Source organism: Limanda limanda, chromosome 3 (assembly GCF_963576545.1).
Source record: "Limanda limanda chromosome 3, fLimLim1.1, whole genome shotgun sequence".
NCBI lineage: Eukaryota > Metazoa > Chordata > Actinopteri > Pleuronectiformes > Pleuronectidae > Limanda > Limanda limanda.
In genome coordinates, this window is record NC_083638.1 from 20,446,293 (window position 1) to 20,517,037 (window position 70,745).

Below are 70,745 nucleotides of genomic sequence, written 5' to 3' on the forward strand. Positions count from 1 at the left end.
AAATCCTCATCATATACTGTACAACACAGTTATTAATAATTCACAAATATTGACCATAATTATTAAACTAGTCTGTTCTGAAAGTTATGGGAATTTTTGGACTCAGGTATAGGCCACATCAATAGTTTTCACAGCTTCCATTGATCGATCATAAATAGTTCCTGTTCATGTGAATCTAGCTGAAGGTTAGCTCAGCTGTTGCCTTGACAGTGTAGTGGACAGGTAGAGGAGGTCATGGAGAGGATCTATGCCATCTTGCATGTGTGTGTGTGTGTGTGTGTGTGTGTGTGTGTGTATGTGTGTGTGTGTGTGTGTGTGTGTGTGTGTGTGTGTGTGTGTGTGTGTGTGTGTGCGTGCGTGTAGTGTGTGTGACACCAGCATATCGTCTCCCGTTGAGTAGTTGGATTGCAACAGAGGAGCAGGGCGCATGCAGACACACCATCAGGCGGTGCATTCTCAGCCGGGGACTAGTTTCCAGTCCTGCACTTGGGTCTGAGTAAACAGCACCGCCCCGATGCTTGTTTGTTTTAAGTGTGGAGCGATCCATCGCAGCGCGCCGGGCTCGATTGACACTGTCTGCTGATCTGCTGCTGCTGATCGCTCAGAATAACAAGGGCTGCTCGCTAATTCCCGTCCACCGGGGCTTCGGCGAAACACCGAGAGAGTCGGGTCCTCCACAAGAAAAAAAAGAAAAAGAAAAAGAAGAGCCAACAAGGCAGAGGCGAGAGACACCGCCGCGCCGCCGGAGTCCGCACCCCACAATGGCTTCGGGAGACCTTTACGAGGTAGGATAAAATAAAACGCGAGAGAAAACGCGGCCGTGATATTGACGAGCACTGGAATTAGGAAGTGCGGCGGAGGAGGGCGTCGCGTGTGTGAAGCGTCCTGAGCCCTTTAACACGAGAAACTAACCCGGGTAGGAGACGAGGCGGCTCGGGTCCGGGCTCTCGCACTTTCCGTCGCTCCTGGCTCACTTTGAGGCGGCTGCTCGGCGGGGCTGTGGCGGGGCGATGGAAGAGCCTGGCGGGGCTCAACTCCTCTCGGTGGGGCGCCGAGTTGGAAGTGAAGTGGTGAAGTGACAGCGGGGGGGGCGGACATGGTGCACGGAGAAGGAGTGATGGTCGCAGGAGGTGTCTTCTATCTGCGACAGCTCGGAGGGAGAAGAGCAGCCACCATGACTGTGAATTAAAAAGTTGCCCGAGCGGGTGACAGGAAGGTCAACATCACTCCGGACCCGCTGCCAGAACCCACCAGGTTCCTCCATCAGCCCCCCCCCACCACCACCACCACCGTCACCAGGCTGCGCTACTGCTGACATGGTGTCATATGTCCCCCCCCTCATGGTGGTGACTGACATGAGGGTCTGCTGACTTCCACTCTGACAGAACAAGTTTTCCTCCTTTTTCTCTTTTTAAACTTATAGACTGTCGTGGGCATCTGAAGCTGAGTGAACGTCCCACGAGTGTTTTCAGGAGATAACACTATCAGCCCACAGCACTGTCAAACAGCACATCAGTTGTGTGTTCAATATGTTAAGCAGGAAGTCATTGGCTTTTCGCAAATAAGTTCTCATTTTTGGGCTCCATATCCAATTTTAATATCTAAGAAGATGTCGGTAATAATATCTTTTACATTACATGTCATTTGGCTGACGCTTTTGTCCAAAGCGACTTACAATTAGTACACTCAACATTTATGAGGAGCCATTTAGGGGTTCAGTGTCTTGCCAAGGACACTTCGTCATGCAGATGGGGAAGAGTGGGGATTGAACCGGCAACCTTCTTGTTGGAGAACGACCACTAGAGTGGTAATTAATATTAATTATGTTTTTACTACAATTATTACTCCTTTCAACGATGAAACTCAGTGACACAAATCCCCGTTTAACGACTGTATATGTTCACATGTTTTGGCTATGGTTTCTTTCGTTCTTTCTTTTTAAACATATCGCAAGGATGATTTTTACAGCATATTTCAACTTAAGTAATTAAATTGCCAGCATTCTCCAGCTAAAACCTGGTAGTTTTGTGTTGCGCTCCAATGGTTCATTAGTGCCTGGGGAACACAGCTCATGTCAGCCTCCAACTTGTGATTCCAAGTTGTGTGAATGTAGTATTAAATCAGTGAAGTACAAGTGAGTAATTTCGTAATAATAGTTTAACTACAAGATTCGTAACTTTGTTTGTTCTTGGTGAAAGGTGTCTCGTGTGGCAGCCTGGAAGTTGATGCATCTTTATGTTAAACGGACAGTCCATAGACACGCAGATTGAGGTGAAGTTCATTGGAGACTGTACATTAACTTTTTGACTGTGAGAGTGAACGGTTGTTTGTCTCTGTATGTCGGCCCTGAGATAAACTGGAGACCTGTCCAGAGTGCACCCCGCCTCTCGCCATGTGTCAGCTGGGATTGGCTCTATCCCCCAACGACCCTCAAAAGATTAGCAGTATAGATAATGGATGGATGATTTATATTTAACATTTTACTTAACTCTTTACTTAACTTGCACTCAAAGTGCTTTACACTACCAGTAACTCTCAACTATATAGACAGCTCTTCTCATTCACATACACTGATGGCATACACCCCAGCCTTCCTGCCTGTTGAATGATCTTTGTCGAAAAGGTTATTGGTTCACTTGATTATCACTCACTCAATATGATTTGTTTGCTAGTAGCAACATGTTGGCAGGCATGACCAATCAACAACCAGTCTTAGGATTGACTATAGATGACACAGTATGATCAAGCCGATTACACATGCTCGACCAATTGTGAGTCAGTCCAGATGTCAATCATGACATAACATTCAACCCCTTTTTATAGCTACAAATAACTTCGAACAAAAATGTATGGATAAATGAAACCTTAATAAAACCTTATTAGAATGACAGAAACCCTCTTTGAGAAAAACGTGTTTTCGTTGTAGTTAATCTTTTTAATTTGAGCCATGTCTTATCCACTGACATGTAGTAGGAGGGATTTATGAGCTATACGGCAACCAACCACCAGGGGGAAATCAAGATGCTTTGGCTTCACTTTAGTGGTGGTGTCATGTCATCCATCCTTATGTCTGTGGGATGGACACTAATGTGATAACAGCCCTGTGGTTGACAGTTCTGTTCTGAGTGACCACAGTTGAGAAGATGACCGTATTTCTCTGGTGCTGTACAGCTTTTATTTATAAATTACCAAAAATAAACATTTTAAATATGGAGACCTTAATCTATTATCCTTGGGGGGTAATAATTTTAAGGACATGTTTGGAGTGCCAGTGTCAATAAATTAGCTTATTATATAATTTAGAAGTGGTTTGTCTATTGGTGCTTTTACAGAGTGTTTTAAAAGTCTTCTTAGTTCATGTCTATTGGTCAGGTTGTCTCTTGAGATTTGATGCTTTGGACTGTAAAGGCTGAGTTTAGTATTTAAGTGTGTAAGAGTCAGCCTGTGTGTATCCATAAACTGTAGAATGTTCTCTTTTCACAAGCAAAGTGACTCCAAACAGCAGAACCGCTCATTATACACAGACTGGGCCAATCTCACAGGTTTTAACTAGAACATCTTGACGTCATACAGAGGTTTCTAAAGTTTTGTTCATTTGCCATCTTTAAACCTCTCGAGTCAAAGATTTTATATTTTGCAAATATGTTGTTGGGAATTATGTGGAATCTTGACTTTGAGACTTTTAAAATGAAAAACAGTGACCTCAAAGATAAAATGAGACAGGATGAGACTGTGGTTTGGAATTGAAATTCAGTGCTTTTCTGTCATTGATCTCGAAAGTGGGAAGGAATTCAACATTTGACCTGCAGTTACTTGTTCGAATTAAATATTTATACAAGATGGTGAGATATCCTAACATCAAACCATCTAAAAGGTAAGATGGGAAATCTTTTTTACAAAGTTATGTATAGAGGTCAGGCTGTCAGCTAACCTTTTTAAATGTAATAAAGAATCATAAGCACCAGGAAATAAACTAACGATGTAAGATGTAGAGTGTAATGGAAAAAACAACAACTTGTGATCATTTGTTACTTCTCTTATTTGTTTTTAGCAACATTTGACATATAATAGAATGTTCATGGGAAATCTGCTTTCTTTGACCATCAAACATTCCCATGGGCCGTTATTGAAGCTGCCAAAATTGTTTAATCAAAAAGAAAAAATAGCTGTGGTTCAGTGAATTTAGCTGGTTGCAAAAGATTTAAAAGGCTTATCAAGAAGAGTTTATTTAAAAGCCCCAATGAAGGATTTCAATGATGAAACTAAACAATCATTGAAAAACGACCTGGCTGAGAACAGAAGAGCACACTCCTCAGGGATGGTTCGCGCCACTGTTTTAAAATGCTGTTTTGGAACCAAAAGGTATTAGTGTGGATGCAGCCACAATCCTGGTTCTGACCACCTGCATGACATTTCGTCATTGTCTGTATCATGATACAGACAATGACAGCCCATAGGCACAGTTTAGAGGTGAGGTCACTAAGCTAAAAATATAAATGATAATCTCAGACCCATTATGACGTGCTCTGTTGCAACAGTGACCACACCCAACAGTGATGACACCTGTCTTTACCGTTTAAAAAACATTGTACGCTCTTCTCGGAGGATGCTGAAAAGGAATTTGGTAAATGAGGGGGGATATAACCACCTCCACTCTTTCAGCTCATGGCTCAGGTCTTTGAATACAACTCTATCTACCGCCTCCATTCTACTTTTTTTGTGCATGTGTCTGTTCTGTGGCTAACTGTGACATTGTTGGGGATAGTTAGCATTTAAATCTCCTGCTCATTTCAGTGATACCATTAGAGCTTACCCATCAAATGTTGTTTACTCTTAGTTAATGTGCTTAGAACATCTGAGAGCATGATGAGCTGTTATTTGAAGCCGTTGAAACTCAATTTCTGGTTCGACAAACAGAAGGCCATGTCAGGTGACCTCTAATTTCCACTGAAGTGAATATTCACAAATTCACTCTTTTAAAAAGTGACTCAATGTGCTCTATGTTGAGAATTGTCATGCTTGTGTACATTCATATGAACAAGCATGCTCCTTCTGGAATCTATCACAAGAAAATGTTGAATATCTTGGTTTGTCTTACCTAAAACCGTATTTATGGTAGACACAAGGGATACATGGGGGTTATGCGCCACAGGCAGTAGATACCTACGAAGTAGGCTTGGATTTATCCATAGATGGCAACACTAGATGCATGCGTCATACATGTTTAGGCCATGTCATGCTTGTTTCTGTCACTGTCATAGCACTGAACAGTATGAAACTCACTCTGATCAGTCTTGTTTGTGTAAACAATATAGAAGCCTTAGTTAGGGCCCGAGCACCTACGGTGGGAGGCCCTATTGTATTTCCAAGGATTTGTATTTCCCTTTTGGGCTTTTTCAGGGCCTAGACATGCTTCAATTCTTACCAAAGTTAGCAGGAAATTCAAAACCCCAAAAAGTAATTGTATTGTGGAGTAATTTGAAATGGGCGTGGCAAAATGGCTCAACAGCGCCATCTAAGGAAAAGCCCCTCAGTTAGCTTTCACAGATCTTCACCCAAATCGTAGCCCAGTTGTATCATGACTAGACAAAAAGTCATGATACAGATCCATATCAATATTGACTCATCATATCAGCGCTACCTGCTGGCTACAGGAAGTGACATGTTTTAAACTTTGATGAACGGTTCTTGGCTGCTTTACAATATACAGATCAAATGAGCTCAGTAATGTTTGAATCCTTTGATGTCTTTGATGCAAAGATGAAAGATTTATACGAAGAGAGGAAAGAGTGTTTTTGACCTGAACAGATCTATTAGTCTAGTACAGTGATAGCAATAGCACCACCTACTGCCAAAAGGAGGTGAGCCTCGTTTTAAAACTAAATTCAATTTAGATAAAATTTTCAGTATGGAGTCTAACTTGATGGGGTGAACCGTAATGTGTGATTAGTGAGCGTGGTCCAGCGGTGCATGACAGACGCAGGAAGTGAAGCGTTTATCCTTGCCGCAGTGCGCAAAACGCATGCAATGCGGAGACGTGCGCTAGGTCATTGATCTCTCTCTCCACTAACCGCAACAGGCTTCAAAATGAGTGTGCTCGGGCCTGTCAGTGCTACAACGTAGCCCCCACGTCGTTTGTTGTGGCTGTGCGATGTGATGTGATAGATGTTGTATGACAGTGGGAAAATGTCTCTTTCATATAACGCTCAATTGTTGAGTTCATCGTGTCACATCATGAATGTAATTATTTTGGCATTTGGACGATATCTTCCATATCGCATAAATTCATCTAGGAAATTAGCATGAAGGCAACACAAACAAGCATCGTAGCTCTGAACAGGATAAGGACTCAGACCAGCAATAGGAGCTTGTGCCTAAAAGAAGGGCTAGTTTCTTCACATGGACGTGGTTGAAAACTTACGGTACAGAAAACTAGACTTTGCAAATAACACTGAGGACTGGTCCTCACAACAAACTCAAAACACCACAATTAAACACCATTTCCTTTATCTAATAGTAGCATATACTATACTAAATCATGCCTTTATTTACATTTTTGGGCAGTGTTATTTCTTTGTAAAGAGGTTTATAACATAGTAAAGAAAAGTGCTATATATATACATTTTGTACACCAATGTCAGTCCAAGTTTCTAAAAGGTCCAGCCATCGCATTAGAAAGGTTTGTGAAATAGTTTCCCCTTTGTTGTACATTTATTTATCTTATCTCACAGACATTTTCATATTGAACAGATCTAGCACTGAGTAAATCTGATATAATGTGGTTTACAAAGATTTTGTATTTTCTAGCCCCTGGCCATGAGTCAGATTAGGTCAATCTACGCCAGAATTGTTGGGTCAGGATACGGCATCTTACCAGGGACAGGGGAGACAGCTGTTGATGCAGTTACATCAGTTGATGATATTGGGTCTGAGCCCTGCCTTTCGGGGCAGAGTACAGGTGTAACAGACAACACAACAATCAAGGCCTTTGAGATTAAGAAGAGAGACCTTTTGGGCTTGGTTGGTCATTGGGTGTCCTGAAGCATCAAACTTGGGTAATGAATTATGGACCAAATCTTTCCCCTCGCAAGGCTAGTGAAGAGGTCTAGCCATTACAACAAGCCATCCAGCCGTATTACCAAAGTGAGAGTTGTGTTTGTTTTCTTGACAGAAAGTCTTAAACACCTCTCCGGTGGGTGTTGTTGGTCTCTGTCAGTGTCGTCCCTTGTCACTCACCCTGTTGCTGATTTTCACGGACAGGATTTCAAGCCAGGGGGAGGTGTGTGTTCAAAGTTGTGTTGCTTCTGTTTGCAGACATCGTGGTTCTGTTGGCTTCATCAGACCTCAAGAAATGTTTACCTGTAATTACCTACAAGTGACAGGGCCGTTACGTCATTGAGCACATTTATTTGCTCAGCCCTTCTTAGCCCTTCTCGCTCTCTCCACCTCTACCTGTCTCTCACAAACAAACATGATGGACCTGTCTCTAATACTGGGATTGGCCATTGGGAGCGAGGAGAGAAATCCTTCCCCCCTGAGATGGTTTGCAGTTAAGTGTGAGGTTGCTGGAGTGGGAGTCAGCACTACAAAGTTTGAGGCCATGTTTTTAGCTAGAAAAGATTGGAATGCTCCCTTTGAGTTGGGATTGAGTTTCTGCCTCAAGTGGAGAAGTTTGCGTATCTTGGAGTTAGTAAAATGGAGGAATTTCAAAGAGGGATTGGTGCTGTCTCAACAGGTAACCTGTGAGGAAAAACTTTTGATTTACAGGTAAATCTGAGTTCAAATTGTCACTTGTGATAATGAACTTTCATTATTAACTAAAAAAATTAGATAGTGACTAGTTTAGCCCTTATCTTCCTCTTCAAAAGCAGTCAGGTGAGGTGGTTCAGGCATCTGATCAGAATGCTTCCTGGGGGCCTCTCATTGGAGGTCTTCTGGGCACATTCAACTTGTATGAGGCCCCAGGATTGATCCAGGACATGCTGGAGAGACTGGCCTATAGAAATGCCTTCAAAGGTGAACTTCATTGTGAACCTGCAAAAAACCTTTTTGCCTCGTAAATGCCACGAGAGAATCCTTTCTAATTTGGCACAGATGCTTATTTAGATTCACAGATTGATTTGATTTTGGTGGTCAAAGGTTAATGTGACAGTGGCCTGACAAAACAGGATTTCTGCCTATCGAAATACTAGTTTGACCAGTTGTCACTTGGACTCAAAGATGAACTGATCAGATTTAGGTGATAAAAGGCGAACTTGTGAGTCTGGAAATTTTTTTTATGTAGACTGAAACTGCTTTGGTTGGAAGAGGCATGCAACCGCAGTGGGGTCTTTGTAGTTCCATTAGAGATTTATGGTTAAATCTATCATAAGTAGACAATATAGTGCTTAACACAATAATACAATGTTGTATCTAAATAGCAAAAGCTTTAAATTTAAATTACTGTCTAATTGCTTGCCCTTGTGTGTGCTGCCCTCAGGTGGAGCGGATCGTGGACAAAAGGCGGAACAAGAAGGGTAAGTGGGAGTACCTGATCAGGTGGAAAGGTTATGGAAGTAAGGAGGACACATGGGAGCCTGAGCACCACTTACTGCACTGCGAGGAATTCATTGACCAGTTCAACAGCTTGAGACTGCACTCACACAGACGGCCCAAAGCTCCAAAAAGTCGTGGAGAGCCCCTCATCACCAGCCACCCATCTGCTACAGAAAACAGAGCTCGGTCAGACGCTCGGAAAAAGAAAAGGACTGGTGGCCCAGCTGTGGGGGTCGGAGTAGGACCTGTTTTAGGGATTGGAAGTGGAGGGTCAGGGCCTTCTCTGAAGCAAAGGAAGATAAGTGTAGGACCTGGGAAACATACTTTAGGTGACAGAATGAGCAAAGCCATGACCTACAAGGCTCCTCTGCCAAGGGGGGCTCACTTTGTTCCCCCAGTGAGGGTTCCTCATAATGGACTCCAGAATGGAGACTTGGAGCCTCCTGTGTACAGGACAGCAGCAAGGTCACATAGACCCACAGACAAAGTGGATGGAGAACAAGACACGGATACCACTGGACAGCAGTACACCACTGAACTAGGTAAGCTGGTAAAATACCGAATGGAAGGAAAAGCTGATACTTAATTTTTTTAAATATTAATATTGAAATGAGATTGAATTAAATCTGATTATGATACAGAAAGCCAAAGGTAAACTCATGTGTTCTGTTCCAGAAGTAGGGAAAACTCATTCATTAACCCAAATAATTACTAATTCACCCTTCGAAAGAAACCTTGCTCCACAGTTTATGTGGTTACTCTTGTATTGTTTGGTTCAGACACATTTGGTGTTTAGACAGCAGCAGCAGCTAATGTGTTGCTGGGTTTTCTTAAAACCATGTTTCTATTATATAAACATCCTTGCTGGCAAGGTTTCATGGGAGCTGTTTTCATTTCTTCAACCACAAAGTGATAGTTTAACTTTGTAAATATCCCTAAGGTTTAAATTTCTAGTAGCAGATGTTGTAGTTTTTCAGTCAGATCCCTTTTCCTAGTTTTGTCTTTGTGCACCACCACACTGGATTGGACCATAATCCAGGTTTATTTGATTCCTACATTTAAAGCATCCCTTTTAAAAAGTTTGTTAATGTTACTTATTTAAGTTAAAAATAGTATCAGTCCTGACGTCACATCCAGGCTTGCTTCTGTTGCACATGTTTCCGTAACTCAATACACTCTCTGACTAAGCATGTCTTTCCTTGGTTTGCTAAAATGACAAAGCACGTTCCAGGTGTTTACTGCCGGCAGTTGGTCTATAAGTATTTTGCGAGTGACACAGTTTTCATAATTTCCATCTCTGTACCCCACCATGTCGTCATGTCCACAACCGAGATGCCTCAATGAGAAAATACAGAACATTTATTATCACATAAAAGAAGGCTGCCCAGTTCTGTAACAGAGTCTTTGTACAGGTTAAACAAGGATTATACTTTACTAGAACGATGAGTAGAGTATAGAGATCTATGTACGGGTATTTCAGACATAGTGGATCAGTGTTATGGAATGGGCATGTATGGCTGCCAATGGAACCAGGTCACTGGGGTTGAGTGCTGTTATGTCTGCTGATAGAGGTAGCTGGATGAATTCTTAAGTGTATGGGGCTACACTATTTGCTCAGATTCAGGCAGATGTTGCAAAACTGATAGGATGGTTTTTCAAAGTACAGATAGATAATGACCCAAAACATAGTGTGCTAGAAACCCAAGAGCTTCATAAGGGGAAGAAATAGAATGTTCAGTCAGTCGCCTCACCTAAACCTAATTGAGTATGCTTTTCTTTCCTTAAAACTCAAATGAAGACACAAATGAACCAAAGAAAAAGTGAAGCAACCTGATGTGGCTGTAGCAAAAGGCCTGGCCACGAATCTCTGGGGAGGAAATTGTTTGGTTGGTGTGTTTTGGTTTCAAACTTCAGACAGTGACTGCAAAACATTTTCAGATATGTTTATTGAGAAATTATATAGCGTTAGAATTTGAGTCCGGATGTGACTAGGACTTTTGCTCTCTATAAATTGTCTTCTATAGTTTCTTGTTACTTAATAGTGGTCATAAATCTATGATGAACTTAAAATGGCTAATGGCTATAATCAGCCATACAGCTGCATCGGTTTGGTTCTAGTGGAAAATAACCATTCTACATGCCTACATAGTGATACAACATACCAGGCAGCCAGATACATATAGATTCATAACCGATTCAGTTTAGATTGAATACCATTTCGTAGTATTTTTATAATACAAGGAGTATTTCCTGTTAGATGATAGACTGCATTGCTTGTAAAGAGCAGGTAAGCTTTTATACTGTTGAAACTTCTGCTGACACACAGCTCTTAAAGCTTCTTCTATGGTTCTTCACTACTGGAGCAGCTGATAACACATTTGAATCTTTCTCTTGGGTCACAGTCCAGGGCCTCCACCACTGTAGTTAATCATTACATATGTAGTTTTTTTTAAGCTATCTCAGTTTATTTAACTGAAAACCAACATTAGAATGGTTAGGATTATTACCATATTTGAATAACCACCCATGTAAACTGTATCAACAGTAGAATGAAAATCGAGTGACCAATCATGCTGTCTATAGAACCTCTTAAGGGGATATTTTGTCCTCTTTTGTGGGTGTCAGCAATTTTTGCTGCAAGGCACAAATACCATACAATATACATAATGTATTCTTGTGGGTATTTATGCATTGTATGCATTATATGCTTGTTGTGGACTGAGTGATTATTAGTTTTTGCTGTTTATCATTCCAAACAACATTCATTGTTATTCATTGCATTGGTAGACTAATTGATGGTGGACGTGTGAGCTGTACATGTGGGCAATCTGATGCAGCACAAGAACAGGATCTTGAAAAAAGGCAAATGGGTGATTGTGAGCAGAGAGCATGTGAGAGCCTAAAGGCTAGCAGGCTACCCTGGTGACTATTGGTTTGGCAGCTATAATGGATCCTAATCTCCTAATCCTTGAAAGACTACCTCACCTACCAGATCCAGCAGGTTAGAGAGCGCTGGGGTGGATAATCAAATGTTCAGCCAAGAATTCCCATCATTTGTTTTGATTATTGTTTGTTTTTAACTGACCTTTTCTCATTCCAGTCTCTATTTCTCCTTGCACTGGTGACTCAAAGGTCACGTTTAACAGATTTTTAGTTCCAACTTTTATCACCAAGAAATCACAAAGTTTTGGTCCAGCTTTAGAGTCATCATTCACATTGTTGCAAATGTACTGCTTTTTCATGGACTCCATTTTTACATAGTGTCAACGACCACTGAAATTTCTTCACACTCCAGGTTACTCCATTTAACCATTTACACACAAATTCATGCAGCACTTTTCTATCTGGGGTCAGTCAGAGAAGGGGGGGGGGCAATTCAGACACTTTGGCATGAGACTGAAGGAGCCGGGGATCTTTAAATATCAATACAATCAAGTAAAGTTGAGATTAATTGTATCATGCTGTGACTGGTTTGGTTGCATGCAAAGGAAATACCGGAGGGCAAGTGCCAAATCAAACATGGTCGATTTGTTAACCAATTCATATTAATTTAAATCACAGCTTGGGTAGAATTGGTGAGGCTTTCAAATGCTATGCTGATAATATTAAAATTATCCAGCCAATGTGCCCGTGATCGAACCTAGTCTGAATTTCATTTTTGAAATTGTTTTCTTTCAGTTATAGAAGATTATAAGAATACAAACTCTTCGAATGAGCTCAGAAGTCACAGTTTTATATGTGTCATTATTTAATCACCCAAAGTGCTCCTTTAACATCACAAATGAAGAAATGTAGTTTTATCTTCAAAACTGCTATAACTACACTACATAGTTATATTGGTAAAACAAAATATAAAAAGAAAGTAAAAGGTTGATTTTGACAGTAAAATAGACTTAGGCTTGCCACACTGTGGGAATAAAGCAATTGTCTCTGAGGAGGAGCAACAATTTTCCTCAGCTGACAGTCATTGAGTCTTTACACTTAACACAGATCGCCCACTTTTCTTCATCAGATCTGCAAATATATAATTTTTACAAGTTAAATCAAGCTGTAGAAAGAGCTGTTTAAAAAGTCCTCTGTTTAACCATATTATCTTAACCAGTGAGTTAGATAATATGGTTTACATAATATAATTATTTTTTCTGTCTGATGGACTGTTGAAAGGTTTTTGTCACAGTAAACATCAACCAAAACCCATGTTGTAAAAACAGCAACATGTTTACTCACAGGTTTTGACAGTAAAACATTTCCACTCACAGTTTTTGTCACTGAGGTGCTTTTGGTTATCTGGTTTGTGAGTAGGTGTGTAATATTGACAGAAGACAGTTTGACCTGCTGTGTGTTATCCCTCCTCTGTGCCAGGCTGCCCTCTTGCCAACGGAAAGATGCATCTGCACAGCTCAGTAAAGCGGAAGCTGGCTGACGAGAAAGGCTACGTGTTCGACAAGCGGCTCAGGTACAACGTGCGACAGAACGAGAGCAACTGTCGCTTCCGAGACATCGTGGTCAGGAAGGAGGAGGGGTTCACGCATGTCCTGCTCTCCAGCCAGACGACGGACAACAACGCCCTGACGCCAGAGGTGAGAACGAGAATGTAGACCCTGATTCTGCATACGAGTTATTTTATTAAGACCTACACTTAATTGTGTTATTCCTGATTATGTCCCATCATTGAGCTCTGTTGAGGAATTATAAACGAGAAACACTTTCTCCATAACGGCTGTTGAAGGCCCTGGAGCACAAACTGCTCCAGGGGAGTATTTCATGAAACAACTTTTTTTTTTTTGACAGCGGCAGGTGTGAATATGTTCACCTGCGTGATTCTTACACAAGACATTGCTGGAAAAGAATATGAATGCTCACAAAGACTATAAAATACAGTTCCTCTCCTCGGCCTTAGTAATGACACGGTTTGCTAAAATCTGCCTCCTGCCAAGCAAGTTTCCTCCAAGTAGGGTAATTATGAGTAGATACAATCCAGCACAATGCCATCTGTTGTTATAACAGCAAAATGTTGGTTGAACAAGTGGGGAAATTATGTAATTATTCTTCAAAAGTGCTGGACGCCCCAGAGACTGCCAGATTTCATATGATTTCCACTGCTTGCTGGGCAGCAATAGCACTGACGTTAAGTTATGTAAAGAAATGTCCGCTCAGTGATAAAATTCCTATATGCTATAATGTTCAGTTATCCAAACTGAACATTTTACTTGTTAAAAAATATATATTTTTAGAAGGTTAAACACACCAATACAGAATAATTGCATATTGCATATTGACATCAGATACATCTACCATGTACACGGAAATGATCTGCAAACTGCTTAGACTATACACTGGCAAAAATATACCCATTCTCTGAGTTGAAAGGAATATTTGTTACAGTACAGTAACTGAATTAAGATAATAAAATTATTTATTTCGATTCACAAAGTCTGGATCATTTTCTGGATTCACACCAAATTTCATCTGCTCAGAGATCTTAGCGCTCTACACATGATCTCTGTATCATTTCTTCCTATCACACAATGTTAAAGAAAGTAAGAAAGAATGAAGAATCCTGGATCTGCACCAAAATTGAATCCCACAGTCAAGGTTCATTCAAATCCATCCTGTAGGTTTTACGTAATTTTCCTACTTTGGTGGAGGTAATAAACCATTAATGTTGTTGTTTCAATTTCATGACAGGAGAAAAAAAAGGTGTGTCATGAATTTACTCCTACCACAACAAAAAGTTTACCGAATAGTGGATTTCCACTTGTATGAAACAGGATCTAACTATTTTTAGCAGCAAGCCTGATGAGTTCTGATGATAAACAGACCAGCCGACTTTTCTCTACAGGTGTTTGGGGCACATAATCTGAGCCAAGCTGTGTTCACTGACTTTATGATGTGTTCTCTCCGTCTCACTTTGTCGATCACCCGCTAACTCATGTCACTCAAACTCCCTCCATGGCAGAGCGAACTGTATGTGCTGAATACAGATGGGACATTGTAATCTATCGGGAGACAACACTGCGATGACGGGGATTTAAACTTTTTAACACAGTTTTCTCATATTTATGTTAAACAATATTAGACCTGTACTGTTTTACACTGGCATTTATCGATGTGTAGACTGATTATTGTCACTGTCACAATATCCTGTCGTGCACAGACCATCATTTTTAGTCATGATACTAAACTGGGAAAGATAAAAAATGAATGAAAGACTTTATTAAGGATGGAACATTTTGCATCTGCACTGGCTTTGGTTAAATGGCGTTCTGCTCTGATGCTGCAGCTTATTGCACTGCGATGAATCGCTTGTTGAATTGGCCGCCTGCAGCGATGTGCCCATCTTGATTGGCTGCTTGTTTTCCACTCTCTAATCAACATCAAGCGGCTGCGTTAACGTTTCCCGTGGCTCTATTCAGTAATTCTCTAAACTTTCCCCAACGGCACTTTTCAATGTTTGTCTTGTCTGTTGACTTGTTGACTTTTGAACCTTCCGTATTGACTGTGGTGCCATTTTGTAACCTCCTGTTTGAATTTGTGGATGAATTGTCACGTTGTTGAACAAGCAGTTCATTTTTAATCTGTCAAAACGACAAATAGGTTTTTGGAATTATCCACAAAAATCATTGGATTATTGATTAAGATTTCACAGTCAACACAACTGACACTACTGATATTTACCCTGCACAGATAAAGCTGGATAGGTCATTAAAGTCTATATTCATGATTTACACCTCACAATGAGGTTGATGATGAGCTAATGAAGTAGCTCCTGCTGAAGATTGTTGTCTATTTGGAAGATTCTCAATTTCAATCTATTATGATTGGACATTTAAACTAATTTTAGACTTATGTTAACTAATATTTTCTAAACATAATGGATGCTTTTAATTCCTCAATACCAGCGAAACCTTGATATTTTCGGCTTTGTCCGTCTGTCCTATTCTTGTGATCATGACGATCTAGAACTCTTTGAGCGAATTTCTTCAAATTTGGTTCAAACGTTCACCTGGACTCATCAATTAACTAAGTAGATTTTGGTGGTCGAAGGTAAAAGGTCATGGTCACTCTGACCTTACAAAAAACATTTATGGATTTTGAAGGTAACATCAGAGAAACACCTTGAGTGAATTTCTTCAGACTTGGTAAATATTTTCAGTTGGACTCAAACATAAACTGATTAGATGTTTGTGGTCGAAAGTCAAAGGTCCTAGTTTTGCCTTGAGGTAATCCTTTCAAATTTGGCAGAAATGTTCACTTGTGTTCACGGATTAACTGATTAGATTTGGGTGGTCAAATGTCACAGTAGCCTGTGACAGGCTTTTTGCCTTTTTGAACATGATATCTCAAATCTACCTCTGACCTTATAAGTTTTGAAAAAATGTATGCAGACAAACTGCTGCAATATAGTTTTCTTTGTAGATTTCTTAGAGGTATGTTAATATAACAGAAAGGCTTGAAACAGATAATTGTGTGTATCACAACCATCCACCCCCGGTTGAGAGTAGGGTTTTTCTCCTCCCAGATTATATGATGTGTCCTCCACAGAGGGCGGTTTCTGTCTTTGATAAAGCATCGTGTGCACATCTATACTTCACAGGCACTGAAGTGGTCTAAAGTGTGCATGTGTGTATGTGTACTTTCATGTGTGACAGTAAGCCTGTAAGCCGTAGGCTTATCAAACAGCTCTGATAGCACCTTCTCTGTCTCTGTCTCTGAAGCTTCAGGAACAAGAGAGTCTGCAGATGTGTCTACCCGATGGCTTAAAAATATTCCATGTACATTTAATTAAAACATTTGAACACTCTATTTTAAACATGTACTTTAAGTGAGAAATTCCCAAATCGATTAACTGCACTCATTCCTGGCCTAACATGCTGTTCTTGTGTTATACTGCTATTGAAATGTTTTTGAACAGATTTTGACTAAATGTGTTCACTTTATCATTCAGAAACTATCGATACACTAACTATAAGAGCCCTGAAATCACAAATTAAACCATAGAATAACATATCTATTTATTTAATATGGAGTTATCTAAATATATATGGAAAACGTAGCATAAATTGCCTTGTATTTACGCTAAAGTGCCCTGAATTTACTATGGTCCGATTTGATCCGAATATTGAGTATGATATACGCACCCTCCCAACTTTACACAATAAAACTGAAAAGTACTTAATGTAAACAATCCCAAAATGCAATGTGTTGCATTAGAAAATGACAGTTGTGCGTGTTTTCATCCATCAGCGTGGAAATAAAAATATGATTATTTCCAAGTGCCCGAAATCTCAATTTACTGCTCACTACACGCAAAACTGTTATGTGTCTGTTATGGGAAGTAAATTCTGGGAAAAGGTCACAAATTAGCCTTTTCAGTCTGTGTGGCCCACAATCGCCAAAATGAAATTGACACGAATTTGTGTCACTAACTTGTCCTGCCCTTACCACTACCGTCTAGCAACAGAGCTGCAGTTGTGCAAGACAAAGAAGTTTGAATGTCCGTTGGCGATTCAGAGGTCGTGGTGGTGGATCGTGATATTGTTGGCGGCTCAAGGACTACGATTAAGACAAGACTGCTTCATATACAATATACCTACATACATACTCTACCATTACTTTCCATAACTCATCATTTTAATTGTTCCCTTAATGTCTATCAGACATTTTCTAATGTATAAATACTAGGGCTGGGCAAGTTAACTCGTTTTAATCGAGTTAACTCAAGTGATGAGTTAACTCGATTGTTTATCCGCCAATTATTTTCTTTTTTCCTGTTCTGCAGCAGTCAGCAACAGACTTTCACAAAATAAAAGCCTGACTTTCACAATAAAACAATAAATAATCAAACCTGAGTTAATGCGAGATAAAATAATTAATCGAGTTAACTCATCACTTGAGTTAACTCGATTAAAACGAGTTAACTTGCCCATCCCTAATAAATACTTTAATTGATAACCCTTTCATTGTGTTACAACTGTTTTATTCTTATCAATGTTGTAAATATTGTAATTTTGTTGATGCATGCAGCTACACATGGATGATTCCCCCGCTGCTGCTGCTAAAGAGCATTAATAGTGCAGACGTTTAATATCAATCATATCTTGTGTCCAAATCACACCAGATTGGACATTGCACTTTTTTGGACCCTTATCAATACACATGCCAAGTGTGGATTTGATAAGATGAAAGGTTCTCCAGCTATGCCTTTGATAGTTTGGCAGACAGAGAAAGACTTTTGGAATTATTAGACAGACGTGCGACAGAAGAAATGCCATAAAATAACTCTGAACTACTTTCCAAAAAAGCCCGCCGATGGATACTGTTGCAAGTGTCTCTGTTGCGGCCATCACCTTTATTTGTCTATAAATATCCTTGAGGCGTCTGCTCAATGCACATGAATGTCAGTGTGACTGCTCTCGTCTTCCTCTCTGTGTCTCCGAGTGGGACCAGCATCTGTCTGTCTCTGCTCCATGTACTCTGTCTGAGCAGGATTATAATTCACCTTGCTGCAAAAATAATACAGTCATCTGCTCTCTCTCTCTCTCTCTCTCTCTCTCTCTCTCTCTCTCTCTCTCTCTCTCTCTCTCTCTCTCTCTCTCTCATATACACACACAGTTTATGTGCTTGGTGAGACATAGAGAAGTAAACTCACTCTGAGGTTAAATTGTTATTATGGGTCAGGTGATAATGTGATTATAATGCAGCAGCAGAGTGTGCCGATTGAGTGCAGACAGAGGCAGGATGGTATGGGTTGGGGTTTCCAGATGACTTCTTAACAGGGTTAGTCCAAACACATGTATGCTGATGCAGAACGATGCACCGTTCAGGCTTTAACTCGTGTCTTCACAGTCCATTTGTTCAGGTATTATAGTCCAAGTACTCAGCTGAATGCACTTGCTTGTCTGGGTTTTTACCATCCCTCAGATTACTTCCCATGAATTACTAAAGATAAAATCATACTTGAGGCATTGTATTTCTTTGACAAGTGTTTTCTTACAACTTGTACTTGTTCCACGTCAGAAGGAGTAGCTGCTGTGTCTACACACAGTCGAGTTAGTTGCTGCAGGCAGGCACACTGTCAAGGAAACATGCAGCAAGTCGTCATGTAAACATCTCACCTGCACTCTACCGCCACTCAGAATGTAGAGTTAACTAGTCAGAACCACAGTCACCACTGAAATCTGGCCTCTCTGGCCCGTGTCCCAGCCCTCCTCGTTTGCTGCAATTTATTCAAGTGCCTTTTTGTGAAAACCTACTGAGAACCAAAGGTAGAGCATAATAGAGCAGAGGATTCAGACAGTGACAGTCTGTAGACCCAGGCTATTTAAACTCTATTAAGAGTCGGTATTGTAGGAATGGAAATAAGCATCTGACAGTAGATGACTGTAGTTCCTCCCTGTCTTTTTTCATGTGTCAGGTGACTTAATAACACAGTCTACATCTCCTGCTTTTTCTCTCCAGATCATGAAGGAAGTGTGTCGAGCTCTGGGAAATGCAGCCGCGGACGACAGTAAGTTATTACTGCTCAGCTCCGTGGGAACAGTTTTCTGCAGTGGTCTGGAGCTGTCCTACCTGATAGGGCGTCTGTCCACTGATCGCAGGAAAGAGAGCAGCCGTATCGCAGATGCTGTGCGGTAAGAAGACATCTTTAGACACAGACTCTTTTATCACTCTCCATCGGACTCGACAGATTTGGTAACAATTGTTCTGTGACTCCTTCAGGGACTTTGTGTCGGCATTCATCCATTTCAAGAAGCCTATTGTGGTGGCTATAAATGGGCCGGCTCTCGGCTTAGGAGCTTCCATCCTGCCACTGTGTGATGTGGTGTGGGCCAGTGAGAGGGCCTGGTTCCAAACTCCATGTGCAGCGCTCCATCTCACCCCCTCTGGATGCTCCTCTTACACCTTCCCCCAGATCCTGGGTGTAGCTCTGGTGGGTCCCTGCAATATCGAAGCTCCTGGCAAATTTCACTTGTTCTTATTTAATTCCTCTTACAACCCTGTGATTACCCAGTGTTTAAAACAGTAACAACATATTTAAAATACTTTCTGTCGCCGATGGCAGGCCAACGAGATGCTGTTCTGTGGAAGGAAACTCACAGCACAAGAAGCGTGCAATCGAGGTCTCGTGTCACAGGTCTTTTGGCCAACCACGTTTAACCAAGAGGTGATGCTACGTGTGAAGGAAATGGCGTCATGCAATGCAGTGGTAGGTTCTGCTACATTTGCGTATTTGTGACTGTGCTCTAAGTCTGTGTACCTGTCACTCAGAGTCTGTTACCTTTGTGTTTGTGTTCATGCACCTCAGCTATCGCCAGATTTAAATCTGTGGTTAACGCTGAAATTACGTACATTTTTAGTTGCATAAAGTGCAGTGAAGTGAGATCCGATCAATTTGTCACAGTATTGTTAGACACATTTTAATACCAGGCGTGAGCAGACGAGCTCAGAGCTGAACACTTGTGATCAGATCTCTCAGGAAGCGCGTTAATACCAGGTCTGAACGGGGCCATACACAACCCAGATGGCAAAGCTTTCGTTTGAATGTAACCTAATGACCCTCTCCACTCTGTGTGTGCTTGAAAGGTTTTAGAAGAGTCCAAATGCCTGATGAGGAGTATCCTCATGTCGCTCATGGAGGAAGTGAATGAGAAAGAGTGTCAGATGCTGAAGCAGCTGTGGTGTTCAACCAAAGGACTCGAGGCCCTCTTCAGCTATCTGCAGAACAAGGCGTATGAGAAGTGATCGTCCCCACCCAGGAAACCAGAGATGCTCAGGCCGACGCTACCTACAGAGGGACATTCAGGATGAGATCTCAAACTGAAGGAGACGTTTTGTGAAGGTCCTTCGTTTCCATCCATAAGCAGAGGCGATACACTGGAATTCTGTTTGCTTACATTGCAACCAACAAAAAGAAAATCTTCATCCAACCTTTTTATTGGACCCACAACCGTCCAGATGTTTCTCCCCTTATTTTAAATAGTCAAAGAGCAAAGGGCCAAACGTGTTTAGTTGAAGTGTACGGAGGGACAGAGTGTGTTTCTGCACCTACACGAGACTTAATCATCAGGATGTACGAAATCAGTGTACGTCTGAAGGCACATGATTAATGTAATGTTAATATATATTAATATATATTTATTTGAGATAGAACAGTTGCTGTCTGTATATAAGATACAGGTTTCAGGATTTTCTTTTACTCTGTTATTGTTTTGACTTGAAGTGTAAAAACCAAAGTTGGCATGAGGACAGTTTCTTGCTCCTTAACATTCACATTCCATCCGCTCTGCATGGACGAAGAAAACGACTCGAAAACTCATACATACTCATTTCCAAATTCACAGACCACTTAAAGAAAGTTGACATTTATTTTTTTTGATGGATGATACTTGCACCAAGCTGTCCAGAGCCATCAATGCTATTGTACCCAGTTTTAGACTGAACTGGACCACTTCAAGAAGAAGTGCTTCAGCAGTGGGGAGGAGTCTCTGGCAGAGAGGCTTTCTGACATGTGGTTAACTGGTGTAAAAGGTTTATTTCAACCCAAACCATCAGTTTCTTGAACCTGACCAACTAGTTTTGTTGCCTTAACCCTAAAAATTATAATATAATTGAAAATAATCATGCCTGCTGCTCCCTCAATTATGACCTTATTTTAAAAAGGTGAAAGAAAACAGACATAACAACAGATGTAACCTATTTTTTTAATAATTCAATCGTGCAAACACACACTAGACAAGTCCAATCGAGACACAGGACCTCAACAAATGATCTCCGTGTAGAAATCACAGAGACTACGTGATGGAATGTGACTTCAGAATAAAAACCAACATTCTGATATTCCACCTGGTACGGGAAATTCTTATTTATGGTGTTAGAAGCCATTTTTTCTGATCTAAACACAAGCACGCAACATCTAGCCTGTTCACTCTGATTGGCTATTGCTGGTTTCTGCTCACTCGCCCAATCGTTCTTCCTTTCATACTACACGAGTATCAAACATGAATCGGTTGGATAATCCTCTAGTGTGCAACAGGCCCAAGTCAACTAAGTATGAAGATGAGTCAATATCAACTTTTGAGTCCAGACAGAAAACCTGTGGTGAGAGTCCTCCTGAGTGAAAGTCCTCCAGCATGGTCTTCTCTGCTTAGACATGTTCACAACAACACAGAAATCTCTAGAGGATTCAGGTGAGTGGTGGTGCAGGGACAGAGGCAGGATGTAACATGTCACGTGTTTTTGTTTACAGAACATCAACACTGGCATCGGCCTTTAAACTCTCGACATCTTAGTTGTTTTTTCTACATGTATAGCCATTTTTTTCATTTTTGTGTGGGTCACGTGTCCGTCTACACCCCCACACATGAGCTCCTTTTTTGCAAGGGGGCCGGACAGAGAAACTCCTGAGCGAGTCAAGAGCCTCTCACTTGTCCTCCGGAGGTTCTGCAGAGTTCAGTGCATGTCTGAAAGCAGCTATACTAGTGAGGTTATCCTCAACGTTCATCTGTCTGATGTTATTTTCACCTACAGAAAAATATATTCTATATATATGGGTTTAATATAACTTATTTATACAAACAAAATCTCATTGAAGTCAGGATTTGTCCTTCAAGGGAAATGCTTCTTTTTTTCTTTATTTGTTCAAGTCAGGGAAATAAGAGGAACTGCACTTACAAAATGTCCGCTTTTATTTGGCATTTGGGTTTGAGTATGAAACCACTTCATGATTAAATGAATTAGTGGCTGGTTTCATATGGAAGGATTAGCAATGAGTTCTATGCCATTTGTTTGAGCTCCATATAGTAGCCTCACATGTGGAACGGCGGTTCATACACACAACATGGCTTCCAGTTATCAATGCAGATGGTGATTGTGTGAAATGGGATTTTAAATTACATTGACATCACCTGATGCGTCTCGCTCTGTGGTCTCGTGCTCACGTCATGATTACACTAATCGTCAGTGATCAATATTGTGACAATGCAACAGTTGTGTACCTGGAGTCAACTTTGTCCTTGTATCTGCATGTGATGAGTTGAGATTTCAATCAATTTTATATTCGAATGTAAACTATAGTTAGGATCTATTTTGTTTTACCCCCCGAAAAAGATGTTGGTCTGTGAAATGTTTTGTAAAAATCTGAAGATATTTGTCAATTTTTGCAGTTGTACACATGCAGTAAAGAAGAATATAGAGATAATATGTTGACTGTTATGTGGAACACATTGCAGGTAATATACTGTACATATACGAATGTGTTGCCTGTGTGAATGCCTTGTGTGTCAGGGTATGTTTTGTACCAGCATTGTAAGTATTGTTAGAAATGTTGCAGTTTATTTTTGTATTTATTTGAGATAAGTGTGGATGTGCAGTGCCATGTGGTTTCCTTTGCTCCGGAGGCACCCCCCCGAATCACGCTCATCTTAACTATTGCATTAACACTTTGAAATAATGGGTCAGGAAAATAATTTATACATATATATCAAAGCCAAACACTGTTGTCACTTGAATGTTAAAATTTTCATTTGACATTAAATAATTTCTGTAAATTACTGAAATGTAATATTTAATATTGTGCTTTACTGAGCTTCTGTAAGTATAAAGGATTGTTTCATGCTCCACTATGCTGTTAAATCGTTTTCAGCTTATTGATTGCAGATGATAATTAAGTTTAGTTTTAATTTATTAAATAACCAAAATATATCTTTATCCTTTTATACTTACTTGCCAGATACATAATTACCTTCACTGATTCAGTTCATACAATCAAAACTGTCACAGGAGCAACATTGCAGGTTTTTGACCAGATTTGTCATTCTTCTGTAATAATCAATTAAATTAGTTTGGATTTACATTCATCCTACATTCACATCCTCAGCCATGTCCCTGATCTGATGAAACTGACCTGCTCTTACTTGGCTTCATGGTCCCAAGGAGAAGACAGAAGGACCTGTGTAATGTGGCCACTTTTCAGCATCAGTGAATGCAAATCACTCAGGGCTGCAGGATGTTAATCTCACCGATCCTTCGAGACAGGGGCAGACTATTTATTTTAATTTGTAAAACACAATTAATTATTTTTTATTTTGACAACAGATAAAAAATACAATTGTTAAAAAATATTTCATACTATCTAAATTTCCACCTCAGCATGTGTTTGACGTTTGTGTGAAAATGAAATTAAACGTAAATTTGCTACAACAAAAAAAAACTACCACTAAATGTACTCCTGTTTGCGTCCCTATTTGTGACAAATTATACCATTTCTGTCAGGTTTCCTTTTTTGTCTTTAATAAGCACATTACTTTAAGTTGACTCATATATGCGTTCTTCCTCATCATAGCACATCTTTGGGGTGCCTTGCAATTTCCATATCTGTCAAAGACTGATCCATACTTGTGATGGGTAGAGTGAGCTGCTTCCAATAAAGAAACAGAACTTTCACTATGTGTTTTTTGTTTTATTCTCCTCAAATAAAGATGTGAAGATTCACATTCATGGGCAACAGTCTTGGTACTGCAGTAATAAAACAGTGATTCAGATGTCCAGGATGTGAGCTTCAGTTGAACTGTTGCTGGTTATATCATTCCGTCCTAGTGTTGTTAAACTCAGCTCATGTGTTTGAACCAAAGGCTGCTTGGCATTTCCTGTGTTGGTTATGATCCAACAGACCTGATACAATCTTCAGTTTTCCAAAAACACACAGAACACCCTTGGAATAACACTGTATACGGTAGGGAACCCCAAGTTCCACAAAGTAATGATTCTTGTGACCTAAATGTAAACTTCCAACAACAGAATGAGTCCGCCTCATAGACTGCATAAAGATGGATGACAGAACAGCTCCCCTGAAATGAAACCAAAGTGTCTCCATCACCACCTGTTGGCTGGCTGCAGTATAGGTCATAAACCCTGCCTGCTCCACATTAGCGGATGGGAGCTGAACTAACATCAAATTATTTTTCTCAAAGATGATTTCAGCCAGATTAGGTAGTTGAACACAGCAAGCAGCGTGTATCTGCAGGGCCTCACTTCAGACTCCTGATGTGCAAGATGGCAGTTCTTGTATCCTGGATATTTTTCAGCTTCATTTCTGAATAGTGGGAGGAAATGGAGCTGCATCATCCATCTTTATATCAGTCCTACGCTCCTCCCACGCCTCAGCAGCTCAGATCAAATTTACGATTTTGGTATCACAAAATACAAGTTGAGTCCTTGTAAACTCCTTAATAACTCAATAACTAGTTCACAGAGACAAAGAACCACTCACACTCACCTTTACACCCACAGGCAACGAGCAGTCGCCAATTAACCTAACCTCCATGTCTTCGGACTGTGGGAGGGAACCAGCAAAGTCTACATAGAAAGGCAGCAAGGGTTTGAACCATGAAATATCTTCCTGTGTAGGCCAACCACTGCACCAACGTGCCGCTCTAAAACAAACCTTCCATAGCCTTCCTTTTTGAGGAAACTGATTTCAATGCTTTTTAAGATTGCAGACGGACCCTTTGTTTTTTCAATGACACACCATATCCAAAGCTCATAACAAATCCTTTTACTTTATTTTGAAGGAATTTATCTCACATGAATCAATATGATTCCCCTTTCAAATAAACATGCAAACAACTTTCTAATTCTTCAGTGTGTATATATATGTAGCAACATGGAGAGGAACCCAACCACTGGTCGTTCTGGTTTGGTTGTTATATGCATCTTTTATATCCTGAAACGGATCCTCCTTGTTTTCATGAAATGTTTCCAGGTACCAGAATATTCCTGAGGTGTCCCGAGGACTAATATAATAGATGAAAGGGTTCTGCCACTGGCTCCACTCGTCTCTTTGATGTTGTGGTATTGTAATGCAGACATAGTGGAAATAAATGAGTATCCAAACCAGCAAATTGTACTCCCACTAGTTGTGGTTTTGAGTTCATTACACAGTTACAGTTAATGCATAAGCTGTAAATCTCAACCGGTTTGTATTTGCTGGTTTTTACATGATGCCAACATTTTAAAAACATTTCTTCTTCCTCATGTTTTCTCTTCACAAATATCATAGCAACAGTAATAACAGCAACATTTTACAGTTATACCATCGTCTTGAAATCATTGATGAACACGATAACATTATGCTTAGACCTGTCAAAGCTGAAACAACCCATCTTTAGAGAGACAGAGTTACAACCCTCCTGTCATGTCTCCACTCAAAAACATCAGCGTTACAGTTACGCCCTTGATCCAATGTCTCAATATCTGAAAACTTGCAATGCTAGTTGGCAAAGACGCAGCAAATCCTCCTTCAGACCTCCTCCTTCGGTCCTTCCTTCAGCCTCTTTTGCATCGCCTTTGCGTGCTGCTGGCTGCGCTCCCGCTTATCCAGTCTCTGTTGAATGAAAGGATAAAAAAAGATAACTCTCATTTAAAAATATATATATATATTGTTGGTAATTCGTCAGAGAACTTGTCTCTTATTCACTAAAACAAAAAAAATGACTGACCTCTTTCTTCAGACAATGACGCATATCACGGTCCACATCGTTGCACGTGCCAATAAACCTCATGAAGTTGTGCTGAGGGTAAAATGAAACAAGGTTGACTTGGTTTGGTTTCCTGTGCATGTGAAGCACTCGGAAATACTTGGATTGAGAGAAGGTTGTACCTCGCTGTGGCACTGCCTGAGACGAGTGATCAGTTCATTGCACTCATCCGTGTGCAGGTGAGGCGACAGATCAGGGTGCATTCTGAGTTAAGGGTTAACTGAACCACAGCAGGGAAACTGAAAAGCCACAAACAAGAGGAGCACGGATTGAGGAGGAGCACGTTGACAATTAATGGAAGATTATGATAACAGGTGGGATTTGGTGGCAGTGCATCTTGAACTGCATCAGTTTCCCACACCATGAGAATATACCGGACAACAATTCTACAAACTGAGGCTGCAACTAATGGTTGTTATTGACTATTGATTCATGTATTTCATCTTTTAATTAGCTCTGCCAAGGATTGTTTGTTGGTTTGTTTTGTTTGATTTCAACCTAGGTTACGCAAAAACGACTGCCTTTGTCTTACTCTTCTTTGTCCCTGCCTCCATCCAGGTCTTTCCTGGGCTACGTGTGGGGCCTCTGCCCAGGTCACACCCTCTCTTTCAGCTCGGCCCAGCACATTTTGGTGCAGATCTGCATCAGGGAGAGGATCTGGAAATCTTTTTTTCCCCACTTCTTTTAACATTGTGAAATATGGTGTTTTCCCAAGGGAATAATTCATCGATCTTGATATCAAAAATAAAATAAAACCAGGCATATTAAGGTTATGCTTTTGTCTTGATTGTTTGTTTGTAGGATAACACAAATTCTACATGACCGATTATGATTTCATTTTGTGGAGGGGTTGAGCCTGACCCAAGGAAGAACCAATACAATTTGGGTGCGGATCAGGGGCTGGAATCTCTAACATTATGAGATATAAGGCTTTTTTTTTTTTATTCACAGAAAATAATCAGACATGTTTTGTGGACTGGTATGAATGAATGTGTGCAGTTTGGTGCAGATCCAAATACAATGTAAGATGTAGTGAATTGAATATTCATAAGGGGACTGTTGGGCCTTGCTTTTTTGTTTGTTATCGATTCTGTGTTTTGTTTCCTCTTTCTTTAACATTGCATTTATCAACATTTATTTCTGTAAGTCTAAGTCTGTGCAATGGGGTGCAGCTTGAAGGAATAATTTGGGACTATGGGGCCCTGGTGGAGGTATGAACTCTACCGAGTGCAATTCTAAATCAATAACTGATTCTATTAAACGTCCAAAAATAGTGTTAATTTCCCAGAATCATTACAGCTTGAGTTTCTAGTTACGCCTGACAAACACAACTAAAGCCTAAATCAATTTTCAACTTCAAGCTACTTTAGTGAAAGCAGGGCAAAACAATGAAAGACAGAGGATAAAGACAACGGGGCCAATTTCGACTATTGATACATTGATTTGAACACACTGACAAAAGTTAAGTTAATCATCATAACCACCATAAACTAAATAAAACCCAAATGTATCCGAATCAAGAATTAAAAGCAGCTTTGTACAAATGTGTTTCATGTAGTGTTTTGAAATGGGAGACGACTCAGCGCCTGATCTCTTCAAGGCAAAGTGTTCCAAAGTCCAGAGGCTGTGACAGGAAGAGGCACCTGTGGTTTTCAGCCCAAACCCAGGGACACATCTGAGAGGATCACTAATGAATCGATTGCATCAAAACCGCTGTTGATCAACTCTGTAAAACCCACGATTCACTGATCACTTCTTCTATATACACTTCTGTTGACCTCAAGCCAAGGACATGTCTCCTAAAGGATACTAATGCCTCCCCATCCCTCTCCTTCCTGAGCTGTCATAGTGATGCTGGACTGTCCTCCTCCTGGGGACACAGAGAGGAGGTGGAGGAGGTGAGGGACAACACATGGGACAAAATAACTGAACTACAAACATGCACAGTTAATACTCGGCTGTCTGTTTGACTCTGACTCTGCTCCGTGGTAAAAAGCCTGTTATGTGTCCGGACATTTGAGAAGGAGCTGAGTTTGGACATCAGATTGTAACAGATGTGTTTATTGTGTGTCTGGTGGCTTATTACAGGTTATTTAACACAACTCACCGGCGGACAGGCGGTGTCACCTCGGTCAGATGTCACGGTAGCTCACCGGGAGGCCTCGGCTAACGTCACCAGCGTCGAACCCACAAGGAAACACGGAGGTCTACAAACAGCGAGGTCCTCCTCTTCTTCTTCTTCCGGGCACAGCGGGAGGTAACTTCTCTACAGTTTTAACTCAGACTTATAAAACCTTAGAACACGACAATGAGCAGGAGGACACGCAGCCTGTGACCTGACACGCTCCTGCTACACGCTTCTGTAACAGTCACACGCAGATTTGAATGACAGGACACAACAACCAATCAGCGGTCGCTTCTTTCCTGAATCCACCAATCGGGTGCGTCGTTGCCACAGAAGGCGGGACTTTCACTGGCGGAAGTTTACAGTGGATGCAGCAGCGTTCCCCTTTATGCGCTTCCGGTTTTGCTTTTGGATCAATTACATTTTTACATTTGAACTATTATAGCGATTAGCAACTAGGTTAAGAGGCACAACATACATCACTTTTACCAACAGTGAAGATTTGGAGGAAGTGGAACATTGTGATCATAAATAACTTGTGAGACACCTTTGTAAAGTTGATATTCAGACCTTTGAACAAAGTTGGCTAGAGCTAACTTATGCTTTAGTAGTGAAACTAGGTAACAATAAGGCTCTAAAAATCTAATTACTGAGAAATAGTTTTGTGATATTAACTAATGAGGCTTATAACAGCTGTAATGTAATATTTAAGACACATTGTGGATTTAGCTTTGGTAAACATGTGTATTTTAAGCATTATTTACATTTATCTAGATTGAATTATTGAATCATATCGTGTCATATGTTCAGTTACAGTATGTGGGTCTTGTCCTTCTTCACTTTGGAGTTCAATCAAAGAGTTTCTCCATTTGGATGTTTCCATTATTGGCAACAAGAGATTCACTATTCTGTTTTTACCAGAAAAAAACAAAGACTAAAGAAACGATTAACGATAGGTTCACATTATTTTCTGTAGCAGAGCTTTTGTCCTTTTTCCTACTACTCTCCAACTTCCTATATCTCAGTGTTAAACGCCTATTCGTCAAATAGCCCACGAATATATATCTCCAAGAAACATCTTCAGACACAAACTTTTAAAATTGGCTCTAAATTTTTTAAGATTAAGGAAGATTTATTGTCATTCCAAAACACGAGGTACATTAGAGGGAACCAAACTAAGTGGGCCCGGTAAGCAGCAATGAAATAGAAAATCAGAACCTAAAAACTAAGCAGAAGCACCAAATAGATACAATTAAATAAAAACTATAAAAAACCATTAGAATCTCAAACTAAAGGAATATAAAAAGGTGCAAATAAGTATTGATTAATATGAGTTTGGATATTAAAGTATTATTTCTTCTCTCACCTATTTTGGTTATCATTGATATCAGCATTATTATTGTTGTTGTCAAAATAATTCTAACTAGTATTATTGTCCTTATTGGCTTATTATAATTACAGATTTTAAAAGTGAGGTTTAAACCTTTATATATACAGTCTATGGTTTAAACAGGCACGTTTCTAAAACGATTCTGCAAACGCATCAGCATAATTGGCGGCTGAACAGCAACACTACCACTCCAGAGCAGCAGGGAGCGCTAGAGGGAGAACTTACTCTGTTTTGGCGGGATGTGATTGGTCGGTTCGTGTGCTTCACTTCGCTGGCGGTTTGTTTGGACTGTTTGTAGTGAGTGGTGCTCGTAAGGCGGAGCAGCTGGTTTGATCGAACCCAGTATCAGGCACCAGAGGCAGAATGGAGGACTCCACCAGACGCGTGCTGCAGAGACTCATCCGCCGGATTCCGACTCCACGGTTAGAAACCACGCTGGAGAAGTGGGGTCGTCTGACGGTGGCGCAGCGGGGGGCCATGGACTACACCCAGACCAAGTGGTCGCTGACAGAGAAGCTGCTGTCTCTCTGTGAGGTACCAGACCCTCAAACCTCTCTGTGTTAACAAAGTGTAAACCCTGTGTTTAGAAATGAAATCCAACGTCCAGCACAACTTTTCCACGTCTGGGTTTAACGCCATTTTAAAATATACCGCTACTTTCCACCCAGAATCAACATCATTTGTGTTAAACCGTCTGTTTCGCTCGCTGCTTTTCGTCTTCACAGGAAAACGACTGGACAATGAAACACATCACAGAGCTGGAGATGATTTGTAAGTCAACTGAAATGACGGATCTTATGTGGTTTTGAATAACAATAGTATCCTGCCACAGATCCACTGACTCTTGTGTTCCACTGTCTCTCAGATGTGATCGACAACCCAAACCAGGGGACGTGGCACGGCTTCCAGCTCCTGGACCCTGAAGGTCTGTTTTTAACAACATATACAGGTTGTACAGGGACATAAACCACTATCAAGTATTATTGCAATATCGTTTTCATCAATGGCGATGTAGCAAAGATACCATGTTAATCCATATATTGCAATATTAAGTAAGTAGTTTAACAGCTGTTTCATTCCGCGGTCAATCGTCCTGTACCACTTCACTTTACTTATAATATTGATTTTTATACTTTTTCTTTTCATATTTCTTTATTCTCTTGTCTACCCAGTTGTGCTGCTGAAACAACTGAATTTTCCCTGTCTGGGAATAAATAAAGTTTTATCTGATCGTATCTCTTGTTGGACATTGTGTAGGAGCAGTGAGGAGGTAAAGCATGTAATTGATCCAACTCAGATTTGTAAAATAATTTGCTGTTAAAAACTTATTGTCTATTTCTGCTCATATACAAGAGTTTAAAACCACAATCTTCCCTCGGTTGGAAAAAATCATTCTTCAACGTTAATACAAGAAATAATGTGATATTTATTGTGATAATTATCGATATAGACTGACTAGATTATCACGCAGCCCTATATTGTATTGGAGAGCTTGGATCCTTTCGCTTTTTGCTCTAACACTGCAGCTGCAAGTTGAAATTGTTTGCTTACTTTTAAATTAGTTAAATAATCTCATTGTTTTTTACGGGTATTTAACAAAGTAAATGTATGTTTTAGCCCATGTAAGTGTCACATATACTCTTTATTAAATAAATAGGACATTTTATGATTTTGCTATTCAAACCTATATTGGCATTGAGGTTGGATTTGAAATCTGATTTAGCTGGCTCAATTTTGTCTGGTTTTGTGAGGGTCTCACCGGTGCTTGGTATGTGGACCTGGTGCAAGTTAAATACAGATCTCCACACTAACATTGGCTGTTAATGGAAGTACTAATTCACAAAGGAATTCCTATTTCTGCACCTTTTAATGTATCTTTAACATTTTGTCTTCTTGTTGCAGATGATGCTCACTCTGTCGAGCTGACACAGTTCAAGGAGCAGTTGAAGTCTCACCTCGGGGAGCTTGCAAGACATGTAAGTCTCATGTATAAAATCCTGCTGTTGCTGCAGTGGCATTATTATGTAGTATTTTATGAGCTTCTCTGTGTTTAACATTAAATATTGAAAGCCTCCTTTTGACATTGCCTTCAAGGTGTCTGTCAAAATAAAGAAGCACACAGACGAAGCTGTCTGGATTCGGATCGCATGGGGAGACAGCTTCTCTCGGCCCAATCACCTGAAACCAACATATGTTGTTCACCACCTTCAAACCCCGTATGTCTTTGTGACCGGTCTACCTTCAAAACTTAAGCCCATGTTATCCCAGGTGAGTAATGAGTTTTATATTGAATCTTGACAATGTTTGTTTTTACAGTTGCCAGGCAGCTGTCTTTCTGTCTTTCTATTGTCCTCTAAGTGAGTGATGTTCTCGCCAGGCCCTGGTTCTGTCCACCAGACATCTCACTATTAAGGATGCTAACCTCAGTGGACGGAAACTCACTGCCATCAGGGACTTGCTGATGAAGCAGTATCAACAGGTAAGCTGATTTGGATCACAACAGTACAAGACGTTAACCAGAAGATCAGGGGAGCTGAGAAAGGAAGTTACTACGCAGAGCGTGTTCCTGATTTATTTAAATGCCGTCTGGCTTGAGTGAAGTCTTCACAGTATGATCTCATTAGGATACAGGTTCTCTTATCAGCTAAACAGTTCAAATTCAATCTAACTGGAGTGTTGTCCCACTTCAGATTTTTGACATTTGAGTATCTTGAGGTGTTACTCAGCCTTATTACTAGACTCTGGGATCATGCGCTGAATAAGTTCTGATTTAAGTAAAGCTTTGTTTAAGTTGTGTAGTAGTGTAATGAAAAGTAACTGACCTGGATAACCGACAGGAGAAATCTAAATTGCCATGTTAATCCTTTTTTAGCTTAAGCTCCACTTAAATCTTAAATATTGTGTATTTGATTTCTAAATCTAGCATTGATAACAGGGATTTTACGAACACCATGAAGTGAATTGAAAAGCATCAGACTTTAGCGGGAGAGATCTATAATTGCGTTTTCTGGTTACATTTTGACCTTTGCACTTGGATATTTTTGTGGTAGCTTTACGTTTGTCACTTAAAATCAGTGGCGTTGATGATGAGGTTTGGGTGGGCATTTGTTGTAACCATACAAGTTGTGTGTGACACGATTGGGTTCGTCATGTTAGTACCACAACTTATTAGAGTCTGAAAAATGCCAAGAATTCTGAACAACAAATCATCAAATTCCCAAAGACTTAAATGTTTTATGTTATATTTTTTATCTTTTAGTAGATTCTGACTTTTCCTTTCTTTGTCTCTAGGTGTTTCCCACTAACTTCCCCAGCCCTCTTGCAGAAAAGAATGAAACTGTCTCAAGTATGTTTATCAAATCATTCAATCAGGCCAAAGCTATTTTATTATTTTCTGCATGATTTCACACATATATTGTTTGTTTTATTTCATTTATTTGAAGTGTTTGTGTAGTTCTGGTTGAAGTCTGCATTATCGTTAAGTTTAATTAAATTTTTTGGCTTTATGTGTATTTATAGACCCACAAATAGAAAGAGAACAAGCTGGACCTGGAGCACACAGACATCAGATGGCCTGTGAGGCCTTTGGTGATGGGATGTTGCCTCAACTACAGGCTGGAGTTTACAAGGTACCCTAAAGGCCGACTGGTGTTTTTAATACTTGGTGCTGAGTAGAGGTAGAATTATTCAAATCAAATATACCTTTATTGTCCCATAGGGAAATTTATTTTGGGCCAAAGTACTTCTGCAGCTGCAGAGCAGATCGTTGAATATCAGAATCAGTATCAGAGTTTAGCATCATTCTGTGCTGTGATCATCTAAGTGATGTTTCGTGTTCCTGTCCCCAGCTGGAGACAAAATTCAAAGACCACACCAACAGGACCATGACAGAGCGGGACGAGCCTTTCAAATGCATCGTCAAGTTTGAAAGCACCAACCTCCTGGAATCACTCAGACACTGTGCAGCCTCAGGTACCAACAAATCTGTTCGTCACAGCTTGTAACAAAACCAATCATGTGTCTGGAAGTAAATAATATTTACATACAGCAAACAATTTAGAGCGTCATACTACCTGCAATTACATATGTTGACCACAAGAGGACACGTACACTCTTTTCATCATGGTCAGTGCACTGTTAGGCCTTGTTTTCCTTGTCTTTTTTTTTTTTTTTTTTTACATCTTTGCACCTGAACCTATCTTCATACTTTTCAACTGATATTGGTAAACTTGTGCACATTCCCGAGTCGAGGTGGAAAGGATACATTCACATTAATTCACTCAAATGTCTCTAAATAGTCTTCATTTGTTTTTCTCATAATCACAGTTCTTCCCATCCATGATACCACTCTGATATCAGACAGGTTTTTTGTATGATGTTTTGTGTAATTACCATTTGGACAAGAAAGTGCTTTTTTGTGTATTTCTGCTTTTGTTATTGTCCAGACAAATAGCTGTGATTAACTATCATCTCAACAAAGTCAGAAATAATTGTGATTACAGTTTTTTTGTTTGACAGCTCAACTAATTTAGTTTTCATATTTTACAGGCATTGCCTCCACCCCTGTCACCCCCCTGCTGTCATCTATTCCTTTAAAGGGAAGGAATTATTTTGTCATCACTGATAATGGCCCCGGTCCCTCCTCGTAAATGCACCAATCACAGAACTGATGGCCGAAAGACTTTTGATTTAAAGGACTCACGGAGTCGCTTGTTCTTTATTTCTCCATCCATGGTTTGCTTCTACTATTTCATCATGGTTCCTGTTAATGTGGCTCTTGAAGATTCTTTACTCCCTGTATTTTAGAATCAGTTATTGTTCCTCTCTTTTGTATGCACTTGCTGCTTCACATATATAAATACTGTGCAATATATACTTGTCATGTAAATATCTTTCATATCATCTTCGATTTGATGGTCTTTTAATTCATTTAATATGTTCACGATGTTGAGACAGCATACAATTAAGTACTTTAAGTGTCTTAAATATTAGGTACTGAGTCTTAAATACATCAGGTAGGTCTTAACTATGTTAACGCTACGTCCATCACAAGTTAAACTTAGTCTTAATTTTAAGAGAACGTTTTTGGTGGAAGGCATGATTTGTAATGTCTCTGTTGTGTTTGGTTTCTACATATATAAGTACGCTGAATTAAAACTACAAACAAGACCAACATGAAACTGATACCTGAATGTACAAACACACAACTTTATTTTAGTGCTCTGAGCTTGGCTGTGGGAAAGACTCTGCGACTTCACCATATCTTCAATGCTGGGGAAGTGTATAGTTCTGGGACTCTGATATTCCTTCAAATCTATCTTACTTGATGAAGCTCTGAATTTCCCTTTACTACTGTAGTGTCTGTTCTGAACATGTTGGTTTGTAATGGGCTGCTTGCTTGGCCTGTGTCAATGCTCCTGAGCCCACTTTATAATGATTACCTGGCATTAGTGCTCACGAATGACCTCTAACAGCTTCAGGGGGAAACAGCGTTGCAGCCAAATCCAACACAATTGAAGTAAATGTTGACCACATTGAAATTTGAAAACCATCGCTGTATAGGGCACACCAATGCTTTTACAAATACCATCACACTCACATGGGGCTTTCATCCAGAGAATCACTTGGGAAAACCATAAAACGAGCGTAACGAAACGATGACATTTCAAATCTTTTATTGTGAAAAACGGAAGCGTGTTGATAACACCGGATGTGACGCCGCCTCGTCCTCCTCAGCTGCAGGAAGCTGTGCCTCATCTCTCCAGGAGGAACCGAGGGACGTAATGCAGCAGCTCCTCCAGCGCTGCAGCTGCCGGGGCTCCTGCCTTTCACCACACGAACATGGCTGCCTCCGCCAGGACCAGCCACCGACCCCCGGCTCCTGCTGCTGCCACGGCCGCCGCTACTGACAGCCCGAGGGAGATGATCACACCCACCGTCGTGGAGCTGAGCAAGGAGGTGCGGACGAACATCCTCTGCACCGTGAAGGGATGCGGCAAGATCCTCCCCAACTCGCCTGCCCTCAACATGCACCTCGTCAAGTCGCACAGAGTCCAGGTAATAACCCCGCCTGATGGTCGTGAAGGGTGGGGCGCAGGTCGTACGTAGCCTCCTTGGGAGCGACCACCGGAGTAGCGATGCGGTGTAAACACGACGTCACAGGTAACGTGAGCTACAAGTTTCAGTCGCTAGCTCTGATGTGAGTGAAGCACCTGTGACGAGGTAGCTCCACTGCAGCTGACTGCTTGTGTCATCACTTATTGATCAGGAGCGAACGTGATGATCGATGCTTCCTGCAGTCTCCACTCAGACCCACATCACCTCTGCCTGGTCCATCAGTCAGTCCAGCTCTATGTGTATATTCATAAATCACAGTTTGTATCAAGGGGCGACATCCTCTGTTCGTCAACCCCCAACAAGACTGAGGAGAAACTACACAAACAACTTATCACCCTGTGAGGGATCCTCTCCCAGGACGGACAGGAAGTTCAGTAGATGCTGCGTGTAGCTGAACACATCAACTAAACAACACTGATTACAACATTGATAAGAAGAAACAACATAATGAAGACGTGTCAATGTTTCCAGTGTTTGGACATAAGTGTAGGGAGCAGCAGTGACCATTGAAATAGATGAGTTATTGCCAGTGATGGTGTAGTATGTGATAATGCATATTGTATATACGAAAGTGTTATTGTAATCTTTCCATAATCAGCTGCTACCACGATCCAGATCCATGATCTGGTGAACTAGTAATTGTGGACAGAAACTAGGGACCCGGGTAGTTTTTGATTTGCCTGTGTTATTTTGACTTGTGTGCCTATAACTAGCACTATTGGTTATTTGATTATGAGTCTTTGATTATTTGTGAGTAGTCAAGGAAATGACAGGACACTGATTAGAAGGGCCAGCTCCGCCTGGGATTCCCCCTGAACCCAGAGGAGGATTCTGGCGAGCTGGTTACGGGTAAACAACCAGTCCCTCTCCCTGCAGGACACCATCACAGCACTGGGCCACAACAACTGTCTGAAGGAGAGGTATCGCAGGTCGTTACTAAACAAGCTCTGCAAATCTGGCACTATAAACTTGGGTTCAATTCATTTAATTGTATAATGTAATGTAATCAGTTACACTATATATAAGATGAACCTTTATTGATCCTTCAAGGAGGATATTCCCAATTATCTGTAATCTGTTTCCCTGTAAATACTCTGCTCTCTTAAAGGATTATCTTATCTTAAGTCGAAGCAGTCCACTCATGTGGACTAGAGTTCACCTCTGACCTTGGTTCCTGTCTCCTAACTGGACCGGGCTTTTCTTTTCTGAGGGGCGCAGTATTTCACCGTCTCCCCCTCCATGAATGAGGTTCTTTACTTGGAAAGGCTGCCTCTTGTTCTGAAGCAGACTAAGCTCTTTGTTTAAAATAGGTGAATGTTAGAATTTGAATGAGCTCTTAGGAGAAGTCCCTTTTAGCCCAGGGTCTAAACGGCTCAACCTGTGGTTTCAACATACTCTTTGAGGTGCGATCAGGTTCTTCTTTTAAGCTGAAAGTCTTAGTTTGCAGTCAAGAGTCTAAATAAGCCTTTAAAAGAAACTGAATACTTTTTATAGCCAATATTTAATTCCTGTGCATTAATGATTCAAAAGACTGTCAATTAAAGAATTACAGACATTTCGAGTCCTGTGTGTGAAGTTGTTATTCTGCAACCACACTTTGATCAGAGATTGGGCCTTTGGTTGTAGAGTGAGAAGGGAAGGAAGTGTCAGTGCCTCAGTAACAGATGGAGCATGTTATTTTTTAATGCATAGCTCTCCTTAAGTTCTGTCAGAAATAATGACGTGCTGGAGTCGCTCACTGTGCACACTGCAAGCCTGAGGCCTGATGTGGAACACCACATCTGTTTATATCATGTCCACTGTCGCAACACTGGGAGTCTAGTGCAACTTGGCCCTGCAGCTTTGTATTTTCTCATCATTGATGGTTAATGTTTTCTACTGCGTAGCCGCTTCCTTGTACTTTCTATTTCGTTTGAGCCTAGCCCAAGTCAGACTCCTTTCATAAAGCTAATGTGACTGTTTTGTCCTTGAGCTGTCTTTCTATCCTAATCACTTCCCTCAACAGCGAGGGGAAAAGAGAGTTTAGAGACTGTTACTCTGATCCATCACTACACGGCACAATCTCCCAGAAACAGTGAACCAGCTCAGAGAGGCAATCAGGGTTGCAAAATTCCAGGAATATTCAAAGTTGGAAACTTTCCATGGGAATTAAGGGGAATATACGGGAATTAAAGGGAATAAACTGGAAATGTTGTGGGTAATTTATACTAACTGTATTTACCTTGTCATATACATACATAAATATAAACATTTTGTTTTGTCATAGGCTGATTTGAGCCCTGAGGAAACTTTGGGCACTTGACTATATGCTTCTGCATCTTTGTGTCATTCTTAACATAGGTCTTTGCACAGTATTTGCAAATGTACACAGCCTTTCCTTCTACATTGGATGGGGTGAAATGTCTCCACACATGAGATAGTGCACGTGGCATTGTTCTGTAGAATAAGATGAGAAAAAAGTTTGTAAGAAAACACTAATGCAATGCCAGAGATATAAATAGTTAGCCAAACAATTGGAATCGTCTGTAAAAATAGTTTACAATTGATGGATAAATGAATGGAAATAGGATAGATGAACAGATGAACAATCCTCAATCAGCATGCTAATATATTTTCCCCAGTAATATCATTGAAACTTACCTGACTAGTCCTGCACACTACAGCAGGCCTCAACAGCCCTGCTGTAGAGTGAAGGATGCTGGGAGTTATCTGTGCATGTGATGGAAGAATGCACAGTGGAGGGTTGAAACTCAACGTGCAGCGTGTGCTGCTTTCCATACATCTTTAAAATAGAGTTTTGAATGATGTTTTTATTGCTCAGCTTTTAATTTGCGTAGTTTTTTTTTTTTTTTTTTTTTTTTACATTCCCAAAATTCCCGAGCTTAATATTCCCATGGAAACTTTCAGCCCCTTTGCAACCCTAGAGGCAATACACAAGACTGTGGACAGACCTTGGTGTAGCAAAGACAGTGAAGGCCAATTTATGCCTCTCCGTTTCTTCTATTACGGACAGATAAGACCGCCCTATCCGTCGTGTAACGCCCTCTCCGAATGCTTCGTACAGCTTTTCGTACACGTCTGATTTTTCTAACTATCCGTCTTCATGTTTGAGACCCGACGGACCGCTCTTGGCTGTGATTGGTCCGCGAACGACATAATTTCCGTATGACGTAATTTCCGTATTTCCGGACCTCAAACTTCCTGTTTACTTCCTGTTTACTTCCATGTAGCATCAAACCCAAACACAACTATGATTCTACGATTAATGTGACGTGTGTGTTAAGCCAGCGGAGTTGTCCGGCTGACGGTGGCTCGTTTGAGCACTGAGGGCATGTGTGCACGGTCACAGACGGTTATAACGAGCTTTCAAAACGGCGCTAGCAGGCTAAGCTAGCGGGCTAGGCTAGCCACCATGCTAACTGCGGTGGTAACAGTGCAAGAACCCGCCGTCACGACTTTAATTCCACTTCTATCATGACACTGTTTCTATAATACCGTCAGGTTAGAAGCAAACACTGGATAGTAGTAGTTAGTGTCGGGAGTCCCTGCTGACTGTGTGGAAGCTGGGGGGAGCTAGGTCCGTGTAGCTTCTAGCTACATGTAGCCTCAAGCAGATTCAAGCTGTGGAATCAGCAACACAGTTCGGAAACAAGACCGGGGAACCGCTGCGCTAAGAAACGATTACATCAGCATTTTGACCCGCTGGGTGTCACTTTATTTAGTTCTGTTAGTTGCCATGGTTCAGTGTGTGGGACGCAAGCTAACATGTCAACAGAGGCACGTGGACTTCTTCTTCCCAAATGGGGTAGTCCTCTCTGAGCTCGTCTTCCGTTGCGCCACCTATGGGTTTGGCGGTGAATTTTTTCCGGACGTAGACTGACGGAGAAGTAAAAATCAAAAAGACTCTTTGTCTCCCGCTGAGACCTCTCCGAGAAACGGACACGTAGTAGTATATAAGAGCCTCGACAGCCCACGACCAAATCAATGTAGCTGAAGCAAACTACAAGAGGATATTGTTTTGCAGAATATGTATTTTTGCAAACCCCTAATGATAAACAAGGTGCATCTGTTAGACTCCCCTCCAGTGTTGTAGCAGATGGAGGTGACCTTGACCACTGGAATACTGGAGCAGAAATGACTTATGGAACGTGATGCTTTATCTACACACGTGATGATGCACATGACCGTTTCGCAATGTACATTTAGTGTAGGTGCTGTTGTCTGTAAATAGCATCATTGGTATAGAAAACACTGATACAATGTGCTCACAGCTGATGTAGCAAGTCAACCATGGGATTGTGAGCGGAGGAGTTACAGAGGAAGCAATACAATCCCAAGTGTATTCATTTCTTTATTTAATTATTTAGTTATTTAAAGCAGAGCTCACTGTACTCATAGAATTTATCTCTTACATAATGTTGCATCTCTAATACATATATTTACCCACTCTGGCTTAAGAAAGAAAGGCAACGTACAACCATTGCTTTTATTTGTAGACCTTTGTAGATTCATTATGAGTTAAAATGTACATAAAGAATGTTAAGTGATGTTGATGCAAAGCACAGACGACATCAAGGCTGTTGTCAGACATTCACTGTAGTCTGGAAAATGTTCCTGAATTGCGAGAACTCAGATATCTGAGTCAGTTGCTCCGGACATTTTACATTTCGATTTACATTTTACTTTTCCTGACAGACCCTCGTAAAATGTCAGTGAGCTGATGTGAGAATACTGCAGGAAAATTCACAACGAGCGAGTGGGCGTGCGGATGACCTTTCTGTCACATGACGGATGTGAAACTGTGCAATGTGAACAATGTGAATTTCTGTGGATGAAAAAAGAGGCATCACACACACGTAGAATAAATTAACGAAGATGTCAACTTGGAAAGACAATGAGACTTAGGAGCTTTGGGCATTAAGGGCTGACGCCGGTGACGGTGTGCCGTAAACGGAAACTTGATTTCCACAGCGGAATCCTTACGTCATCTCCACCGTCTGCATGTTCGACTTCAGCACCAGCCCTCGCATGAATGTTGCAGAAATATTCCTTTTGTTTTGAACTTGTCTGAGCTGCTGCACTCTTCAGAAAATGTCCAGACACAATGTCCAGAACAGTTTGACAATGGCTTATGAAACATTTCCTTTCATCAATAACTTATCGTGGTGATGCATTTACTGGAATGTACAAAAAGAGATAGAAACATTTTCCAGAGTCAATGTCTGAAAAAGGGAAATAGCTGCTAGTTTTTCTGTTGGCTGCTGTACTCAAATAAATAATGCAATTATCTCTGCCCTTTGTCATCTTTCTTCATCCATCGCTGTCATTGTTGCCCTCAGGATGGTATTGTCAATCCCACGGTCAGAAAGGACATGAAGGGCTCTCAGAGGCTGTACTCCTGTCCCATCGAGGGCTGTCCCAGGGGGCCCAACAGACCCTTCTCCCAGTTCTCCCTGGTAAAACAAGTAAGCCTCCCCTCCATTGACCTGTGTGCATGCTAGTGGAATGATCACTGCCCTCATTTCCTAATTTTGTCTAAATGACTCAATTGTTTGGATTAACAAACTAAGAGATAGCTGTCATTTTTCCTTCAGGTGTTTGTATTCTGTATGTTGTGAATTGTTATTTAAAAGATTTATTGTCTTAAACATAGAAACAACATACACTGATTTACCCAGAGCCTGGTATCTGTTTTAAAGTTGTGGCTGATCGTTGTATGTTAGGCAAAGTTTAAGCAATCATATGATTTATATTCGTTGCTCTGTGGTTTATTTCATTGCAGCACTTTATGAAGATGCATGCAGAGAAGAAACACAAGTGCTCCAAGTGTAACAATGGCTACAGCACAGAGTGGGACCTGAAGAGGCACATAGAGGACTGTGGTAAAACCTACCAGTGTTCATGTGGGTGCCCCTACGCCAGCAGGGCTGCTCTACTCTCACATGTCTACAGGACGGGACACGAGATTCCTACAGAACACAGGCATGTATATGCCTAGGCATATGTATAAGCTTTTCACAAACATTTTGTGTTAGGTTTGACTAAGAGGTGATTTCAATTGACTTTTTCTGCATCTGTTTTGTTCCTTTATAGAATTCCTCCAGTAAAAAAGCGGAAAATGGAGAAGCTTTTAAGTGATTCTGAAAAGGTTAGGACCAGAGAGTCAGCCTGTCAGATCATGCCCACAACTGTCGAGCTGACGGCGACTACACCCCCCTCTCATACCGCAATTCACATCCCAGACTCACTGAGTCAGAACTCTAACCCTCGTAAGAGCCTCCAGAAACTGCTTCTACCAAAGCCCAAGATGGCATTGGTCAGTGTTCCCGTGATGCAGCTGGCCCACCTGCCTGTCCTCCTTCCATCCACAGAAAGTGGTGCTCTGAGGTCTGTAGTGCTGGCAGTCGACAGCCAAGGATCTGTCAGCACCCTACATCTCCTTCAACAAGCAACCGGAGCAGTAGTCTCCCAACTTGACACTAAGAGTCTTGGTTTCAAGGACAGCATGCAGACTTCCTGTTCTAGCCTGGGGTTTGTTAGCACAGGAATCCAGGTCAGTCTGGACTCTATAGGCGCTGAGGAGTCAGCCGGCAGCCTGGCAGTACACCGGGGAAGAAGCACCTCCACTAACATTCAGACAGACAAATCATACTTGTCGAAAATGCCCACAGGGGTGATTGTAGGAGAGGGGATAGGCTTGTGCTCTGTGGTTGAGTCCTCTGTGTCGTCCTGCTCCCAAACAGACATCAGCGTGAGTGCCCAGGTCCTCCTCCCAGTCAATGTTGAAACCCAAACATTCCCTTCCCAAGCCAAAGCCACCTCCTCTATAGGAGCTCAGACAGACGGCCAGTGTCCTAGCCCAATTCCTTGCTCCTCCTCATCATCTGGGCTCCCACACAAAACCAGGCAAACACAGACACACTTTGCGACACCACAATCAGAGGAGAAGCCTCCGGAGCAAGCTATCCTGTGTTCTGACCTGTTTGGCAGTGACTGCCTGAACGTCTCTACCCAGACAGCTCTGGACATACATGACACCCTCACTGCTGCAGGAAGCAGTATATATGAGGACTCAAAGTCGGCAGTTGGTATGTGTTTTGGGGTGCAGACAGACGAGCTCAACTCAAACAACATGGCTGACAACCAAACCCAAACGATGACCTTGTTAAATGACTTGGAGACTATTCTGTCTAACAGTATGTCCGGCCACCAGGTGCTCACAGAGGCCTCTGCAGCCTGTGGCTCAGGTATGGGATCCGTTCAGGAGCATCACAGTGGCATAGACTTTGACTTTGAAGAGTTCCTTAATGCTGTGCATATTCAGACACAGACAGAGGAGAGTGAGCTGGGAGGACTAGGCAGTGTCACGCCTCTGGAGTCTCTGGACATCCAGACCCAGACTGACTTCCTCCTGATGGAGGAATTGGACCAAAGCGAGGGACCAAGTCGCACCCAGGCCAGCGATCTGGAGCTATTTGATACACAGACTCAGACTGACCTCAATTTCCTGCTCAACGCCGGAAGCCAGATGCCCCTGAGCAGCATCCTGCGACATTCAAGCTTTTCCATAAGCACAGAGTCCTCAGATACAGAAACACAGACAGATATACCTACATTTGCCGCTGGCCTCTCTGCTCAGGCCCCTGTCAGTCAGGGGGACCATGCTAGGCTACTGAGCAGCACTGAGACACAGACTGTGACGAGTCAGGCCGAAGGCCTGGGACACCTCTTTCTGACCAGCAACGAAACACAGACTGTCATGGATGACTTCTTGTCTGCAGACCTGGCCTGGAATATGGAGTCCCATTTCAGCTCTGTGGAAACCCAGACATGTGGGGAGCTTTATGCTCTCTTTGAACACACTGAGAAACCCAACAGTTGAAGCCCTCATAGTGAAGCTGCCTAAAGCTTTTGCAGAACAGGCCTCTAGTGTCTGCTTCTTCTTACTAGAGGAGTAGTCCTCTGGCAGATAATAGTCTTAGCAGTAAGAAGTCTGCAGAGATATATCTGATCATTCCACTGGGGGCGTCATGTCCAGAGCCTGTTCAGGTACAGACCCTGACTGCTCCGCTGCACTTTAATTCACTCAGTGGGCATGGTTGAACAGCTCCTCTGACAGTTTACATATTTATTTGCACAGAAAGTAACATAATGTTTGTGTCTTGTTTTAAATCCAAGTTTACTTCTATATTTCAGTGTTTAACCAATGTGACTGGTTTCACTGTTTGGCCCTTCTGGTAGTTTAAAAATAACATTTCATCAATGTTAGATCTGCACTTAAAAGGGATTCCATCTTTTGCCTTCAAGAAAAGGATATAATATAGTTTCAACTGTATCGCAGCCTTCAGATATGCATAAACTGCATGAACAAATTTTCATCTGTTGTACAGTATATACAATATTGTACAGTTAGTTTATGTGTGTTTGAAAAGTGCACTCGGTCAGCAGCACAAATGTAAATGATGATTCTCAGCTTGTGTATCAAATGGAAACCTCATAAATATCCCCGTTAAGGCCTTTAACAATAATCTAAGGTGTTGAAAGGCATCTCTGAAATATACCTTTACTCATGCAGATGTGGCACAAGTCTAAATTAAATGTTCCCGTCTCGTCGGTTGTTGCACACTTTCCGTTTAAATGTGATTGTGAAGTATGATCTGTAAACTTGTTTTTGTGTCTGGGTCTGTGCAGCTGAGCAGTAAGTCAGTAGGAAAATTAGGGTGTTGCTGTCTATGACTTATTCATAAGCTGCAGGGTGTAAGTGTATACAGTAGCAGTGCTCTGTGCTGAAGTGATCCAGTTGTGTTCACTGTACAGACACACATTGTGGATTAGAGCAAGAATTAGCACAGAGCTATTGTTTTTATCCAACGTTGATTTTGACTGAAGGGAGACCTGTTGAATATCTTCCATTGAAATCTTTAGGTTCCACCTTTAACAATTGGATAACAGTATTTAAATTTAAATATTACCTTTTTTTTAAATCCATTCTCCAAGCAACTAAACTTAATGTTTTTTTTTGTTATGTTGCTGCACTGAGTAACCTCACCAAGCACATGCACCACGTTGGGACTGTTCTGATAAAGAACAAGAAGCTGTAGGTCTTGTTTGTTTTGTTTCGTTGGTGCCTTAACCCAAGTATTAAGTTCAGTTCTGTTGCACATAATTGAGTTGCTGCTTTTAGGTAAACTGTTTTTCAGAATTATACAAGAATATGTTTTGGTAAATGACACAAAAGATGTCAGAATCCTTTCAGACTTTGCTTTGCATGTGTAATACCTTCTGTTGTGGTATTTTCCTAACTGTTGCATGCAATAACGGAATTTACCTTATCGATCTCCATGGTTTTGTGTAGAAAGATTTATTCTGTCACATGGAAATTATGCTATACAGCATTTTGTTGAAGAGAATTTGTTTGAAGCCATCTCGCCATGTTTATAGACGGGTGGGTAAAGCTGTTACAGTTCATATAGGTTTGTAGAAGCTGAAGAATGTCCAGAAGATGACACTGTGCCCAAGTCTGTAACATGCTTTATTTTTTGCACCATATCCTGACATTCAAGGATAATTACCTGTCGTTAATAACCATGTTGACACTTGTATTTAATTTCAACATTTCTCGTATTGAGATTATTTCTTCTGATTGTGGTTCTTGAATACAACATTGCTGCTCCCTGCTGGTTTAGTGGAATGGGGTGGGCAATGCCTTGCTTAAAACAGAACGATGTGTAGAAGCCTTGTTAGTCTCAAGTGTCCGTTGAAGTGCTTTATTTTTCTCTCTGTGTGGAGTGCATGCAGACAGACATCTTTGTTTTAACTCAATTTGAGTTTTCTTGCCTGTTTGTTTAGAGTAAACGTTGCCTTGACTAATTGCTGAAGCTACACTACAGATGTTCTTAATAAACTGCTGGAAAACATACATTATGTTGTCAGTTAATACAGAACAAAGGTTAAAGAAAAATAAACAACTTAAATGATGCAAAACTAACAAAGATAATAATAACTTGGGCTGCGAAACAGCACTGTGTGGGCCAGGGCACCAACTCTGGACCTGATGTGGGGGAGGGTAGACGGGGACCGGGCTAAACGGCTCTATGTTTCATGCGTTTTGTGCAACGCAGGAAGGATAAAAGATTCATTTCCTGTGTGCACACCACTGGTGAAAATGTTATTTACATCAAATAAAATTGGCTTACTTCCTGTTGCCAGTAGATGGCGCTATCAATATCACTACATACGGATTAATAGATCTACTCAGGTCGGGACTCTGATCAAAGGTGAAAATTTTGGGGCAGGTTGGACAATGCACAGTGGAGTTAAAAAAAACGTACGGTTTTGCAATGAATCAGGAGGTGGTGCTATGACCCTGAGTATATTTACATATGGAGCTGTTCAGGCCTGGACTCTGATCATGTGACAGGATTTTAATGCTGATTGGACGATGCACAGTGAAGTTATGACAGCTTCACCGCACCTCAATGTTAACAAGGAAATGTCACTATTCTGACCATGAAGTATCATGAAGGTCTTATGACTTGTCTGAGCTCATTTGAGCTGGATATTGTAAAGCAGCCAGGAGCAGCACTTCAAAGTGTATATAACATGTCACTTCCTATCGCCAGCAGGTGGTGCTGTGACAATGAGTCAACATTGATCATGTGGTAGAGGTTTGGGGTTGATTGGACAATGCGCAGAGGAGTTATAATAAATCCCCTTTTTGGCGACTAATCAAACTGTGACGCCACACCACGGTCTCACCGTGTGACGAAAACTCACAATTTGAGTTAGGTTCAATCTCCATGTTTTTTGACATGACACTCATGGATTTTAGAGTTGAGGAAATAAAAGCTCTCGGAGGAGTTTGTTAAAATACACAATGTGTAAAATGGCCAAGATTCATGAAGATTGGTTAAAGCAGAATTGCTGTGATTTTGTTGATGCATTTTGCCACAAAACCATTTCCAATTGCTACAGAAAACCTACATTTTTAACAGGCCTTACGCGCCTGGGAAGATTGGTGAGTTTTCGAGTATGTTCAAGCAGACAAAAATGCGATTCATTTACTTGAATAATTAAACAACAGCAATAGGACCCTGCTCGGGGGCCTAAAAATAGATAATTTTGTCACACGTTGCCACAATCAGTTTCCAAAAAGTGCAAAAGAGTTCATGTGTCCAAATCAACCAGACTGAAATCCAAACACAAGCTTGTTCCTTAAGAAATCCGGCTGCTGGGCTGGAGACGGGTCTGGGCACCTGCTGCAGTGCTGACCTGGAGGATCCGTGTGAGGCTCTTACCCAACAAGTACCGCCCGTATTGCACTGTTTCCGATTTGGAGGACCTGGGCACCGGAAACCTTTTCGGAATAGAAACACTTCCTTTATAAGACAAGGGTGCGTTATTGTGACATATTTGGTGTGTGCAGGTCAGGGCTGCAGGGTGATTGGGAAGCCCAGGGTTTGCAACAGGCTCCTCTCTTCTTACTGTCTTCACATTGCTCTTGTCCAACGTTAAACCTCTTTCCTGCAAGTTCGCTTCCCCTGAAGCCTTCCTGCCACTGCAGGGCTGGCCCTCAACCTTCATATTCTGATGCTGTGTCTTGATTGGTGGTAAGAATATGTAGGTCTTGATGGGAACCACGGTGCTGATGGGCCTGTGGCTGTGTTTCTGCGGCTTGGCAGGCCTTTTAACTGACACTGTGCATTTTGTGGACAGATGATGAGGCCGCAAAGTCTCTCCAATAGTCTTTCCTTCCTCTGTCGTTTCTGGCCATTTTGTGTTATCTAGCTGCAGAGCTTCCACAGCATTGCTATACCAAGAATCCCCCGGTTGGTTAAAAAGTCCTGGACACGACTCACAGCGCTGCTCTGAGATGCTGCCTGAGTTTTCTGAAGTAACAGGTGTAAGATCTTCTGAGATGGTTAGTTTTTCAGCCCCTTTTTGTTCTGATTTCCCATCTTTCTTCTGAATCAGAAGAATGCAGCTCAGTGGAGCAACTCTGTCCCAACCACAGACCTGTTTTAAAATCAATATAGTGTTAAGTATGAGAACAACAGCTTGGATGTGCTTAAACTGAAAATATACCAGTGTTTTGTCATTTTGTGAGATTGTATAGAATTGACATATTGTCACGTGAAAATATATATCATGTAATTTCTCCACTGACTAACAAAATATGTTATATATATTCCAATATAGATATGATATATATATATACTATTAAAATTTATGTACAACTCACAAGAATATCGGCTCAATTGAAATATTTACATTTCAAAAACCTCTGTTGCCATGACATTCAGACATTCAAAGACAAAGAATCAAAATGACCAAAAACAAATGCAAAAGTTAGGAGAAAAATCATTTAAAATAGTCAGAAGATATAAGTAAGACTGGACGACCCAAATTTATATCATGATAAAAATAATTATATAATTATCCTTTAAAAGTTTAAAGACGTATCTCATGTGTTGCACCCCTTCACCGTGCTTACACAATGCATACAAATCATACAAATTAAATTGAGTTATTTTGAACCTTCGTTCTATTGCTATTGCTGAAAATTAATATCAAAACAGCATCAATAATTATTGATACTATTTTGTTGCACCCCCCCCCCCCCCCCCCAGTATAAGCAGTACAGGTTATTGAGCGATAACCCTGAAAAACAGATGTTAACTTACAGCTTCTTCCACACCAGTGTACAGATGATACTGATATGGCTCCAGTTCTTTCAGGTCGGCCTCCTCACTGAGGTCCAACAGGATGTCAGCAGGACTTATACTTCTTCTCTTCACTGGTGTGCGGTAAAGCTGCTCCTCATCCCCCTGTGGTGAAGGGGGCTTATTTGATCCACACACTGTGAAATCCAGTTCTTCACATGTCGCCATTACTCGCCCGGTTTGTGCCGTGAGGGCGAGCTCAAATCGTGGCAGCAGCAGCTCTTATTGGCCCTTTCGGTGGCAAAAGAAACTGTCACTGATGTGTAGACCCAGTTACCTTTGAGGCCAAAGTTTAGAGGCTGTTGCCTTTGATGACAACTTTTTATAGGCACCTGTCCCTCTTAGTTAAATACCCTAACATTATTTGGTGTACAACATTGGAAATAGACTTGCACTCCTTCAACTTCAAAACATTTTTTATGAGTTATAAACTTCTATGGTCTGATAGCATTAGTGCATATACTAGATAAATGACAAGCCAAGCTGTACACAACAAACAGCTTCTGACTACTACTTTTTAACCAATTTTTATTCTCATGTCTTCAGTATTTATATGAATTCAGTTAACTGACGGTGACATGGACAGCAATATTGATAACCCAATGTAAACTGAAATATAGGTCCGTTGGACAAAAATGACAAGTGTACATAAACCCTTAACAAGCACAACATATTGTATATACAGTAAGAACTCATCTGCAATTCTCTAGTTAGGTTTTAATAAATAGTTGAAAATTAAATTGTACAAACAATTTACATGTTAAACATTCATACTGGACGGCTGTAGCTGAGGGGTAGAGTGGTCGTCCTCCAACCTGAAGGTCGGCGGTTCGATCCCCAGTCTGAAACATCTGCATGCCAAAGTGTCCTTGGGCAAGATATTGAACCCTCAATAGCCCCCCATAGAATAACAAAGTGCTGCAAGTAGATGCACTGTATGAATGTGTGTGTGAATGGGTGAATGTGAAACTGTACTGTAAAGCGCTTTGAGTGGTCATCATCCGACTAGAAAAGCGCTATATAAATATATATCCATTTACCATTTACTGGAGCAGGATGGCAACTTTGTTGTTCTCAGCCATGATAATGTACTGGGCTTTACTGGGATCTCCTAGACACAACAAGACCATCAAAGGAGGTAATTCTGGGAGGCTGCTTGTTCCTGTCTGAGAAAACACAACTATATCACATAGGGCTGGCACAGTGTCAGTATATCTCAGTTTATCTCATTTTTGTTTTCATATATTAGGTTTTTATTATATATATCTGGTTTAAAATGGAAATGGAAATGGTTAAATGCATCACTTAAGTATAAAGAGGGTATTTACTAGGTTCTAGACCAGCACGTACAATACTATATACTTACCCAGTATGACAGGTCTAAAGTAGGGGTGTCTTGACAGTCCTACGCCATTAAATCTGAAAAATTGGAAAAGAACAAAGTGTGTTGGTTAGTTGTTTTGTCTGGAAAATAGTTAAAATAATGTCTTACCTATTCTTATAGATTACTTCTCAAATCACCATTTTAATTTTACTTAATTCTTCACCTAAATCTGCTCACACACACACACACACACACACCATTGGCATGCGACTGTGACCCTGCATGTAGTATAATCCTTCAGACTGCATCACAAGAGAGTAAAACTTGATTTAAATATTAAAATAACATTATGAAACAAATACATTAATAGTAGTGGAAGAAACTAACAAGTGAGCTTTCTCACTTCCCTCATCTGACTCATTGTCAGGTTACTCTAGTTAGATTTCTTAGCTAGCCTATTTTCCTGCAATTTTTCCCAGTTTGCCTGATTACTCTACATTTGCACAACCTATTTAAATTAACGTATATTACAGTAGAGATGTTTTACACCATGACAATATAACTCCCAATCGCTCTCTTAGTCATGTCGACATGAAGAATCCACCAACATAGGCCTACACCTCTTCTGTTTCAAGCTAGCATTGGTTAGCATTCGCTTGCTGCTAGCCACTGTTCCCAGTAGAAGATGCAGACACCTAGAATCAAAGTAAAATCTCAGTCTCAGCCAGAAACCTTTTAATATGAGACACTGGAATTGAAACTCCATAACTGAGGGAACTTTAACGTTAGGTTTCTTACCTTTCACTGTTTAATTTCCTCTCCTTTTTCTGTCACAATCCAAAGGAAGATCCCTTGGCTTTGGAGCAAGTTTAGATTTTTGACATATTTTATATATTTAACACGTGTTGAAATATTAAAAACAAAAAAAGTGTGTTGGATTTGAACACATTCTTCTGAGACTTCATAAAACAACCAGACTACAGCTTTGCTCAGGGGAATAAATAGGTTGAAGTTCTCTTCAGTGTGGAATTTGTTCTCCTACTGGAAAGATTATCATGAAACATGGTGGAAGGATGTGCTATTGGTCAGCAAATAACCTAATAAATATTGGTGCTGATGCAGGAATTATTTCTCAACATGGATGTTGATGCAAAACATAGGTACATTTAGGGGAATGATATCTGTGAGTGTAAAATTTGGTGCAGCTTTGAATTTAAGGGGACTGTTGTGCCATTCCAGTTTATTTAAATTCACTAAATCCAAAAACCAGATAGAACCAGACTTCTATTCACTTTAACTGTAGGTTTCTTTTACTTCACAACGCAGCTCAATACAAAAGAGGTAGTATAATAAAGTAATCAGGTTGTCATAATGTAAGTAGTACATTTGAGATCAATGTAACACAGTTGATTTAGGATGTTGATATATTAATGCTCTGATTAGCCGTGTACACTGTACACTGACTGGTAAACTGAACAGGTACAGGAGTTTGGACACAGTTTACCCATCTTATATCGACAGAGGCTACATGTGCAATACCAATACTAAATTCAATGTGGTTTGAAAAGCAGATTGTGAGAGGCAAATGTTGCTAGGCAACTTGAACAGCTGAAGAAGCACTTGTGGGAACTGGTCAGAGGAAAATAAAGTCCCAGATGACATAAAGAGCTCAACAATGGACTTCTATTGTTATGGTGAGTATGCTCTGAAGGTTTATATTGGACTGAGGATGAAAAACTAATTATTCTGCAATTACTGCAATGTCTTCCATCTACGATGCAGTGAAGACTTTGTAAAACCTGAGATATTAAAAGTTGTTGTACCATCATCATCACATGAAATTACAGGTTTTATTGCACAGGCTTCACACAGCATGACGGCACACACTAGCTTGTTCCTTAGGAAAACAGGCAGCTGGGCTGGAGATGGGTCTGGGCACCTGCTGCAGTGCTGCCCTGGAGGATCCGTGTGAGGCTCTTACCCGACATGTAGCGCCCGTACTGCACTGTGTCAGGTTTGGTGGACACGGGCACCTGATACCCTTTGGGAATAGAAACACTTCCTGCATAAGACAAGGGTGCGTTATTGTGACATGTCTGGTGTGTGGAGGTCAGGGCTGCAGGGTGATTGGGAAGCTCCTCTCTTGTTCCTCTCCTCCCGCTTCTCTTATCCAACATGAAACCTCTTTCCTGCAAGTTCGCTTCCCCTGAAGCCTTCCTGCCACTGCAGGTCTGGCCGTCAACCTTCAGATTCAGATGCTGTGTCTTGATTGGTGGTAAGAATGTGTAGGTCTTGATGGGAACCACGGTGCTGTTGGGCCTGTGGCTGTGTTTCTGAGGCTTTATAGGTCTTTTCTCTGACACGGTGCATTTTGAGGACAGATGATGAGTCCGCCAAGTCTCTCCAAGAGTTCTTCCTTCCTCTGTCCTTTCTGGGAAGTGATGTGATGCAGTTTTCTGCATGGCATTGACGAAAGGCCATTCTGTGTTATCTAGCTGCAGAGCTGCCACAGCATTGACAATGCAAGATTCTCCCTGTTGGTTACAAAGTCCTGGACACGACTCACAGCGCTGCTCTGAGATGCTGCGTGAGCCTTCTGAAGTAACAGGTGTCAGATCTTCTGAGATGGTTGGTTTGTCTGCATCCTTTTTCTCTGGTTTCCTGTCTTTCTTCTGAGTCAGAAGAATGCAGCTCAGTGGAGCCACTCTGTCCCAACCACAGACCTGTTTTAAAACCAATATATTGTTAAGTATGAGAACAACAGCTTGGATGTGTTGAAACTGAAAATATACCAGAAGTGTTTTATCATTTTGTGAGACTGTATAGATTTGACATCAGAAAAAAATACTACAGATGAGTTACATAAAAAACTGGGAATATAATTCACCAGAAATTAGTCTAAAACATTTTGTAAATAGATGACTAGCTGACTAAGAAAATATAACATATATAACAATATATATATATATATATATGATATAGATATAATATAACAATTGATGTACAGTTTTAATAAGGACTACTACTTAAAGGTAACATGACATCCAGTAAAAACAGGCGAAGGTTTTGCAGTAAGAATATATCAGCTCAATTTAAATGTTTACATTTCAAAAACCTTTGTTGTCATGACATTCACACGTGTTGCCAAAGCACAATTACAACATAAAAGACATTGCTCAGCCCTCAGTATAAGCAGTACAGGTTATTGAGCTATGACCAAGAAAAACAAATATTCACTTACAGCTTCTTCCACACCAGAGTACAGATGATACTGATATGGCTCCAGTTCTTTCACATCGGCCTCCTCACTGAGGTCCAACAGGATGTCAGCAGGTCTTTTACTTGTTCCCCTCTCTGGTGTCTGGTAAAGCTCCTCATCCTCCTCATCCTCCTCATCCTCCTGTGGTGAAGGCTCCTCATCTGATCCACACACTATGAGATCTGCTTCTTCACATGTCGCCATTACTCTCCTGGTTTGTGTCAGTTTACTTCAGTGAGATCTAAACAAAACATCATAACGTGTGGAGTGCGCATTGTTTGGTGCTTTACAATGTAGATACGTTTGAAAAGTGAGGTCACAGCAGTGTGTCAGGGACGGGACTCACCAGGAGGAGGCAGGCTGTTTCCCATGATGCATTTCACATGTGTGTGTATCGCTGTTGTTTCTTCAGGAAGCAGCAGTCATTGAGGAAGTCCTGCAGCTCGTCCTGGAGGGTTTTCTCTGCTCGACACAAGCACAGAGGCGCTGGATGCCTTCACAACGCTGTCGCCATGACGACCCGTAGAGGAAAAGCGTGACGTAAACAAAAGGGGGGAGGGGTTGATGTTGCGTTCACGTGCTCGTCGGAAGGTCCCATTTCCCGAGTTGTGAAGTTGGTGTGCTCCTACTATAGACTGTTTAAAAAGATGTTCAACATGACTGCTCCCCAAAAGTAAAGCTAAATTGTCACGATCGCCATCTGGTGGCTGGCTGCAGGGCAGGTCATAAATCCCACCTCTATGTTAATGAATGGGACAAATACAAAGTCAATGTATGTTTCACCTCTAATAAATTTTCTCAAAAATGGTCTCTGTCCTTCTTAGATAAACCTTATCAGACTAAAGCTGTTTTCAGACATGGAACGAACTCTGGGTTTTCTCCAGAGGACGTGCATGTGTAGACCATAGACTGAATGTGTGAACACAAATGACCCAGTGAGGCGCTCCCTGCTTAGCCTCCTTGGAAAATGCTCAATACAGGAGACGTTGATTTGTCAACCCAGTAGGAGATCCCCTGCTGGGTTCACAAATCGACTTCTCCTGTCGACTCCATTTGCTACTGGATTCACAACGAGTGAATGGGGGGTTGATGACACTTCTAACAAGCGACAGAGACAAAAATTAGTTCAAACAACTATCTCCCGGGGAAAAGGTATTCCACCACACATAGAAAACACAGATGAAGACATCAAGAGAGTTAATGGTGAATTCTACCTATAGGTCATGTTTGAAAATGGATTTATATGTGTCCATGTGCTCATTTTTGTTATTTGATGCTGACATTTTTTTGTGAAACCTAATGATTGACAGCTGAGCCTGATAAATGATTGGTTGAGTGCATGTATCGATTTGACCTTCCTTCATCCGTCACTGCAGAGACTGTCTCCAAATGCACAAGATGGCAGCATTCATATGCAGCGTATTTTAGATTCATCTCTGGATAGTGGGAGGAATTGGAGACATGTCGTCCATCCTTCAATTTCCACCTATAAATAATGTGACTTTAGCACTCTGTCATTTTAGGTAGATCTTATCACCCTACAGTTTGTTCAAGCGTTCATTTTGCTTCAAATGTGCAAGATGGCTGCATTCGTATCCAAGGTATTTTCGATTCATCTCTGGATAGTGGAAGAAACTGGGGGACACTTTTCTCCTTTTAAAAAAAAAAACCCTTTTCTAAAGTCTATGGTTCATGTACTTTGAAGTTGGAATGTGGGAAATGTAACATTGACGCTGTAAACAAAATGTGTCAGCGAGCGTCCTGCGCATTTGGAGCCAGACTCTTTTCAGAAGTGATGGAGGAAGGTCCCATCGGTACACACACTCAGCCATTGATCAGTCTCAGCTGCCAATCATGTGACAAGAGTTCACATATAGTGCAACCATTTAGAGCTGATTGTTAATTATACTAATAGGTTCGAACGTGATGACTTCAGCAACTCGGCGACTCGTGAACCATATTTTTTGGGGGGGACACTCCTTGTAGTTGAGACCATATATATCTATGGTTGAGACTGTGAGTGGTGCTCACATGCATTTCTTCGGTTCTTCCCACACCACGTGAACGCAGCATGACTGAACGTGCTGAACTACTGTCAGTTTCTCACATTTGTGTTATGCAACCAGCCGGGTTCCGTCACAATAAAAAGTAAAATTTAAAGAAATTCTATAGTAAAAGTGGTGGAGCTCTTTCCCGCTGAGCTGTTGGGTCACTGTGACGTGACAGTGTGACGCGATGGGGAAGTTAGCCGGAGGAACGTTCTGTTCTGCACGTAGAGCTCCGGCAGACGTCAAACTGATCAGCACACATGTGCAGCCCAGCGGGGGGGGGGCGGGGCTGATGGTTGCGGCGCAGAGAGGAAGAGAGAGAGAGAGAGAGAGATGTTTTCATCTTAGTCCTTGACTGGCTCGTCAGACAGAGAGATATATGTTCCTCTCTCTCTCTCTCTGGAGATGTGAAGTGGCCGATCAGCAGGGGGGGGGGCACTCTGCTGACGCACAGCATCACCTCGGTCCATTGGTCCAGAGCCGCGGAGTGTCGGCGGGTGACGCAGCCGGAGCACCTATCCGCGAGGGGGACACTGACACCTGACGGCGCCGGTCCCCCCACCCCCCCAGCCCATCACGACCACTTGGGCTCTGCAGTGCGGGGACTGCTTCGTTCCATGGAAGCGGAGTGCGCTCGTCCTGCCCCGGTCATGCTGCCCCCGAAGAACTGCCTCCCGCGGAACTACAGCTGCATCGCCGGGCTGTTCGGGAGCCTGGCGGCGGCCAACCCGCGGCTGGACGACGGGGACGACTACGACGTGATGAACGGCACCTGCGAGCCCATCGAGAGCCCGGTGGTGGACGAGCGACCCCGGGGCAGGGAGATCTTCCTGAAGCCCCAGCAGAGCCCCAACCTGCGGCGGAGGTGCAAGTCGCTGCCCACCCCCACGGAGAGGGCCAAGCTGGAGGTGTCCCCCCGCAGCAGGAGTCCCACCAGCCAGAAGAAGGTCCGCTTCGCCGACTCCCTGGGGCTGGAGCTGATCTCGGTCAAGCATTTCGACGATGCGGACGAGCCCGAGGTGCCGGAGCGCATCCTGGCCAAGCTGCACAAAGCTCCGCTGCAGCTGAGCCATTTGGACACGAAGTTCCCCCGCAGCCCTGCGCAGTCTGTGTTCATGGAGCTGCAGTTCAGCAGCCCGGGCACGCTGCGGGGCTTCGAGCAGAAGGTGCGGGAGGTGCGGGTCCTGCTGGAGACCGTGACCGCGGACGAGTTCAGCCTGTCCGGCTTCGTGCGTGTGCTGAACCTGGCCTTCGAGAAGAGCGTGTCCCTGCGCTACTCCCTCAACAACTGGATCACGTTCATGGACAGCCTGGCGTCCTACGTGCCCGAGTCCAGCGCAGGGGACACCGACCAGTTCCGTTTCAAAATCGTCACGCCCACCTACCTGGACGACGGGGGCACGCTGCAGTTCGCCATCAGATACTGTGTCGGAGGTCACGTGTTCTGGGACAACAATAATGGCAACAATTACAAAGTGCGGCGTCACCGGTTCAAGATGTCCCCGCCGCGGGAATGGGAGAACGGATGGATTCACTTCATCTGAGGCTGCGGTGGCACAGTGACGTGCGTAAATGTGCGCGTAAAACCTCTCCGGCCACCTTAATGATGACTGTAGCCTGTTCAAAATGACCCCCAGCCCCCCTCCCACCCCCCTGCCACTGTCCGCTACTTTCATACACACGGACAAGAACTGACCACGACATTTGAAATCTTTGCAGCGCTGTGGTGACAAGCCGAGGGTTGAAATGGGTAAGCTGCTGGCAGGTGGCCAGTGTGTGGATGATAGAACATTTGCCCTGGTGTCGGGGATCTGTACAGCCTGGTGCCCCTCGGGAGGGCATGCTCCTGTTATGTAATGTTGGAACACGTGCCACGGAAAACGTGCCGGGCACTGTTCGTTTGAAGAGAGGCTGTATGTTTATCTGATGGCATGGTGGTACCCGAATTATCGTTTTTGTTTTGCATGTTTGCAAAAAAAGAAAGAGAGTTTTGACAGTTATGTGCGTATTATTCCAATTTAATGTATAATTTCCCACTTTCATGCCTTGAAAAATGCCTTATTTTAGGCCATGCTGTTGGAAGTTGTGCATTCAATGTTATCCAGTGATGTCTTGAATAGAGGAAATGCATTGATCGCCATTAAACGCTTAGAATAAGGCCTATAAGACCATATAACCTGTTGGCTTCCAATCCGGGGTCACCAGCCCACACAGCTGCCTTTTTACTGTTAATGCACCTGTTCAACTGCAGTTCCATATCTTCCCCTGCATTTTTAAGAAATTTTCCATATTTTCAAAAAGTCCAAAGACAACAAAGTCTCAAAAAAAGTTACCTCTGGATAAACAATTCCCCAAATTTTAACTGCATCATGCATATTCCATCAATTCCTACAGGCTGAGTTCATTCAAAGGGCCTTCAACATTCCTGTCCTGAGCTGTTTTCTGAATGAACCCTTCAGAGTGGTTGTTACGTTCCGTACCTTCCAAGGTCAAATTTACCTCAGATTATTGTGGACTTCTTTTCTTCTTCACGTTGATCATTAGGAAAACAGATTCTTATTTTCTGAGTAATAATTTTCTAACCAATACATTCAAACAGAACAGCATTACTGTACATTTTAAATGTGACACATATTAATTTCTTATGTTCTCAGTTACACTGTGTTACACGTTTTATCAGAGCAGTGTTGTCTGTTGACCCAGTAGCTGTTACATGACTCAAACCAGCTTCCCCTGCTCTAAAGGTGCATGCTAGCCACCAGGTGCAGGAACAGTGCTTCTCACACATCAGCACAAAACGGGTTGATCCGGCTCACTGGCTCATATTTCCATCATTATTAAATTGCCAACTATTGTCTGATCGATTAATTTCCATGCCACATGCCTTGATGGATGTTCCACAGTTGACTTCCAAACCTGATCCAAATCATGCTGGGCTGGGTTCGATCTTGTCGTAGGAGTTTAGTTGGGTGCGGTTATTCAAATTTTTTTTTTTTTTTCTTTGGTTGTATTATATCAGTATTCTTTCGTGTGCAGAGAGTTGAGTCTCCAGTCCAGTGAGCAGAGCAGGAGGCTTTTAATTCCTGTCCTCTGACTGTAATCTCAACATCACTTTGGCCCTTGTTTACGTCAACACGGCAGCAGAGGGAGGCTCTCCTATTAATGGGGATGTGGATAAAAGACTATTCCTGTAACCACTTAGTTTTTGGAGAAGTTCCACTGAGAATCCATCAGAAAAGTTTATCTGAAACTCTCACATGATTTGAGTCGTTGTGGCGCTGCACGCTCCCTGATGCTGTTAGACTACTTTTGCTGAGATGAGAAATGGACTGCTGTCAGTTGATATTTGCAGCTTAGCTTCACCATGCGCAGAGCTGGATTAAAAAATAAATGAAAAGGATCTGGCTGTAGCAGGCAGAGCTTACTGTGTGTTACGTTGTTTAATCAGTGGGTATTTACATATTGTCTGCATTGGTTTTTATTAACTATGTTTAAGCATCCATGCAGTGTGAAACCAGAAAGCATTAGTTACTCAGACTGAGGCTACTGATGTGGGCAGGATGCAACAATACCAGTCATCTGCTACAGATGGAGGCTTTTATTCTTAGATTTTAACATATGATCATCATTATTCTCTTCGACTGTCTGACTACGATCTCTCTACATTTTCCACAACATGTTACTCTGGTTAAAAGTGTGAAAACTGTCATATCAGTTGCTCAGGTTTATCCTGCTGTCTTCCTCACTGCTGTTGTTATTGTTGCATCCTGACCCGCGAGCAAACGAAGGGCTTCTGGTTCAGATTCTCACCTCAAACTACGTATACGTCACCGTTTGTATCAGAGCTCACTGATCTATAGATATGTATGTAAATGTGTTAATGTGTCATATTGAATGTCTTCCTATTAACTGTTCATTGTCGCGTGTATTCTGAAGCATTTTTAAAAGTGGACTCGAGAGACGTGAGCTATGAAAAGTTTACCTGACGATGCTGTGAAGCTGGAGGATAGAGTATGAGCCTAAATTAAATTGAAATCCTAAAAGCACACTTATTAATCAAATCTAGGATAGGAATCATCGTGCACAGTGATATTTTCTCTCAAAATGTTTTATATTAACTAAAAGATGTTGCGGAATCTTCCCTGAAATGTGCAATCGAAACGCGAGCAGTGTATCTGAATGCAATGAGCTATTGGAAACCACATGTGCACGACTACAAGTGTACACTGCCTTACTAAATTCTGAGTTTACCATAGAGATGTGTGAAAGAGGAGGAAGGTGCTAAGTGATTCTGAAGAAATGAGGTGATTGCAGGGCATGTAAACTGAGGAACACATCTGGACAAAAAGGGGAAATGCAATGTGGCGTTTTGAAACGCTTGCCACGAGCGACTAATGATTGTAGCTGATGCTGAGCAGACTCAGTCAGATCAGGTGTAATGCACTTTGAGTGGGAAAAGGAAAAGAGGGTGTGTGTACTGAAAGCTTCTCCTGTGAATAGCTACTAACCAAGATGTTCTCCATCCTTTTTAATATTTTACTGCTCTTTTCTCTTACTGTTGAAATCACCTCTGTCTGTTTCATAACCACTGTATGACACTGAGGTTTCTTTCTGGATTTGCTTTCGAGTCAGTGTTTATTGTTTTCTGTCAATTCTATGCAGCACTTTCTGTTTTAAACTGTACTATGAGATTCATATTTTGAAGTGAATGTTTCACCATAACTGTATTCTTCTTCTTTAGTCTCCTTTTTAATGTAACCTATATTTTTGTTAAAACAATGGTAAATAAAGGCATTTGTGATGATAACCAAACACTCTGTCAGCCCCTTTAAATTCACAATAACCCAAACCAATCTTTAGTCTTTATTCAGTTTCTATCGGCCGACGTTGTGAATGTTAAATATGATTTGTTGCATGTTCATCACAGGGACTTTCCCTTAATGTTTCAGCCTCTAGCAAACCTGCACAGTTTATAATTCAAACCCTAAAACGAGTGCGTGTGTGACTGCAGAGCTGTGCATGCGTGTGTTCCCCAGGTGTCTGTGTACGAGGGCAGCAGAGCATCTAACTTGCAAAGAGCTGCTGCTCATTAGGTGACACACTGCAGTGGGCAGCTGCCAACGCCATTGTGGACATGGCTGCAGTCATGTCCTTGAATCTATTACAGTCTCATGCCACGCCCCCGTTTGTGTATGAGAGGGAGGTGCTGCAGCCTGAAGCAGGAAAAGGTGGGGCACACCAAAAAAGATCATGTAAAATGTAATGATAAAATGGGATGTATAACTGGCCTCTTTGAAACAAAAGACAGAGGGCAGCTGTGGATCAGGAGATAGAGCGGGTTGTCCAGGTTGATGGTTCGATCCCAGGCTCCTCCAGTCTACCTGCCAAAGTGTCCTTTGGCAATGGCACTGCTGGCATTGTGTGAGTGATCTTTAAGTGCTGCACATAGACACTCTATATGACTGTGTGTGGATGGATGAATGGAAAAACTGTAAAGAGCTTTGAGTGGTTGTCAAGAATAGAGAGGTGCTATATAAATACAGACCATTTACTATTTACATAGTGCTTTTCCAGTCTTTTTGACCACTTTACAGTATGAGGTACTTTAAAGTACAAGTTGCACACATTCATACACTGCTTCTATATGCATACACACACAAACACCCACACACATTCATATCATTCATCAATCACATAAGGGGCTATTTTAGGTTCTCTATCTTCCCCAAGGACACTGTGGAATGCTAGATTGAACCAGTGACCTTCTGGGTATTGGATGGCCCCAACATGTTGTGTAAGCAGTGTTTGTACAAACTGTTCTGCAAGATTCTTCATTTCTTGGTGGCGTAGCTCTGGTTCATAGTCTGACACCTCAGATGACATTTTGTCTCAGTGTTTTTACTTTTTACAGGATTAGTAATTCGTCCTTTTTCATTTCATCTAAATAAGGCCACACTGTCTGGAGACCATTCACAGATGCTATTATCAGCCACTAAATGGACGATAACGGCAATGGAACACTTACTGGAGGTTCATATTAGAATAGAATAATTTAAGTGTGTCTAAATTAAACCTGTGTGTGTGTGTTGCGGTGGACATCTCTGCAGCGGTCTATCCGTTTGCAGTCACCAGATTGGTTAACTAATTATCACGGGAGGAAAAATCAGAGCACCTTCTTCTCTCTTGGTCTGGGAACACGAGACCGTTTTTATTAAGCGCATGCGCAACAGGTTACAAGTGCACGCAGGCACAACATGCTCCGTGACATCATTACCTGTGCTATATAACATGGCATTGCTCACTCAACACTCCCACTCAAAGACATGTGTATAGCTCTCTCTATAGTGGTAAATAAAAACCAAAAATACATAACTCCAAAATAAAACATTTGGTATACTGACAGTGTTCTAAAAACTTCAAAACTTTTTCATCTGCCAGTTCACATTTACATTCCAAACAAATACCCCTTGAAACTTTCAAACTTAGCCTTTGTCACTGGCTTGGTAAAGACATCAGCAACCATGTTTGCAGTAGGACAGTATTCTATAGATATCTTCCCTTCTGCGTGTGCAGACCGTACAAAGTGATACTTTATATCTATGTGTTTGCTTCTCTGTCTGCATACTGGGTTCTTAGATAAAGCTATCGCCCCCTGGTTGTCCTCATATATCTTTACTGGTACATGCTGGCTACTATCTATTCCTCTAAGTAGTTGTACAAGGTACATGCTCTCTTGAGTAGTAGCTGCTAGTGCCATATACTCAGCTTCACAGGTGGATAATGCCACTGTTGGCTGCTTCCTACTCTTCCACGATATAACTGGACCATTCTCAGTTAAGCTGAAACAGTATCCACTTGTGCTCCTCCTATCATCCCTGTCGGCTGCCCAATCAGCATCACTATATCCCTCCAGCTGTAGTGGGCTTTCCTCACATTTCTGGTAGTGTAGTTCTTGATCTATAGTACCCTTTAAATACCTCAGTAGGTGTTTTGCTGTAGCCCAATGCTGTTGCTTTGGTTCTGCTAGGTATTGAGATAGTTTGCTAACAACCCAGCTCAGGTCAGGTCTGGTACATGTCATAATGTATATCAAGCTACCTATTATCTCTCTATATCCTGTTGAATCAATAACCTCACCCTCACTGTCAAAGTTTAACTTTTGCTCACATGGGGTGGATCTGGGTTTGCATTCAGACATTCCAAATTTGGTTAATATCTTCTCTATGTGTCTCTTTTGAGTCATTTTGATCTCTCCCTCACTCTGTCTGAAATCGATACCCAGGAAGTGTTTAAGTGGACCCATATCTTTCATCTTAAACCTTCTCTTCAACATTTCTTTTACATCACTGAGTAAGGTGTTGTTACTCGCTGCTATGATTAAGTCATCTACCCATACTAACAGAATCACTTTCTCATTCTCAGATTTTCTGCTGTAGACACAATGATCAGCATCATTTTGCACAAAACCATTCCCTGTAAGATGATCATGGAGTAACTTGTTCCAGTTACGTCCGGACTGTTTTAAACCATACAATGACTTGTTGAGTTTACACACTAAGTGTTCCCCTGTGTTTGACTTGATTTCAAAACCTTCCGGTTGCTCCATAAATACCTCACAGTCCATTGGAGCATGGAGGTAAGCAGTTTTCACATCCATTTGATGTAGGGTGAGATCCTCCTGTACAGCCACCTGCATTAATGCTCGTACAGAGGTCATGTTGGCTGTCGGTGAAAAAGTCTCTTTATAGTCGATCCCTTCCACTTGACCATACCCCTTTGCGACATATCTGGCTTTACAAGTCTCAGATCCATCTGGGCTCTCTTTCACTGCATATACCCAGCGACCTCCCACTGCTTGTTTGCCTCTTGGCAGTAGGGTCAGAGTGAAAGTGTCATTCTCTGTCAAAGAGTTCATCTCCTCTTTCATCGCGTCAGCCCACATTTTTGACTTCTTAGAGTCCATTGCCTCTTTAAGTGTTTTAGGTACATCATAAGCCACTCTGTAGAAATAATCTACATTTTCACATTCGTCATTTTTACAATCAGCTTTACACTGGTACCCCTTTAAGTAGTCTGGAGCCTTTCTCTGTCTCGTAGGATATCTCCTTTCTCCCTCTTCTTTCTGAGTACTATCTGTCTGGGTCGGACCTGCCTCATCAGTCTCCTCAACATTGGACTCTTTACTTTCCTTAGGCTGTCCCTGACCCTGGTTGACTATCTGCTGTGGTGTATCTTCATGACTCTCAGTGTCATTCCCCATGTCACAATCTGTCTGAGTCTGGCTCTCTGCGCTACCTTTGGTGATGAATTTCACCAGCCTATGTTTTAGGACTTTTCCTGTCTCAGGATAGTACACGTTATATGCTGGACTATATTTGTCATAGCCTACAAGGATCGCCATTTCGCATCTAGAGTCCAGCTTTTTCTTATCCTGCTTATATACGTAGCATTCAGAGCCAAATATTTTCATGTTGGATAGGTTAGGTGCTTTTCCTGTGAAAACACAGTAAGGTGTCTGCTCTAGCCGCTTACTGAAGCACCTGTTGCGGATTTGAGCTGCTGTCTGTACAGCATATGTCCACAATTTCTTTGGGAGGTTACTCTCCAATAGCATGCATCGAGACATCTCAAATAATGTTCTCCAACCTCTTTCGGCAGTTCCATTCTGATGGGGTGAGTAGGGTGCACTCTTCTCATGCCTTATCCCTTTACTCCTAAGTAAACACTGGAACTCCTGCCCGGTAAACTCTGTGCCGTTATCAGATCTTATGCACTTTATTTTTCCATATGGAGCTACATCTGCTATGAATTTTTCTGTAGCTTTTGTCGTGTCACTCTTTGCTTTAATAAAATATGGTAAAATCATCCCACTGTAATCATCAGTAAATGCTATCGCATATCTGTATCCGTCTTTATCTGCTGGATCTATAGGACCGCATAGGTCTGTGTGTACTAGCTCTAATACGGTTGTAGCTTTAGCGTCTGCCTGTCTGTTTCTGCTTTGTGTAAACTTTCCCTGTGTGCATATTTCACAGTTTTGATTGGACTTGTCATGTTTCCCTTTAATAGACATCCCTTCAACCACCTTTTCTAATTTTGCAACATCCTCAAAATTGCAATGACCTAGTATCCTATGCCACGTTTGAATGTCATGACAACCATACACTTCATCAACATTTTCATTCTCCACTGTGCTAAGGTAATACAACCTACCATACACATCCATTTTAAACTTAGTACCTTCCTTGTGGACCAGCCAGTCATTACCGTCCTTGAAGCGGACCTCAGCTCCGTTGGCTGTTGCTGCTTTGACTGAAAAGATGTTTTGTGGAAACGAGGGGATGTAGAGTGCTTGCTTTAGCCTCGTTTTCACTTGTCGTCCCTCGCTGTCCAGCAAGTAAACTTCTGCGTCTCCCCTCATCCTCGCCATCCCGCTCACCTTGGATCCGTCAGCAAGCTCGATCATGTGGTCCTCGGGTCTGAAGCTCTTGTCAACTGTTATGAACTTCGTGGCGTCGTTGATCATGTGTGTTGTCGCTCCGCAGTCGACCATGAGACCCTTCTTGTTTCCTCTTTGTGTGGGACAGTCACTCATCCTGAAGAAACAGAAAGATGTGGGCTCTGCCTCCGTCTCTCCATCAGCTTTCTTCACATGGTCACGGCCTCGTCCCCGGCAGCGTCCCCTTCCTCGCTGTGGCGCGTCCCATCTTCGTTCCTCTCTTCTCACCTGGTATTCTCTTCTCACCTGGTATTCGTCAGGACATGTCCTGGCCATGTGTCCCTTTTTGCCGCACGTGTAACACTCGACATCAGCCAGGTCCATTTTCTTTCCTCTTCCTCGTCCTCGTGACCTCGTTGCTCCGCTCATCCTCATCACGTTGTCATCTTCAACATTCACGTCACTCTTCCCATATTTTTCAGTATGATTCAGGTAGCCCCTTTACCACCATAGCTATCTGAAGCCCGTCACTTATTTGCTCGTCTGCTCTTCTCAATGACGTGAATATAGTCTCTGCTCGAATAATATAGTCCGTGACAGTTTCATTGCTGGCCTTCTGGAGCGAGGAAAGTTCACAATATAAACTCACCACACGGGGTTTATCCTTTCCCGCATAGTGCTCGCGGAGAATATTCAGTGCTTTTCTCCCGTCACGTCTCGCGTCCCTCATCACCAGCGATAAGCTCTTGTTGTCCAGACATTGCACCAGCTCTGCATATGCCTCACCGTTCTTCGTCTCATCTTCGGCGAGAGCATCGTCGTCATCCTCATCTATCCGCGGGTCCTCCAGGATAACTTCTCTGAGGTGACGCAACTCCATGTGCGCGAGGAACCTCGTCTCCCAGAGTTCATAACTTTTCTCATCACCGTCGAATAATAGTCTGAACCACCTCTGGCCTGTTTGACTGGGCCCATAACCTGTTGCGGTGGACATCTCTGCAGCGGTCTATCCGTTTGCAGTCACCAGATTGGTTAACTAATTATCACGATAGGAAAAATCAGAGCACCTTCTTCTCTCTTGGTCTGGGAACACGAGACCGTTTTTATTAAGCGCATGCGCAACAGGTTACAAGTGCACGCAGGCACAACATGCTCCGTGACATCATTACCTGTGCTATATAACATGGCATTGCTCACTCAACAGTGTGAGAGTTATATATTTTACATGTTGTGTGTGTTTATGGGGGGGGACCTCAGTGTCCGATTTGGAACATGATTCTGCTTAATCTTGCTGTAAACCCTGAGGCAGTGATGACTGAACTGCGTTTAACTTTTCTTACTTACAGCTGTGCAGGAGGTGTCCTGACTCTGCACGCTGGCTTACAGCGATAGTTCACTCAAAAATTCAAATGAAGTCATTATCTACTCGCCACTATGTCGATGGAGGGCTGGGTGAAGTGTTTGAGTCCACAAAACACTTTTGGAGTTCTAGGGGGAAAATCAGCGTTAAACGTAAAAAAAATCAACGGAATAAAAACATAAAATGCCTCTGCACTGCTACTGTGGTGTCATCCAAGCCCCAATATTCAATTTTAACTCGAAAAAGGTCATTTACAAGGAATTTTAAGTTTTTAAATGCTAAAGAATGTGGTGTAAATTACATTGTTTCGAGTCAAATTTTTATTTCGAGGCTTATGGGCACTTGGATGACACCACAGAAACAGTATGGAGGCATTTTATGTTTTCTTTCTGTGGACTCACCTCCCCCCTCCATCAGCATAGTAGCGAGTAGATAATGACTGAATTTTCATTTTTGGGTGAACTATCCCTTTAATGCTTCCTGCAGCCTCTCACTGTGAACCCATATGGTACAGACAATGAAAGCCTGCTGTGAAATTCCTGTTTAATACTACTTTAATGCTACTCAGCAGCTCGCCCCGAGTGGAAAATCCCATCAATCCGCAGTAAACACACAAAGGCAGATTAAAAATATCCAATGTCAGTAAGTGATGAAGCAGAAAATGAAGACGTGCCGTTTAATTGAGCTGAAGAGTGAAACATTTGTCTTGTCTGGGTTTTATTTTATTTCAACATCAGCCAATCCACTCACAACAAAGCTCACTTTTAGCATCAGCAAAGTGTGTTGCACGCTTGTCCATGTAATCACCACGTGATGGTAATCAGGCATCATTGTCATGCTGTGTAACAACAGCTGCTTACGTAACTGCTGTGTTTGTGCGGTGATGACGTTGTGATGGTTCTCTCCCTCGGGGCGTCTGGCGTTATTAAACAGCAGCCGCCGCAGATCCACGGCCATTCTCATGCCACCTGTGCTGCCTCTCCAACCCCTTCAGCTCTCATAACCTGGCCGGGTCAATCCCCACATATAGGTTTCATGATTTCAGATTAAATAATTTATGTGAGGCATTCAGAGAAAAGTTGTGCCGTGAGATTAATCCAGACTCGGCAGCAGCAGACGAGGCTGGAGAGCAGGGACACGACCATAACCTTGTCTCAGTGAGCACCGGACCTGAATTATTAATTGGATAAATTATCTTTTACAATAAATGGAAAATTCATTCTGTTGTTTTGGAGTGTCTGCTCACACAGTTTATAACGACTGTGTCCCTCTTGCTTTGACCTCAGCTGTTTCTTTTCGCTATATTTTGCTTTACACGTCTAAGGGGAATCATCCATCACGTTGCTTTCCCCAAAACACCTAGCAAACTGAGAAAATGTGTGTGCTCCATGAGAAAATGTTACACTTACAGTTTACACTTCACATACACTCAGTCACAGAGGGGTTCAAATCAGGTGTGGCAGGACTCAGATGTAATGATTGTCAAACAAGCTTTTGTTACCTATTTCCTTCTCTCATCTTTCTTTCTTTCTTTCTTATTGAATACGTAAAAACCTTTGTAGTTGTCACAAATTTCTATAACATACCGTAGCTTTGCTTTGGTCTTTCATTTGTTCCTTTGAACGTAAAAGTGTAATGTATTTTCTGTCTTTTGTACTGTTGCAATTTTATTTTAAGCCCATAACTTAAACATTTGACATGTGAAATGTCCTAAAATCAAACTGTATGAACCTAAATGTGTCCTTTGCATTTATAGTGAAATGTCCCAAAAATCACGTGACTTTAAATGTCACAGGTGATGAAGTGACAGTTTTTATAGTTTCACAACAGTGGGATGTTGAAGAATGGACAGTGAGTTTCCACTTCAGAATCAGAATCAGAATTCTTTTATTGGCCAAGTATATTTTCACATACAGGAAATTTACTTTTTAAGTGGTTGGTGCATAGAATATAAATCAACAGTATATACAAGTAGACTGTTCTCCCACTGTCCAGAAGGGTAGGTTATAAAATACCCAAATGATGGATCCAGAGACTGTGAAGTAGTGATCAGATGATGGAGGGAGGTACCGCCTATAAATGCACCTGACCAATCAGTGATCAGTTTTAGCCGTCAATCATGATGTTTAATCCCGTTTTTATAGCATCAGATAATCAAACTTTCCAGAATAATGAACAAAAAAAAAATTCTCAAAAGTATTGCATGAGAAGGAAGGATAACTTGTTTCCTCACACACCATGTTTGGACATGATACAGGAAGTAGGTAAGGGAGAAATTATAGGAAATACTTTCCAAACAATAAAATGAACATGTGCTATAAACACGCCTCACAGTTTTAGCAGATAAGCTCATTCGAGACTTATAACACATTGAGCCTCCAGGGAAAATAAAACTACACCCATGTGTAGATTTATTGTGTCATAATGCTGTCGAGACTTGAGTGACTTCAATTATTTTGGCCTTTTATGCCAACATATTGTATCAGCAAGTCTCAGAAACCAGACAGAGCACTGCAGTTCAACTAAGCACAGGAAAAAGCTACTTTAATGGAAATAATAATAAGGTGTAACATCTTCCATGCCCCCATTGTTCACAATGTGAGCTGATGTCAGGTAAGAGAAAAAAGTCAGTTTAGAGATCTGAAGAGATAAAGGTAATAATTTTCTTATGAATGGCAAATACAGATCAGGGATTTATGCAGAGTTTGTTCTCACTGAATGAGTGTGTGGAAGCTGAAACTTTGTTGGTACGAAAAAGAAGAACAGTCCAATTCTACTATAGGCTGCTTTGCAAAGTCGAGTTTTTGAATCTTTATTTCATTTATCTTAGGGTACACTGTCGCGTGACAGGAATCAGGTTCCCGGTTCGAATCCCCTATTCAAGGTTCATCCTCTCTCCAAAGACATGAAGATTGAGGTTGGTGATGGTGATTTGACTGCACGTGATGTGAAGGGTAATTTATATGTGCCCTGCTATACACTGGTGACCAGTCCAGGGTAAACCGGCCTTTCAAACAATATCAGCTACTTCAGCTGGATCCTTCGATGATAATTATGTAAATTGTCTTACATTGTTTTATTTTACCTGCTGTTCAATGTCAAACGGTTCAACTTGTTAACATTAACTATAACAATTAACTGTGTATTTAAAATTATTGCAGAGTCCTGGTGCAGATGTTCAGATGAGCAGTCATGCTAAACAATGGGCGGGCTATTCAGTAACTGATGCAGTAAATGGATTATTTCTGATTCCAATATACCCTGAGAAGTTGTAGTCTCGTCCATTGTGTGTGGATCCATTCCAGAGAGTGAAGCTTAAAAGCTGAGCAGCCCGTTCCACCGTCAGTGACTGTTTAGTATGCTGCTCATTGTCTTCTTTAGACCTGCAGGTCTACAGGACCTTATATACAAAAAATACCAAAGTTCTGTTTTCATATGAGCATAGCAGGAATCATTGCAGGCCTATTGCTCTGAATAAAACAAAAGGCACAGCCATTTACATTTACATCCCTTAGTTTTTCTTCCATTTTCCACTGTTTTCATTTTGCAATTTTATAAACAATCCAGTTTCTTATCTGCATCTCATCCTGGACACTTGCTGATGTTCTTTATCTGTTCTTTTCTTCACTCTCCTCTTCCTCCCCTCCTTCCTCACCTTTCTCACTGTCTTTGATTCTGCTATTTCAGTAACACAGTGATAAGCATTACAAATCACTGCAGACACAGTACATTTCTTACATCAGGGATGAACTCTGGGACAGATGCTCACTCATAAATAATCTACTGATCCAGAATGTTTCCATTCTGTCTCATCCACTCTGCATTATGTCTGTTTGAGCGAAGATGGATAAACAGAAATCATCATGCTGACAAACTGGTGGAGAGACATAGCTTCACAGGCACTTACATAAAAGCTCTGAATGGCCATTGGTGAGAGGAGATCATCTCAAACTGCATTGTCTGTCATGCCAGCAGCTCATTTATTGAAGATATTGGACGGATTTTCTTGTCAGTGTCACACAGCTCGTGGTCTGTGTGGTGTGTCTGAAAGAAACTGTCATGGTGACCACACAAGGTGCTGTTGTGGCTGAAGTTCATATACAGCCCCATGTGTCCAATGGGGTAATTGAAAGTATCTACCTGTAGAACAATCGGTTACGCTAAACAGATGTCAAGGAATATATGAAAAATAATAAAAGCTACGTGGTCAAAAGTACTAGAAAATGAAATCCCATGTGGTCAGCCACCAGAGCATCAGAGATTTGTTGACTGATGTTCGCTCGTTGGTCCAATTTGTCAACCAGGTGTTTGAAGAACTTGAGGTGAAGGCTCTGTAAAGGCCAGGAAATCCAGCCGCACCAAACTCAGAATAAAACTTCTTTATGAACAGGGATTTGTGCATTTCATGCACGCTTGTCCAAAATGCACTTCAATCCAATAGCATTAAGATTTCCCTTAGAGCCAAGGGGCTAAACCATAAAAAGGCAGAAGACCACGCCTACATTGAGAGGTGACGTTTGGAAAGGCGGTGGTAGGATGTCAGATAAAATTCAAAGGAACAGACAAAGTGAATCGGGCAGGAGATGCCGATGTTTTTCCACTTGCGTAATATCTCAAAAATCAGACATGTCCATTCGCAAAAAGATGCAGAAAAACTAGTCCACGCCTTTGTTACATCGAGACTGGACTACTGTAATTCACTATTATCAGGCTCCAGCAGCAAGTCGTTAAAGACTCTGCAGCTGGTCCAAAATGCCGCAGCACGTGTCCTGACGAGAACTAAGAAAAGAGAGCACATTTCTCCAGTATTAGCATCACTAAACTGGCTTCCTGTTAAATCTAGAATAGAATTTAAAATTCTCCTCCTCACCTTCAAGGCCCTTAATGAT

General features: G+C 41.7%; 6 protein-coding genes across 7 annotated transcripts; 4 read left to right on the top strand and 2 right to left on the bottom strand.

The window, feature by feature from the left end:
• The first annotated feature begins 544 nt into the window (after positions 1-544).
• LOC132998377 (chromodomain Y-like protein 2) lies at positions 545-23,979 on the top strand. Its single transcript, XM_061067988.1, has 7 exons — positions 545-785; positions 8,480-9,077; positions 12,898-13,115; positions 18,997-19,169; positions 19,258-19,468; positions 19,601-19,744; positions 20,122-23,979. Exons 1-7 carry the CDS (start codon positions 762-764, stop codon positions 20,278-20,280), a joined length of 1,527 nt encoding a protein of 508 aa, XP_060923971.1. The 5' UTR covers positions 545-761; the 3' UTR covers positions 20,281-23,979.
• A 1,096-nt stretch (positions 23,980-25,075) lies between these two features.
• Positions 25,076-28,433, bottom strand: cmc2 (C-x(9)-C motif containing 2). 2 transcript variants are annotated; one of them, XM_061068050.1, is made up of 5 exons: positions 28,180-28,433; positions 27,883-27,942; positions 26,195-26,265; positions 26,034-26,105; positions 25,076-25,918 (listed from the first exon to the last, which is right to left on the bottom strand). In XM_061068050.1, the coding sequence occupies exons 2-5, from the start codon at positions 27,917-27,919 to the stop codon at positions 25,835-25,837; spliced, it is 264 nt and encodes an 87-aa protein (XP_060924033.1). In that variant the 5' UTR covers positions 27,920-27,942; positions 28,180-28,433; the 3' UTR covers positions 25,076-25,834. The 2 variants fall into 2 exon arrangements, with proteins under 2 accessions (XP_060924033.1, XP_060924034.1); XM_061068051.1 differs by lacking the exon at positions 27,883-27,942 and having other exon boundaries at positions 26,195-26,311.
• A 1,517-nt stretch (positions 28,434-29,950) lies between these two features.
• On the top strand, positions 29,951-34,236 carry cenpn (centromere protein N). Its single transcript, XM_061068853.1, has 10 exons — positions 29,951-30,121; positions 30,313-30,358; positions 30,453-30,512; positions 31,490-31,563; positions 31,682-31,855; positions 31,965-32,066; positions 32,879-32,933; positions 33,107-33,216; positions 33,436-33,559; positions 34,136-34,236. Exons 1-10 carry the CDS (start codon positions 29,951-29,953, stop codon positions 34,234-34,236), a joined length of 1,017 nt encoding a protein of 338 aa, XP_060924836.1.
• Positions 34,237-35,337: 1,101 nt separating this feature from the next.
• atmin (ATM interactor) lies at positions 35,338-45,607 on the top strand. Its single transcript, XM_061068361.1, has 4 exons — positions 35,338-35,644; positions 41,044-41,169; positions 41,487-41,686; positions 41,798-45,607. Exons 1-4 carry the CDS (start codon positions 35,429-35,431, stop codon positions 43,584-43,586), a joined length of 2,331 nt encoding a protein of 776 aa, XP_060924344.1. The 5' UTR covers positions 35,338-35,428; the 3' UTR covers positions 43,587-45,607.
• Positions 45,608-51,581: 5,974 nt separating this feature from the next.
• On the bottom strand, positions 51,582-53,213 carry LOC132998138 (uncharacterized). Its single transcript, XM_061067637.1, has 2 exons — positions 52,992-53,213; positions 51,582-52,473 (listed from the first exon to the last, which is right to left on the bottom strand). The coding sequence occupies exons 1-2, from the start codon at positions 53,211-53,213 to the stop codon at positions 51,649-51,651; spliced, it is 1,047 nt and encodes a 348-aa protein (XP_060923620.1). The 3' UTR covers positions 51,582-51,648.
• A 2,207-nt stretch (positions 53,214-55,420) lies between these two features.
• Positions 55,421-59,869, top strand: LOC132998302 (protein phosphatase 1 regulatory subunit 3E). Its single transcript, XM_061067859.1, has one exon. It carries the CDS (start codon positions 55,675-55,677, stop codon positions 56,599-56,601), a length of 927 nt encoding a protein of 308 aa, XP_060923842.1. The 5' UTR covers positions 55,421-55,674; the 3' UTR covers positions 56,602-59,869.
• Positions 59,870-70,745: the final 10,876 nt, after the last annotated feature.

Excerpts from the sequence above, each read along its gene's own strand:
- LOC132998377 (XM_061067988.1), top strand. The coding sequence starts at position 762 with ATGGCTTCGGGAGACCTTTACGAG. Across the intron at positions 13,116-18,996 it reads ACAACGCCCTGACGCCAGAG|ATCATGAAGGAAGTGTGTCG; the intron begins GTGAGAACGAGA and ends TTTTCTCTCCAG. Across the intron at positions 19,469-19,600 it reads AGATCCTGGGTGTAGCTCTG|GCCAACGAGATGCTGTTCTG; the intron begins GTGGGTCCCTGC and ends CGCCGATGGCAG.
- cmc2 (XM_061068050.1), bottom strand. The coding sequence starts at position 27,919 with ATGACAGCTCAGGAAGGAGAGGGATGGGGAGGCATTA. Across the intron at positions 26,266-27,882 it reads AGAGGGATGGGGAGGCATTA|ATCTGTCGCCTCACCTGCAC; the intron begins GTATCCTTTAGG and ends GAATGCACCCTG. Across the intron at positions 25,919-26,033 it reads GTCATTGTCTGAAGAAAGAG|AGACTGGATAAGCGGGAGCG; the intron begins GTCAGTCATTTT and ends TTCATTCAACAG.
- cenpn (XM_061068853.1), top strand. The coding sequence starts at position 29,951 with ATGGAGGACTCCACCAGACGCGTGCTGCAGAGACTCATCCGCCGGATT. Across the intron at positions 30,359-30,452 it reads CACAGAGCTGGAGATGATTT|ATGTGATCGACAACCCAAAC; the intron begins GTAAGTCAACTG and ends ACTGTCTCTCAG. Across the intron at positions 31,856-31,964 it reads TTAAGCCCATGTTATCCCAG|GCCCTGGTTCTGTCCACCAG; the intron begins GTGAGTAATGAG and ends TGTTCTCGCCAG.
- atmin (XM_061068361.1), top strand. The coding sequence starts at position 35,429 with ATGGCTGCCTCCGCCAGGACCAGCCACCGACCCCCGGCTCCTGCTGCT. Across the intron at positions 35,645-41,043 it reads TCAAGTCGCACAGAGTCCAG|GATGGTATTGTCAATCCCAC; the intron begins GTAATAACCCCG and ends TGTTGCCCTCAG. Across the intron at positions 41,170-41,486 it reads AGTTCTCCCTGGTAAAACAA|CACTTTATGAAGATGCATGC; the intron begins GTAAGCCTCCCC and ends ATTTCATTGCAG.
- LOC132998138 (XM_061067637.1), bottom strand. The coding sequence starts at position 53,213 with ATGGCGACATGTGAAGAAGCAGATCTCATAGTGTGTGGATCAGATGAG. Across the intron at positions 52,474-52,991 it reads ACTCTGGTGTGGAAGAAGCT|GTCTGTGGTTGGGACAGAGT; the intron begins GTAAGTGAATAT and ends GTTTTAAAACAG.
- LOC132998302 (XM_061067859.1), top strand. The coding sequence starts at position 55,675 with ATGGAAGCGGAGTGCGCTCGTCCTGCCCCGGTCATGCTGCCCCCGAAG.